Source organism: Thalassophryne amazonica, chromosome 3 (assembly GCF_902500255.1).
Source record: "Thalassophryne amazonica chromosome 3, fThaAma1.1, whole genome shotgun sequence".
Lineage (NCBI taxonomy): Eukaryota > Metazoa > Chordata > Actinopteri > Batrachoidiformes > Batrachoididae > Thalassophryne > Thalassophryne amazonica.
The window spans coordinates 8,201,142-8,273,230 of NC_047105.1; the positions used below are offsets into that span (position 1 = coordinate 8,201,142).

At 41.3% G+C, this 72,089-nt stretch overlaps 1 protein-coding gene across 1 annotated transcript; it reads right to left on the bottom strand.

Annotated features, from left to right (window-relative positions):
• Positions 1-321: 321 nt before the first annotated feature.
• LOC117507703 (immunoglobulin-like and fibronectin type III domain-containing protein 1) lies at positions 322-30,533 on the bottom strand. The gene is made up of 16 exons (XM_034167520.1): positions 30,465-30,533; positions 29,687-29,800; positions 29,443-29,605; positions 29,050-29,322; positions 28,277-28,401; positions 21,501-21,642; positions 20,201-20,494; positions 17,401-17,577; positions 17,175-17,303; positions 16,617-16,925; positions 6,288-6,373; positions 6,001-6,193; positions 5,374-5,670; positions 2,925-3,251; positions 645-685; positions 322-447 (listed from the first exon to the last, which is right to left on the bottom strand). The coding sequence occupies exons 1-16, from the start codon at positions 30,516-30,518 to the stop codon at positions 322-324; spliced, it is 2,850 nt and encodes a 949-aa protein (XP_034023411.1). The 5' UTR covers positions 30,519-30,533.
• Between the last annotated feature and the right edge of the window lie 41,556 nt (positions 30,534-72,089).

The following is a 72,089-nucleotide window of genomic DNA, read 5'->3' on the forward strand; positions in this document are numbered from 1 at the left end:
GCAGGGGCGCTGCCAGGGATTTTGGGCCCCATGAAGACATTTTACTGGGCCATGTTAACCCCCCGAAATGTGAATCAGGTGCAAATCATGAATGAACCCCAAACTGTTAATTGCAAAATGTGAATACTGACAAAATATCTCCCAAAACGTGAACGCAGGTCTTGCAAAATGTGAATATCATTCATATTTTATATATATATATTTTTTTTTTATTATTATTATTTTTTTTTTTCAATTTAAGTATTCTATGGATTTCATGAAATTTTGATGGCAAACCCTATCACTGCAAAAAGGATTTTTTTTATTTTTTGGCAGGGGTCACTACAGCCGGTGAGGTGGGGAGGAGATCAGAGCAGCTCTCTCTTTTGGTGTCAAGCGCCTGGCCCCACTGGGTGTGTCCCGCTCCGGGGACAGTGTCAGGTGAGGAGGTTGACTGAGACGGTCCACCTGTCAAATAGGAATGAAGGCGTCAAAGTCCCAGAGGACAGAGTCCTCCCCCTCCAGTAAATGGCTCAATAATCTTAAGAGAAATGCAGTAGAAAACCAAACAACACTAGTTTCTAACCTCAGGAAGGTAAACAACGAGCTACAACCTTATTTTTATCCATATGACCTGCCATCTGAGCTGGAAAAATAATACTGACCTGAACGAGCAGACTGCGGAGAAACGGAAGTGTTGGGATGTCTACAAAGTGCAAAAACAAGACACCAGAAAACTACTCAATAAATTCAGGTGTGGTGTCACCAAATTCACTGATCACATCAGTGGTCCTGCTGCTGTAGTATAACCTGGAGGACCCACTGATGTGTGCAGAAAATTTTGTGTCATTACACCACATAACCACACTGACACTATTGAAAATTTAAACAATAAAAAATGATCCAAAGTTTTTCACCCATTACATTTTTCCAAACTGAGTGCTGTATAACCAGCAGGAGACCATTGATGTGTGATTGAATTTGGTGACACCAGACCGGAATTTCTTGAGTATTTTTCTGGTGCCTTGTTTGTGCACTTTGTAGACGGTCCCTAAGCGTCCGTTTCACAGCCTCGCCACTGCTCAGGCTGCAGTGGTCTCTCTCGCTTGGGCCAAACCACTATTAAGATTTTTAATATTCTGTACGCATCCCCACTAAGGCCTCATCACCAAGAAGCGATCACTACACCTAATGTAGTCCCACAGAAACAAATAACTGCACTGCAAAACAATGCATGACTTGCCGATGTAATAATTTGACAGTGTTTTAAGTCACACGAATGGCAAAAATTTCAACTAAATCATGATTACTTACCCTCTCACTGATGCATGCGTGTGGCTTCGTGCCAAGCTCTTCTCTACCTTCCTGAGGTTAGAAACAGAGCTGGGTGCTTGACACCAGAAGCGAGAGCTGCTCTGATCTCCTCCCCACCTCACTGGCTGTAGTGACCCCCTCCAAAAAAAAAAAATAAATAAATAAATATAATAATAATTTTTGTGGTGATTAGGGTTTGGTATTGATAAGATTTTATCTACCGATGCAATTATCGATTCCCCTTATCGATCTGATTCCTTATCGATACCTCTTGTGAATTTTCTGTGTACTAAAAGTAGACTTTACAGGTTTTCTATGTCAACAACATTTTATTGAGTCTTAAAGTAAATAAATATGAAATTGGTCACTGGATCCTTAAACTCTGGACATAATAAACTCTACATGGTGGATCCTTGATCTCTGGACATAAATAGAAATAAAATCTGTAGTTTTTGCCAAAAGCATTTCCTTTCAGACATTATTGGCATGAATGTCTTTCCATACGTCTGATCTGAGCTTGTGCAGCCGGCTGTGCTGCACGTCAGGATGTAATTCATAAAGAATGCAGGACGTCTCATTTTGGGAGGACAAAGACGTTTTAGTCGATTGTAGTTTATTGTCTGTATCACAGCGTTTGGAAAGAAGTGTCATTTTATTTAAAGTGGCAATTCGTTTTGAAGTTATTAATTCCGACTGGACTCCGTCTCGGCAGACAGCCGCGCAACGTTTGGAGATGTGCCAACGGAACGGAGGATGATTCTCGTTTGTTGACTGCAACAAGACAAGAGTCCCAGTTAGTGACTTTAATCCACAAAAAGGGACTCATGATTAACATATTTAAATGGCTTTGAGAGGAGTTAAGAAGCAGACTTTCTGCTTCTGAAGAGCAGTGAATCAAAGAACCAAGCCAGCGGATCGAAGCATTGCTTCATTGGTTCACGCTTCAAAGTGGAGTTGCGCTGCAGAAACAGTTGATTACAGATCCGTTGCAAGGTCTGTAATCAACGTAAAGAAATGATCATTTTCCCGACAAACACCCTCAAAAACAACGGCCGCTCTGAAGGACCAATAACAGAATCGTTAAGCAAAAAGACTATTGATATTGGTGGATCATTTCTTAACGATACCCAAAAAGAACCAGTTCTCAATACTCAACCCTAGTGGTGATAGGGTTTGTGATCAAGATTTCCTGCAGTAATTGATCCGTAAACTGAAATCCATAAACTACTTAAACTAAAAAAAAACTTATATATATATTATGAATGATAGTCACGTTTTGTGAGACCCGCATTCACATTTTGGGAGATATTTTTGCAATTAACAGTTTGCAGATAATTCACGGTTTGCAATTGATTCATGTTTTGGGGATTAACAGCCACCCCCATATTATTTTGGCAGTATTATAATTGTATTAGGGGCCTCTCTGGGCCCCTAGAATCCTGTTCCTTATTCTCCCCTTTTCGGCAGCCCTGGCTTTTGGAGTCCAGCCGTGTTGCAGGTTTTCTTCATTCTGTGAAGAAACAGTAATAATTTGACATCAGTATTCATATATATCATCTATGGCACATACAGTACACTCAGCGTACGTTCGTGCCATAGTAATGTGAGATTCTTAGTGTCTGTGTTTATACCTCTGATGTTCAACATCATGGAGCACTCGGCTCTCCCCAGTGGGTTGTCTATGGCCACTTTGTATTCTCCATTGTCCTTGGGTCCCACCTTCAGTATCAGCAAGGAGCAGACCCCGCACACATTACTGATGTAGTAGTTGATGTTTGTGTTCAGGCTTATGTTGTTGTGGTACCATGTCACATGAGGAGCTGGATCACCCTTAACAGCACAACTCATGCAGCACTCATAACCTTGTGGCGCTGTACGTCTCTTCAGGGGAACAATAAATGATGGAGCTGATTGGAAGTTAAAGGACCTTTTCTCTGGTATGTTCACTATGAACTTTCCTGAAGTACAAACAACATGGGTTCAGGTATAAACAAGAGTATGCTTGATTTCTAGTCATGGCTTTTGAAAGCTGAGGTCACACAAGGAACTCAAAAAGCAAACTGAATTCACTTTTCACTGCATGATGGCATGTTTACTAGTATGCTTTTGCAAGCCACTGCAGTAACTGTGTAAGTTTAGTGAGTTACTTACCAATGCTCCCACCCTGATAATATGTTAAAAATTTCTTTACATAAACATATTGGGAACACAACTGATATCTTACACTTGACTGAAATCTCTCAGTTTATTGCACTGCTCACTGTGCCAGGAAAGCAGCTTGCGTATCAGTCTTGTGACTGATACAGATTTTTGGGGAGCTGATACTGATATCAGGGAGTAAAAAATATACTACCAATATATCTGTCAATTTATACATAAAAAGGGTAACGGCTCCTAACATTTCATTAACAAACCTTTGAGACAGAGAATTATACTTGAGGCTTGATGTATTACAGTTTAAACATCAAATTTATGATAAATAACTATAAATATAACCAGCTGTCACACTGCCTTCATTCTGATTGGCAGTCAATACCAGTATGTTTGTGAAAGGCTCAAAAAGGCTGATATTATCAGCCAACCGATATACTGGTCTGGCTGTACCTTACAGGATTCCGTGCTGCATCCTAGCTCCGTGAGTACTCATTGAATGCAAGCACGCTTGTTTGCTTGTTTCATTCAGACTCTCACCTGTGGTCATGAGGGTTGGGTCATGACCGAAAGAACTAGATCATGTGTACAACGGCTGAAATGGGCTTCCTCAGAAGGGTGGCTGGTGTCTCACTTAGAGATAAGGTGAGAAGTTCAGCCATCTGTGGGGAGCTCCAAGTAGAGCTGCTGCTCCTACATGATGAGAGGAGCCAGCCGAGGTGGTTCATGCATCTGGTAAGGATGCCCCCTGGGTACTGCCCATTGATTTCTATTTAATCCACTAGATGGCAGATGCAGCCTGTGAGCTGTTGCCAGCAGCCGCCATCTTGCTTAGCGTTATTCTGCATCGTCAGGCATTAAGTTAAATAGAAATCTATAATGTGCCAACTTAAACTTGGGATAAAGTGATCTGAAAATGCTGTATTGTGCAGCGTTAAGTTAAATAAATAAAAAATAAATTGTGGAGTGAGGTTTCATAAGTGAGTATTATATGTAATATAAATGATGTGCGGAAAATGACTCACATTGTTGAATAAAGGTTAGAAAATGATTTCATTTTTGTGTCGCTCTGTATTCTGCAGTGACTCTGATTTTACTGCCTGAATGCTTTGTCATGATAAATATCTCACCATTTGTTTACCGATTCAATTAGAAGTCTCACTTTCAGTTTATCCTTTTTAATTAGCCACAGTTTTTTTCTTCACATCAGGTTTTCCATCCTGAGATATTCTGTAAGATCAAAATCATAGAATGGAAATGCTTTTTCACGACAGTTGCTTTGACATTGTATATTCTACTAATATAAGAATATACACAAATGAGATTAATACTTCCACCGTGGCTGGTGTGGCTGTTTCATTTTATTTGATATTTTCGTGGAGAAGCGCTCCGTAAAAGTGGCGCTGCAGATGGGTTAGCGCAGTCAACAGCCAGCGAATGAGCAGATCTTCGCGGCCCTCCATCTAGTGAATAAATAGAAATCAATTGTGCTGCCATAGGGAGGTGTTCCAGGCACATCCATCTGGGAGGAGACCCCGGGGAAGACCCAGGACTAGCTGGAGAGATGATATCTCCACACTGGCCTGCGAATGCCTCGGGATCCCCCAGTCAGAGGTGGTTAATGTGGCTTGGGAACGGGAAGTTTGGGTCACCTGCTGGAGCTGTTGCCCCCGCGACCCGGTCATGGATAAGCGGTTGAAAATAAGTGAGTGATCAGTGAGTGAATTCATTTTAAGATGAAATTTTGCCCCCTCCAAAAAAACAAAAAACAAACAAAAAAAAAAACAATGTGACAAAACTCTAGTTTTTCCTACATCAGCATGTAGTAAATATACCTCTATGAATAACCAAGCATAGTTAGTGACCAGTTGTAACTAGGTTTGTGTTTCTCATAATTCACAAGGGCTATCAGACAATCCTTCCACAAACCTTTTTCTTTCTGGGTTGTCCATGTAGGGGACTCTGCAGGTGTTGAAAGGCCCATGTCATTCTTAGCGAATACTCTGAATTTATGTTCTCGTCCAGGTACAATGTTGGCGACTGTGAATTTGTTGTTGAAGATGTTGTCTGCCATTGTTCTCCAAATGCATTTGAAGGAGTCGCGCTTTGATATCATGTAATGCAACCTGTCATCCCTCTTCTCATCTGGAGAGGAGGACCAGGACAGAGTCACTGTTTCAGGGATGTTCTGCTGAAGCTCTACTGGACCTGGAGGTTTGGGAACATCTAATACCAAATAAAGAAACACACATTCAGCTCCTGATATAAAATATATGAAAAAATACTCATATGATTGACTTACTTCTGCTGTATTTTTAGGGTAGACATAATAAATTGGAAAAAGTCTGTCCAACATACATTCCTTGTTACTGTTCACGTACATTTTGCACAGCTGCATGTATTTTACACGTTCAATTAATTTTTTTTTTAGATCAGGTTACCCAATCATGCCAGTAATGGTTGATGAATGGTTTTAACCAATGTAAATTATCTTTATTGATGTTATAAATTAAGTCATAAGCAGCCAGTTCGTGGGTTTTACTTGATGAGATTCACCTGTAACTCTTATTTCAATGTCAAAGGTCTCCTGCCCTACAAGGTTCTTGATGGCAATGGTGTAGATACCAGTGTCAGACCACTCAGATATGGGGATTAGCAATTGAGAAGATTTGTCTGAGTTAGTAATTGTTACATGTTTTGGTATTGGAATACCATCTTTGAGCCAAGAGATGTCTGGCATTGGACAAGCCTGTGGAGAAAAAGGGAAAATCTCAGCATAAGAGAATCTTATAATATTTGTACAAATGATATCAGAATCCAAAAGAACATTTCTGGCACAATACCTCAAAGTTGATGTTTAGGCGAACAGTATTTCCAGATCTCACCACCATAAAGGTCTTGATGTTTCGGCCTTTGAACTTTGGTCTTACTGTGAAGGTCAAATGTATAATCATATGTTAAGATTCCATTAGGTTTGCGAGCTTATCATTCACAACTATTTCATGTTAAAAAAAAAATCCACAAATTAATTATTACATTCTGTGTAAACCCTTGAGAAGACAAAATCTTTATTCAACTTGTACTTTTCACCATAATGTTACAGAAACATTTAAAGGCAGTCTGATCAAGTCTATAGTATTGCAGTCAAGGCAGAAATAATTTATATATGCCAGCTATTCTTCAATTTGCTATATTTTATTCTAGCACTTTGTTCTGTGGGTAGAACCATTGTAAAAAAAAAATGCCATGTTACACTCTGCTAATGATCGGAATCCTTTCTATGACCTACCCACAGCAGGGTTTCTCCTACCACTGTATAGGCCCAGTGGAACTAAGCAGGGGGGCACTGTGCCTAAAGATCTCAGAAAGTAAACTATTAAACTGGGAGAATATAGCTGTTTTTGGCAGGTGTGGATTTTTCTCCTTCACTGCTGCAGGCACTCAGAGAAAGCATTAGTTAACTACTTATAACTAGGGATGAAAGTAGTTTTAATTTCTTTCCGGTGTCCTGACGAGATGACCTACCTGCCAAGAGAACATCCACCGTGCAACATTTTCTGCCCGGACTTTAACACCTCCCCCATCGAGTTTACCTACATCTCTTTACCGCGCAACTGTCGGGGCATGGCACAACCCAGGTGGACACAAATGCAAACTCACAGCAGATGCAGTTAGAATTAGGTTTAATTGTTGTAACAGGCAGGGATTCGGTATACAGGTGGTCCAGCAATGAAGCAAAGGTACAGACAGACGGCAGGCTGAGGCTAGGTCGAATAAACAGGCTGAGGTCAAAACACAAGGCATGGTGCGTTTGGAGACAAAGGCAAAAAACGTAGTCGTGGACAGAACTAAGTAAAATACCAGCAGACTGATATGAAGACAAAACAGGACAGGGCGTTAGGGCTGGAAAGTGAAATACATTCAACAATCTGGCAGTGAGCTGTGAGACTGTGAGGGCTTAAATAACTGGTGGCGTAATTAGTGAAACAAGACGCAGGTGTCAGTGAAAGTTCTGGAAGGTGGCATGACTAGTGAACAAAGATATGCATGGTGCAAGATAGTGAAGGCAGGAAAACAGATTGGAGTGATGAAAGAGACAAAGACGTGAGCAGGTGCAAGAGCGGAAGTGGATGAAAACACAGAGCCGAAAGAGTCATAGTGAGAAACAAAGACACAACAGCTAGTGCAGGTGCAATCAAAGAAGATGAGGCAAAAACAGAAACCATGGACAGAATACAATACAATTATAACCAGGACCAGGACAGAGCATGAACATGAAAACTGAAAACAAAACCCGACATTATAGCATAACTGAAATCACAAATGAGATGAGCAAAATAAACAAGTGAAAAACTAATGATCAAAAACATAAACTGGCTGAACAAAACTAGAAACAAAACTGAAAAAGTATGAAAAGTAACAAAGAAACAAAGTGGCAAAGCAAAATCAAACAGAGAATAAACGTAACCGGTGCCTATAGAATAGTGCAGTAGAGAAAACTGTGAGGCCGCGAAAAGTGAACCGCATTATAGCAAGGGACCACTGTACAATAAATATGACAAATATTTTTCTTATTTTATTTTCATTTATATAGTGCCAAATCACAACAGAGTTGCCTCAAGGCACCCCACACAGGCAAGGTCCAACCCTACCAACCCCCGTAAGGAAAAACTCCCTCTGAGGAAGAAACCTCAAGCAGACCAGACTCAAAGGGGTGACCCTTTGCTTGGGCCATGATACAGACACAAATTACAGAGCAATTCACAGAGCAATTCATGGACGAATATACAAGAAATGCTGTTAGAGAACAGGAGGGTCGCCAACACAAATACAACTCCCATCTCTGGATGGAGCTGCATCTTAAACAGACAGAAAAAAAACCAGAATCAGGCATCAGAAAGACAAAATTACTGTATAATTTGCCAGCATTAATCAACAAGAAAAACAGAAGAAATACTAAGGTGATCGCCGGCCACTTGCCCTAAACTTCACTAAAAGACCCAGAATTTAGGTAAAGTTGAGGCCGCAGCCCGCTCCAATTACTAATAACATGAATTAAAAGAGTAAAAAGCGTAAAACAAAGCTGTACCAGTATGCTAGCCATATGAAAGGGAAAAGAAGTGTGTCTTAAGTCTGGACTTGAAAGTCTCCACAGAATGTGACTTTTATTGATGCAGGGAGACCATTCCACAGAACAGGGGCACGATAAGAGAAAGCTCTGTGACCCTCAGACTTATTATTCACCTTAGGGAAACAAAGTAGTCCTGCACCCTGAGAACATAAAGCCCGGGCCGGTACGTAAGGTTTAATTAGGTCAAATAGGTAGGGAGGTGCCAGTCCATGAATAATTTTATAGGTTAGCAGCAGAACCTTAAATAGAACTAAACTAAGACTAAAATAACTTAAAGGACCAAGAGTGAAAGCAAACAATAAAGCAAAACTAAATATGTGGCAAAGAAAAGATACACAGAGAATAAATGAAACAAAACCAATCATAACATGAACATGACAATGATAACAAGACATGACACAGAGGCTCAGAACACGGAAATGGATACAGATCCATACTAATGACAGATGACCCTAAAGGGCCGGATCATGACAGACACTGCGCATGCGCGTGTTCCTGTCACAATGAGCTCACAATATTCTGCTTTAAAGCCAGTGTGTGTACATGCAAGTCTTTACTTTTTTAAAATTGAAAAGACACATTACTGTATTTTTATGTAAAGACAAAACTTACATGGGTTTTCTGCTTTTCTTCAGTAGCTAACCTCAACTTGACGGATGAGGTGCACATGCGCAGTTGCACGGTGGAGCTCATCTTGAAGGGACACGGTGATGGTCGAGATGAGCTCCACTACCAAAGAAAAATCACACAAGTTTTGTCTTTACATAAAAATCCAGTAATAAGTGTCTTTTCGATTTAAAAAAGTAAAGACTTGAATGTACACACTGTCTTTAAGGCAGCATATTGTCATTAGATGACGGGGAACTCAGCTCGATGGGGGAGCTCAACTCGACACACATAACTGTCGATTTGCGCTATGGGGATTTAAATTCAACTGGGCGAAGACGACGAAGAGGAGGAAACGTTGCCAAAAACAGCGGGAGAAGAAGAAAACTAGAAGGGTGGAAATGAGAGTGGGGACTTTGAATGTTGGTAGTATGACTGGTAAAGGGAGAGAGCTGGCTGATATGATGGAGAGGAGAAAGGTAGACATTGTGTGTGCAAGACCAAGTGGAAGGGAAGTAAGAGCAGGAGCATCGGCGGTGGGTACAAGTTGTTATACCATGGTGAGGACAGGAAGAGAAATGGTATTGGGGTCATTTTAAAGGAAGAGTATGTTAAAAGTGTGTTGGAGGTTAAGCGAGTGTCTGACAGGGTGATGAGTGTGAAGTTGGAAACTGAAGGGGTGATGATGAATATCATCAGTGCATATGCCCCACAGGTAGGTTGTGAGATGAAGGAGAAAGAAGATTTCTGGAGTGTGTTAGATGAGGTGGTGGAGAGTGTGCCCAAGCATGAAAGAGTGGTGATAGGAGCAGACTTTTGTGGGCATGTTGGTGAAGGGAACAGAGGTGATGAGGAAGTAATGGGTAGATATGGTATCAAGGATAGGAATGGGGAAGGACAGATGGTAGTTGATTTAGCAAAAAGGATGGAAATGACTGTAGTGAATACCTACTTTAAGAAAAGGGAGGAGCACAGGGTAACGTATAAGAGTGGAGGAAGGTGCACACAAGTGGACTACATTCTTTATAGGAGATGCAAGCTAAAAGAAATCAGAGACTGCAAGGTGGTGGCAGGAGAGAGTGTCACTAGCCAGCATAGGATGGTTATTTGTAGGATGACTTTAGAGGTAAAGAAGAAGAAGAGAGTGAGAGCTCAACAAAGGATCAGATGGTGTAAGCTTAAGGACAAAGACTGTTGTGTGAAATTTAGCGAGCAGATGAGAGAAGTACTGGTTGAAGAAGAAGCAATTTTGGACAACTGGAAAAGTACTGCAGATGTGGTGAGGGAGACAGCTAGGACAGTACTGGGTATGACATCTGGACAGTGGAGGAAGACAAGGAGACTTGGTGGTGGAATGAAGAGGTCCAGGAAAGCATAAGGAGAAAGAGGTTGGCGAAAACATTTTGGGATAGTCGGAGAGATGAAGAAAGTAGACAGGAGTACAAGGAGATGCGGCGTAAGGCGAAAAGAGAAGTGGCAAAAGCAAAGGAAAAGGCATATTGCGAGCTGTACAAGACGTTGAATAGTAAGAAAGGAGAAAAGGACTTGTACCGATTGGCCAGACAAAGGGACAGAGCTGGAAAAGATGTGCAGCAGGTTAGGGTGGTAAAAGATGCACATGGTAATGTGCTGACAAGTGAGGAGTGTGTGCTGAGAAGGTGGAGGGAATATTTTGAAGAGCTGATGAATAAAGAAAATGAGCGAGAGAAAAGGCTGGATGATGTGGTGAGAGTAAACCAGGAAGTACAAGAGATTAGTAAGGAAGAAGTGAGAGCTGCTATGAAGAGGATGAAGAGTGGAAAGGCAGTTGGTCCAGATGACATTCCAGTGGAGGCATGGAAATGTCTAGGAGAGATGACAGTAGAGTTTCTAACCAGATTGTTTAATAAAATCTTGGAAAGTGAGAGGATGCCTGAGGAGTGGAGATGAAGTGTGCTGGTTCCTATTTTCAAGAACAAGGGTGATGTGCAGAGCTGCAGTAACTACAGAGGCATAAAGTTGATCAGCCACAGCATGAAGTTATGGAAAGAGTAGTAGAAGCTAGGCTTAGAAAAGGGGTGAAGATCTGTGAGCAGCAATATGGTTTCATGCCGAGAAAGAGCACTACAGATGCAATGTTTGCTCTGAGAATACTGTTGGAAAAGTACAGAGAAGGACAGAAAGACTTAGAAAAAGCTTATGATAGGGTGCCAAGAGAAGAGCTGTGGTATTGTATGAGGAAGTCTGGAGTGGCAGAGAAGTATGTTAGGGTAGTGCAGGACATGTACAAGAATGTGAGGAAGGTGAAGAAGAGAGTGCAGGCAGGGTGGAGTGGGTGGAGAAAGGTGGCAGGAGTGATTTGTGACCGAAGAATATCAGCAAGAGTGAAGGGGAAGGTTTACAAGACAGTAGTGAGACCAGCTATGTTGTACGGTTTAGAGACAGTGGCACTAACAAAAAGGCAGGAGGCAGAGCTGGAGGTGGCAGAGCTGAAGATGTTGAGATTCTCTTTGGGAGTGACAATAATGAACAAGATTAGGAATTAACATATCAGATGGACAGCTCAGGTGGGACGGTTTGGAGACAAAGTCAGAGAGGCGAGATTGAGATGGTTTGGACATGTGCAGAGGAGGGACCCAGGGTATATAGGGAGAAGGATGCTGAGGATGGAGCCACCAGGCAGGAGGAGAAGAGGGAGGCCAAAGAGGAGGTTCATGGATGTGCTGAGGGAGGACATGCAGGTGGTTGGTGTGACAGAGGAAGATACAGAGGACATGGTGAGATGAAAACGATTGATCTGCTGTGGTGACCCCTAACGGGAACAGCCGAAAGACAAAGAAGAACAAGAAGGATTTAAATTCAACAGGGCACTTCATCTCGACAGAACACTGGTCACAGTCTATATCACTTTTTCGCTTTATATCGTTCATCTCTCCTTGGAAATCCCTTAAAAAATGAGCATTTCAATGTTTTAATACATGTATGGATAAAAAAGAAATTAGAAACAAGTGACATGTCTTGAAATATTTTATTAATTTGACATTTCTCCCTTATCCCCTCCAAAACGCAGCCAAAAGAATGTTCCCAGATAGACTGTCTAATATAACATGTGACAGCATTTAAACCAACCACAAGTATGTTTAGAATCTTATAGGAATCCCTTCTTATTGATCCCACCAACCCTGATCTGTACTGTCACGGGGAGTGTGCGCATTCGCGTAGTGCACATTAAAGTCATGTCAATCATCTTGTTGTATGGCTGGGGGGCCTGGCTGCCTTTTTGTTTCTGTCTTTTGTTTTTCCTTCCAGGTGGCTTGCATTTGGGACTGAGTGGCTGTGTTGCTGAGGTTATCAGGACCTCACCCTGATCACCTGCGGCTCGTCAGGACTCACAGCTGTGGTGCATCTATATGGATTGGAACATGGTGGCATTTAAGACTGGAGTATACAGTGTGTATTTGCCAGAGACTCGACCTTGTGACCACACAGGTGAGATCGTCATCTCGGGAGCCATCTCATCATCAGTGGATGCAGAGAACGTCCAGGGTTTGATGCACAGTCTGTGAAAGAGGAGGGGGTGAGGTCTCACGCTCGTCAGCACACTTCCTGGAGGTACGTTAGATTTTGTGACTAACATTTATACAGTCAGTAAATGTGGTGTCCCTCACACCTTTATTATATTGAGCTGTATGTTAGTCATGTATCGGCTTCCACTGCAGTGGAGTTTTGTGAACTGGATGTTCCATGCCTGCAGGTTGGGAAGCTGATTAGTAATCAAGCCAGGAAGTGTTTGCTGTTTGTACACCTTTAAGTGTTCTCTCTGTGTGTAGAGTGTGGACTCACATAATGGTTCCTTCTTTCACAGACTCGGTTTGTTGCGGCCACCTGGGGGGTGTCGGCGGGGTCCTTGGGTCCGAACAGCTTCTGGCTCCGGACCGTTAGCGCTGCTGGGAGCGCACCACGCCAGACCGCACTTTCTTTTGTTGTTTTTTGTATCACTGTTATGTATTAAATTCAGTTAGCCTTTGTACCATGCTCTGCTTATTTCATACTGGGTCCTTCAAACGCTGGTCGGTTCTCCGAGCTGCGTCCGACACATAACACATCTGACAAAAAATGTCTGAGCTACGTTCTGTGATGTTGGAATAAAAGTTCAAAATACCATGAAAGAGCTTCACATTTTATTTGGGAGATTTTTGGCACCAAACGTCCTCCTGCCAAACTCTGACAGTGAATGTGAGTCAGCTGCTCACATCCAACACGTACAGATCAAAATCGCTGCACGGACACTTCAGAGGTGCTTCAGGACGACTTAGAAACATTTGATGAGGAGAATAACATTTGTTTCAGATGACATGTTGTTAATAGATGTGTTTTTGCTGAAACTGTGGTCCTGACTGGTTTTGAATGTGGGTTTTTGTCAGGCAGCAGCCATCTGTTCTTACCACAGCTATGCACTGCCTTTTAGCGGTAGGTCGTACCAGACCGCAACAGCTTTCTTCACCCAGGCTGCTTATAACGCAGACAGCGTGGTGCCCGTGGAGGTCCACGGTCTATAGATTGGGTAGTGTTTATGAAATGGGAGCTGACATTTTTCAAGGGTGGTAATAAATTATGCAAAGTTTCTATAATGAGTTGGAATGACGTGTGAGTCCAGAATGTTTTTAAGAAGCTTAGACCTCAACACTTTTAGAACAAGAGCTCAACCCTTTTATTTCCTGTTAATTATATAATTTTTGAATGCTAATTTACTGTGTTAATGTATTTATAAACTGTTTAGGTTCTTGTTACCATGTACACACTGTTATTATTATTTAATTTTATTATTACTTCTATTTTATGGGAGGTGATGATCTAGTGGTTAAGCGCTGCGTTGGGCTTCAGACCAGAGGATCCCCGGTTCAAAACCCAGACCAGAAAATCACTAAGGACCCTTGGGCAAGGTCCTTAATCCCCATTTGCTCCCGGTTTGTAGTGAGCGCCTTGCATGGCAGCAGTCTGACATCAGTGTGTGAGTGTGAATGTGTGAATGGGTGAGAGGCATAATTGTAAAGCGCTTTGAGCTTCTGATGCAGATGGAAAAGCGCTACATAAATGCAGCCAATTTACCATTTTGTCATTTGATTTTCAAATCGACCTCAACAGAAATGTGTTTTCACTTCCTTGTGTCATCCATGTGTTTTCAAATCAAATCAAATCAACCTTTATGTCATTTAGCTGTACATACAGTTGTAGTGCAGGCAAAATTAAAGGGTGTTTCTCTCAGCTGATTTAAAGAAAAAACGATTTAAATAAAACACACAGCAATCCCCCTCACCCACGCCACCCCAACCCCTCACATACTCATACATACACACACATATCCCTGAGATGTCAGACTGAAAATGAAATGAAAATGGAATTGTCTGTTAAAGTGTCCAAGTAGCAGCTTGTTGTTAAAGTCAAGTTGAAGTCTAAAGTGCTGTGGTGACAAAATCCTGGTCAGTTGTTCAACAGTCTAGGGGGATTTTTAATGTATTTATAATTATGTACTTAACATTGAATTTACTAAATAAAATCACGCATGCACGCAAGCAAGCACTCACCCTTTTAGTATAAAGATGATTTGCGGCCCCCTGTTGGAATGGCGTGTGAGTACAGAATGTAGTTAGCAATGTCCATTGCTCAGCATTGTTAGCTAATATCCCTAGTTTGTCCAAAAATATTAGTCCTATCAATGTTCTGTTTCGGCAATGTTAAGCATACCAAGTGTCAGCTCTCCCCAGTTTGTCCGTGATTTAAGTTATACGCGTACACACGCATGCACACACGCATCCATGCACACATGCATTCACACGTGCATGCACACACTCGAGTGCAGAGCATTTAGTCTTTTCTGCATTCTGCTACAAGTAGGTGCTTTTAATTTTACACATGCACAAACAGAGACAGTAGCAGAAGACATCAAAAACAATACTGTACATTTTTCAGTCATGGTAGTGACAACACGACCCTTAACTAAACTGATGAAACAATTGAACTACAAAAACACTAATCAGTAACACTAACAACACTGTTAAACTAAGATAAACCACAATAACAACATTTAAAACCCCAAACTCCCATGGTGCATTGCAGCACAATGGCCATTATTTTTCACTGTTGTTAGCAAATATATCTCATTTCTCCAAAATTATTAGTCTTATCAACTTTTCATTTTGCAGCGTTAATCCTTGACAGAAAATATATAAGCTTACCAAACGACAAATGTCAGCTCTTCTCAGTTTATCCATGATCGAAGCCATACACACACACACACTGGCCACTTGGCTATTATAATATAGATTTTCTAGAATATGCTTCATTAGAAAAAAAAAACATTTTAATGTTGAAGAAGCACTTAATTCTGAAAGTGTGACAAGTGATTACAGATCTTTGTTAGTGTTACCAAATGGTTTTGGAGCATTCATACATACAGATGTAAAGTTTGACATGTGTGACAAAGCATGGTAAATGAGAGGGAATTGAAAGTCAAAGGCCAAGCATTTTTTTTTTTTGTACAAGTAATTTTTATGTTTTCCTCACAACCGATTTTGAAACTTATTTGATAGTTTCAAAGTGCTGTGTAATTCGGTGTGTTTGTGGACCTGACCACCACAACAAGATGGGACAGGGAACACTCACAGGTAATGTACATCAGTGGTAGTGTTGAATTGTATAAATGAAAAAAAAAAAAGCCATTTACCGTTTGTTTTGATTCTATGATTCTAGTGGATTATTGTGGGAAACCTTTTTATTTTTTAAATTTCTTATTCATGTTGTGATTTTTATAATGTCCATAATTTTTCATGTTTTTGAGATATATTGTGGATGATTGAATGAATGACAAAACAAACAACAGCAATCAGAGATTTCTGACGTCCCCCAATCTGGATCCAAAATCCAGATCACCTCCAAAATTCAGTGGAGTCTTCGATGCCCTGTTATCTATCTGTGGTGCAAATTTTGTGAGAATCAGTGAAGGAACTTTAATGTAATCCTTCAAAGCCCATATAAAGTGAAACCTTGATGCAGAATCCGGATCCAGATCACCTCCAAAATTTAAGGGAGTCTTCCTTGTCCGTGGTGAAAATTTAGTGAGAATCTGTGAAGTAGTTTTGATGTAATCCTTCAAAGCCTATATAAAGTGAAATTTGATCCAGGATCCAGAACCAGATCACCTCCAAAATGTAATGGATTCTTCCATGGCCTAATATGTATTTGTGGTAAAACTTTTATCAAAATCCATGCAGTAGTTTTGACTTAATCCTGCTAACAGACAGACAAATAAATAAATAAACAAACAGATGATTTCATTACGTCCTTGGCGGACGTAATAAATATGTAAGGGGCAGCCCCTCCAGTGGCCTTAGAATAAAATTTCATGGAACTTTAATCAACATTTGCGTCCTTGGTTTAAAATAAAAAAAATTCTCACCAGGAGGAGGCATGGCAATGACGTAATTATCGAAGCCCTGAGGTTCTCCATCACCTGCGTAATTGGTGGCAATTATTCTCACCCAGTATGTCTCCATTGCCTTCAAGCCAAGTACATTGTAGGAAGTTCCTATAATTGGAGAGGCATTACAGCAAGTCCATTCAGGGCTCTGTATTGGTCTGATCTCCACAAAGTACCCGTGGGCTTCATCCTCTACCCCTTTGACTTCCTTTGGTTTTCTCCAAGCCAGTGAAAAAGTTGTGTAATTTGAAGAGATTAATTTTAGGTCTGTGACTTTGCCTGGGGGTTCTGAAATTACAACGATAGGTTATTAATGCAACATCAGCGTATTTATTTTTACCACATAGCGTTACAATGTTTAATAGCACAACCAAGAGGAAATGCATTTGTGATCAAAACAAGGGAAAAACTCCCTTTTAATATGAAAGTTGGGGGAGGTTGTAATCTGCTTTCACCATTCTAACAATGCAGAGTACAAAAGGCAGACAAAAACATGCAGTAATTAAAAAAGTAACCTAGAAGTACAACTAGGCTTACTCATTGGATCTCTTGCGATCACTGTGTCACATGGAATGCTGGGATCACCAGCACCGGATAGGTTGACGGCAGAAACCCTAAATTCATAAGCTGCCCCCTCAAAAACATCTTTTACTGCATACTTTGTGTCTGTGAAAAGCACAAGGAATAACTGCAGGATTATACACCAATACCGACTGATAATAGCATCACAGATTATTTGTTCAGATGAATATGAGTTGTGTACCTTTTATTGGTCCTCTTTGATTTACAAGGCTCCAGTAATTGGTTCCTTTCTTTTTCCTTTCCAAATTGTATCCCACTATGTTAGTTCCTCCTGTGTCACATGGAGCACTCCATGCCAGATTAATGCAGTCTTTAAAGATACTGACCACTTTAGGTACTGTTGGGGGTCCAGGGTAACCTGTGGGGAATGCATTTCATTTTCTCATTGTTGTATTTAAGACCCTGTTCAGACTAGGTTTGGCAGCCCAGCTTGAGCGGGATTCTGGCCAAATGTGGCTTGAGCTGGATAAGTAGGTTATTGGGGCAGCACGGTGGTTTAGTGGTTAGCACGGTTGCCTCACAGCAAGAAGGTCATGGGATCGATTAATTTAATTTAATTTAATTAGCTTATAATGCGCCAAATCACAGCAAAAGCCGTCTCAAGGCGCCTTACATAAAACAAGTCAACATAAAATTTAATAAATAATTAAAAATGAATTAAAAAAATTCAAATACATCAATAAAAACAGAAGTAAAAGAATAAAACAAATACAAATAAAAACTATTCATAAGAAAGAGAATAAAAATAGGTTTTGAGTCTTGACTTAAAAAATGTTCACGGACATCCGACTGCCTCACGGTCACAGGAAGACTGTTCCACGGGGTGGGTGCACGATACGAAAAGGCTCTTTGACCTGCTGACTTCTTCTTCACTCTGGGAACACAGAGAAGTTCCGCATCCTGCGACCGCAAAGCCCGGGCCGGCATGTAGAGTTCCACCAGATCAGCCAGATAAGATGGCGCCAGTCCATGAACAACCTTATAAGTCAATAACAAAACCTTAAAATCTGCTCTCACAGAGACAGGGAGCCAGTGCAAAGATGCCAAAATGGGTGTGATATGTCCAGACCTTCTGCTACGTGTCAGAAGTCTAGCGGCAGCATTCTGAACCAGCTGAAGACCCCTGATGCTTGACTGTGGTAACCCTGAAAATAGAACATTACAATAATCGAGTCTAGAAGAAACAAAAGCATGAATCAGGATCTCAGCATCAGCCATGGACAGGATGGGGCAGATCCTCGCTACATTTCTCAAATAAAAAAAGCAGTCCTAATAGCATCCCTGATGTGGAGGTCAAAAGACAACATGGGATCAAAAATTACCCCAAGGTTCCTCATTTTGTCCGTATGATGTATGACACACCAACCCAGGCTGAGCGCCAGCTGGTCAAACTGATGCCGATGTCTTGCTGGACCAAGAACCATCATTTCAGTCTTATCAAAGTTTAAAAGTATGAAGTTAGACATCCAACTTCTCACTGATAGAAGACAGTCCTCCAGGAATTTTATGGGAGTGAGATTTCCCACAGTTATCGGCATGTACAACTGAGTATCATCAGCATAACAATGAAAGGCAATCCCAAAACTCTGCAGTATACGCCCAAGGGGTGCCACATACAGGGAGAAAAGCAAGGGGCCTAAAACAGATCCCTGTGGAACCCCAAATCTCATGTCAGCAAGGTCAGAGTTAGTACCATTATACAAGACACGATTCCTGGCCTTTCTGTGTGGGGTTTGCATGTTCTCCTCATGTTTGTGTGGGCTGCCTCTGGGCGTTCAGGTTCCCTCCCACAATCAAAAAATGGTCTCCTCCTTTCTCTGTCCCTAACCAGGGCAGAGAAAGGACTACATCTACAGTAGGACTACATCTGGAGTAGGTCCCTGAGTGCTGGACTGTGGCTGCCCACTGCTCCTAGTGGTTACATTGTGTCTAACTGTAATTAGGATGGTTAAATACAGAGGACAAGATTCATTGTATGTATATATGTGCAATGACAATAAAGGCTTTATTCTATTCCATTTCTGAATCTGAACAGTGCAAATCTGATGTAAGCTGAATTGTTTTTTTAGCGGGATTCGCCGAGGTCTGAATGCAATTGTGGCTAGAATCTGCCTAACTCAGGGATCATAAGGTCAGTGCAGCTGCAATGATGAGGACAGCAAACAACCTTCTTTCTCTGTGGCAACTTCTTGCCAAGAAAAGTCCCTGGGTTTGTTGCCTTCCATATGTGACACAGATCCAGATCACACCCCTGCGCTGTCATGCCCAAATCCAAACCCATAAGCTCCCGCACTTCCAGATGCATCTCTTTCGGCTTGAGCCAGATTGAGTTTGGACGCGTGTGCAGGATGAGCCAGATTTGGAAAAGCAGGTCTGAACGTCCGGCTAGAAAGCAAACCAGCTCGAGCTGGATTGCCAACCCCAGTCTGAACATATCTCGCACTGTTGTTACTGTTATCATTCTTAGTAACTCATTAAACGTGTATTTTCCAGTGGAAAATCACTGAGGTGACCAGATATTGCTCTTAAACTGTTTGGAAGAGGACATCCTGGTAGTTTGAGCATGTTTGCCTGAAAACGTACGCAATACACCAGCTGGTATGTCATCTGTCTGCATGTATTCACTGATGCCTTCTGCATTCTTCACTTTGATCCGGTAGCAGTATCTCCTTCCAGGATCTACATCTGTGTCTTTATAACTTGGATTACTACCAGGGATCTCGCCAAGATTTGTCCATCTATTGCGGCCCACTTGTTGGCGTTCTATGATGTAGCTTATGATTGGGCATCCACCATTATCTTTTGGTGGCTTCCATTTGAACTCAACAGATGTTACAGCACTTTCCATAATGTCCACTGGTCCTTGAGGTGGTGTGGGTTTGTCTGTTGGGAAAAAAAACAAAACACATTACACTAAGGTCAAAAGTACATTCATTCATTCTTGTATAATATATCTTACAACCTTTTTCATGTCAACTCACCCAATACAATAAGCTTGGACGTTGCCTCTACTGTACCATATTTATTTTTTATTTTAATTTTGACCTCTCCGCTGTCTTTCCTTTGGCACTTACTAAGGCATAGTTTGCTCCCAGTAGCTGTTGTTTCCATCTTCACATTGAGTCCAGGTAAAAGCTCAGTGTCATCCTTGTACCACTGCACAGTCATTGGGGCACCACCTGAGAGTGGCAGCTTCCATTCAGCATTTTCACCTGCTTTTATTACAACAGGATTTGTGAATTTTCCGAGAGCTTCTGGGTCAATTTTTGGTGGATCTTCAATGTTGAAAAGGGAAAAAAACCCCCCCCACAAAAAACAGAATTTCTTTTAAATCGTTTCCTATTAATAAAAATTGTAAAAGTTGTAAAATGATGCCATAACAACTTGACAATTTTGCTTTCGCTATTTGTCTGCTTAATGATGCTTCTTCATTTTGTATACCCACTTATTCCATTTAAGGATCATGGAGTGTCGGTGTGGGGTGCTCGAACCTCTCACAGTGGTGATATTAGAGAAGCCTGAATCATTGACTGGACTGGGATGTTTGACACGAGGACGTTTACCTCACGTCAAGCATCTCAGTCCACCTGGACAAGTCAGAGCCTTCACAGAAACAGTGGTGATTGGTTGAGAGGCGGGTACATCCTAGACAAGCTGCCAGCCCATCCCAGAGCCAACACATATAGACAAACAAATACATATATATATACACACACACACACACACCCATGGTCAATTTAAAGTTCCCAATCCACCTAACCTGCTTGTCTTTGGAAGTGGGAGGAAGCCGGAGCACCCGAAGGGAATGAAATATGTATGTGATAATTGGAAAAATCTATGAATGTCAGCGTCACATTTCCTTCAACTTAAACATACAATGTCCTTCTCTGATCTAGTATTTTGATAATTTAGGAGTTAAGGCTCAGGACTCAAGACTTTGGTTCTTGGTGGAACTTTTATTTTTATTTTATTTTTTTGATTTCATACAACATAAACCAAGCGCTTTGCCAGTTCATGACAAATGTGTCCTTTTTCCTGCAATACATTATACAACAACCTTCATTTTCTTATTTTGTGATGTTTGTTTTCAAAGAACACAAACATTCTCATTTCCCCATTTATGCAAAATTTGTCATTTTATAACACAGACATGAGAACAAACGTAAGGTGTAATTATGGTTTACAGTTGCTTATTACTGCAAAATATGGTAAATATGGTTAGGTGCTGGGCTGTTTCCGTCAATGTATGGTTAATCATGACATAATAATTTTAATTCTTACCTTGAATGTTAAGGGTCGCTTCTGATTTCCGTCCTTCAGCCTCAAAGCGGTAGACACCTGTATCATCCATTTTAAAGCAGTCGATAACCAGCTTGTGACAGGACCCATCTTTGATAATTGTTACTCCGTCGTCATTCGTGAGCTAGTCAGAAAAAGGGGGAAGTGTCAGTTTAGATTTGAGATTTCAGGATAAAAAAAACCAAAAAACAAACAAACGATAGAACCTGCAAGCTAACCATTTGCAAAGTCAGTGACTGACCAATATGTGATTAGGTAATGGGCATGCATTGTGAAACAATAGCATGTGAACGCTGTGGACAGTCCATGTCAGGATACCACATATATCATATTCAGGTCATCCACAACCAGATGGTCATGAATTTTGCAAAGAGGGTGACTTTTTACCTTTATCGTATGTTGAGCAACTTATGTACAATGTCAGGAATTTTCCTAAACCAGGAAATAGGGGCACTGTGCCCCCTTCTTTTGGCTGCATGCCCCCTTGCAGAAATGTGATTCTTATTTAAGCATTATTGCTAGCATGCAGCCTTCTGTAAATACATAACATTGATGCCCATAAATAGCAATGCTGTTCATAATAAACAGTGCATTTTTTTCCAAAATACTAAAAATGTGGCAAAATGACAGTAAGAATATGTAAATGTCCTATTTCACACAGCTCCCATGCTCTGTTGTCTGGCCGGTAGCCAGGGGGGTTCAGACGAACAGCCCCCTTCGCCCAGTTTTGCTACGATTTTTGCACTGGTGCCTGTTCGGGGTCTCTACCGTATCACAGTATTATCGAGGTACCAGTAGAACACATTTGGTTCGTGTACCTGTAATCAATCCCTGTGTTTACTTCAGCGTTTGATGCTGTGAGCTGTCAGTCCGCTGTTTAGTGTAGCTGGTCTGAGTTGAAAAAAGAGTTCTGTGTCTCAAAGCGTGAAGACACAGAGCAAAGAGCAGAGTTTACAAACATAATTTTGATTTTTTTAAATTTCTTTCAAACTCTGTGTGTGTCCTTGCTGTGGTTAAATAAAAACACAGCTGCAGACGCATAATGCATTACAACCAATACTAATGCTTTTTTTCAAATATGCCTAAAGTCTCTTTCTGAGGACATTGTGAAGTAAAAAGCACAGATAAAACCTTCTTACTTCTCAATTAGGTCATGCTTTCCACATAAATACACAACTTCATTCTACCTAGAGACTGCAAACTAGGGGAGAATCCAGACGAACGAGGGTGTTGTGGGGGGTGTGCCACTTAACACCCTGTTTCCGCCTGTTTCCAATTAAAGGTCCATTTTTGAAGACATTTTTTTCATACTAATAGAATACTACTACTAGTTATAATAATAATATTTTTAACTAGAAGCACTGAGAGAGCGCAAACCTCACCAAGGCCATAGGGTCACTGATGTCACATGGAATACACTTTGGCAAAGAGACTTATTCCACGTCGTTTCACGCATCTACCGTCATTTTTCAGATTCACTGGTCAAATCGTTAGATCTTAAGCAAATGTATTTATAAAGACAAACTGCATGAACTACACAAGTTTTTTTTTTCTAATAAGTTTATTCAATGACGAGAAACAAATGCTAAATTATTGTTGTGTCGTAACTTAATTTTTGTTCAGCCTTTGTGACCCGTCTTCACGAAGTGTTAAGCCTGGTTCACACGACAGGATTTTAAAATTATCTGTAGGTTTCCAAAACCTGAGAGACCACACACGTGAAGATAAAAAATCATGGATCTAACAGGTTTGGTCGTACAGTGTGTGGTGTGCAGCCACACGGTGAGGACAACAACACCACACACGAACAGATTTCACGCACGAACATTTACAGTTCAGACAGGAAATCTCGCAAAATCTCTCGAGATTAAACGTGACTTCAGAGTAAACAAACGGAGGTACTTTGTGGACTATTTACAACAGAGGGAAAAAAACGAAACAAAAAGAAAGAGAAAAGGTGTTCTTTAAAGGAGTGGAGACAGCGCGACCACCGGACGTTCTGGTAAGTCAGAACAGCTGTTTTGATTTTATTTTCCGCTCCGTACGTCTGTCACCTCGCTTTCTGATTGGCTGCACGTCACATTCAGCAGGCTGCGTGCTCGTTTGTGGTCGGAGGACACAACACACACTGCGATATCGGGCCAAAAAAATCCAACATGTTGAATATCCCCGATTTGCGATCGGAGCGCTCCTGATGCCCTTCCGAGCAGATCAGAGCGCTCTGAACACACCACACAATGCAAGAATATCTGATAAGATTATCTTTAGAGTCATCACGATTGTCGGGGTGTCCTTAAGATTGTTGGAAGGGGAATATCGGGTCCGATATCGGCCTAATTATCCTGCCGTGTGAACCCGGCCTTAGATGCAAAAATGTTGAAATTGGCTCTATCCTTCAATGATAAAGAATCCTTAAAAAAAAATACTGGATCCGGATTGTGTTCTGGATCATTACCAAAATTTAATGATTTCTAAGTTAGGCCAAAATACACCCCTGGTAAAAATTTCATTGAAATCTGTTGAGGATTTTTTGAGTAATCCTGCTAACAAACCAACCAACCAACAAACAAACAAACGGACGCGACCGAAAACATAACCTCCTTGGTAGAGGTAACAACTAAAATGTTTAAATCAGTATTACTCTGCATTGATGAGCTATATAAAAATATGTTTACTTAATTTAACCTTTCTGCATAACTACATAACTAATGTCTGAGCTCAGGCGTTACTGGGTCTGTTTGAGGTTCTCACTTTAAAATCAGGTCATTTAGAGTTCAGGAAGCCATACATATGAAAATGATCATGGCTCTTGGGGTTAGTATATGTTTGACACCTGTTTGAGTTTCGATCAACACATAAACTCTGTTGTCAAAGCAAGTTTTTTCCATCTATATCTTTCATCACCTCCACATTTGATAACTGTAATGTATTTTATGCTGGTATTAGCCAGTCTTCTCTTGCACGCCTCCAACTTGTGCAAAATGCTGCTGCTTGTCTTTTAATGAACACTTCCAGAAGTGAGCATATTACGCCCCTACTTTACTCACTCAGCTGGCTTCCAGTTCATTTTAGAATTGATTTTAAGATTTTAATGTTTGTTTGTGAAGCTGCCTATCTTACTTGTCTGAAATTTTAACTCTCCGCACTTACAGTCAGATATTACAGGTGTCTGGCCAACTTTACTTAAATGTTCCGAGGTCAAAGTACAAACTCTGGGATGAACGTGCTTTTGTGGTAGCTGAACCTAGACTGAGGAACAAATTACCTCCTGATTTTCACAGTATTTCTTACCCAGCACTTTTAAATCAAAGCTAAAGACTTATTTATTTAAAATGACTTTTAACACCTGGGTCCTATTGCATGAAATGAGAATAAGGGATTAAGATGGGTTTTTTTGGTTATCCTGGATCAATTTATCCATGATCTGGTTGCACAAAAGTGGGAGAGTGGAAAGTGGGATATGATTTGGCATAAGACACCATGGAGATTTATGCTGTGGAGTGAGCCTGCTCCAGACCAGGCTAAGTGCCAGGATCTATTTAATCCTGTTAACCCCCAAAACGTGAATCAGCTGCAAATCGTGAATTATCCATCCATCCATTTTCTTCCACTTTATCCGTAGTCGGGTCCCGGGGGCAGCAGCTTAAGCAAAGCCACCCAGACTTCCCGATCCACGCACACCTACCTCCAGCTCCTCCGGGGGAACCCCGAGGCGTTCCCAAGCCAGCCGAGAGACGTAGTCCCTCCAGCATGTCCTGGGTCTTCCCCAGGGCCTCCTCCCAATGGGACGTGCCCGGAACACCTCTCCAGCGAGGCATCCAGGGGCATCCGGAAAAGATGCCCGAGCCACCTCAACTGGCTCCTTTCAATGTGGAGGAGCAGCGGCTCGACTCCGAGCTCCTCCTGAGTGACCGAGCTCCTCACCCTATCTCTAAGGGAGCAGCCAGTCACCCTGCGGACTAAACTCATCTCGGCCGCTTGTACTGGCGATCTCGTTCTTTCGGTCATGAGCCAAATCTCATGACCATAGGTGAGGGTCGAAACGTAGATCGATCGGAAAATCGATCTATGACCTATTCCAGAGTACTGGAGAGGAGAATTTGACCGATAATCGAACCTCGGATTCAGGAGGAGCAGTGTGGTTTTCATCCTGGTCGAGGCACACTGGACCAGCTCTACACACTCCATCTGGTGCTCGAGGGTTCATGGGAGTTCGCCCAAACAGTCCACATGTGCTTTGTGGATCTGGAGAAGATGTTTGACCGTGTCCCTCGGGGCACCCTATGGGGGTGCTCCGGGAGTACTGGGTCTGGGGTCCTTTGCTAAGGGCTATCCGGTCCCTGTATGACCACAGCAGGAGCTTGGTTCGCATTGCCGGTAGCAAGTCAAACCTGTTTCCAGTGCACGTTGGCCTCCGCCAGGGCTGCCCTTTGTCACCGGTTCTGTTCATTTCTTTATGGACAGAATTTCTAGGCACAGCCAGGGTGTAGACGGGGTCTGGTTTGGGAACCACAGAATCTCATCTCTGCTGTTTGTGGACGATGTGGTTCTGTTGACTTCGTCAAATCAGGACCTTCAGCGTGCACTGGGACGGTTTGCAGCCAAGTGTAAAGCGTCCGGGATGAAAATCAACACCTCCAAATCCGAGGCCATGGTTCTCGACCGGAAAAAAGGTGCCTTGCCCTCTTCAGGTCGGTGGAGTGTCCTTGCCTCAACTGGAGGAGTTTAAGTATCTTGGAGTCTTGTTCACGAGCGAGGGACGGATGGAGCGTGAGATCGACAGACGGATCAGTGCAGCGTCTGCAGTGATGTGGTGGCTGTATCGGACCGGCATTGTGAAGAGAGAGCTGGTGGTGAATTATCCACAGCCCATGAATTAAAAAACATGAATACTGAAAAATATCTCCCAAAATGTGAATGCACATCTCACAAAAGATGAATTGCTTGATGATTTTGTGCACCGTATGCGCTTGGCTGAGGAGCCAGTGGTGTGAAGCCGCCATCTGTAGGATTATGATTGTGCGCTGCTCACTTTCATTACACCACATGTGGGGCTTCACGCCACCCCTGGACTCGCAAGCATTACCATTTGATAGGTGTACCGCCCCAATCAAACTCTCCACCTGCCACTGTCCCTGGAGAGGGTCACACCCTGCAGGGCCGGGCGCTTGACACCACAAGTGAAGGGAAGACGAGGCGAATGGGAGACATCGTGTCATAAGTGTTAGCCTACACAGCTAACCAGTGTAGCTGCGTTCTCCCGCCTGCAAAACTGCCTCGACATGTTTGTGCCTTGGGTTATAAACAAACCGCAGCACATGTCCACTTTCCACCGCATCATCACTTTTTCTTTGCATTTTGTGTGTAATTTGCCCTAAAATTCAGAGAAAATACCCTGTTTTTGTCCTCAGAAGTAGATAAAACACATCATATGCATGATATTTTATCCCTTTAGTGCCCGCCATCAAACGAGACTGTGCTGCCCAGTTATTAGCGGTTCATGGATATTCACAGTTTGCAGCAGATTCACATTTCGGGAGTCAAGAACCTCATCCCTTATCTCAGTCAACAGTCACCTCAAACAGACACCAATAGTTATTCCACTCCCCACTACACATTATTATCACACTCAACTCGACCTGCTGTCATTATTTAAACCCCTGTGATAATTAATTCATAGCATTCTGGATAAATGATTATTTTAGATGATGTTACTATCATTAGGTAATTCACAGGTTCCTATAAACTACATATAAAATACACATCCCATATACATTGAAATACAGTATGCATATTATATATATATATATATATACAATAGGTTAATCACACAGTAGAGGATCAAACATAAGAGGAACTTTTGGATCCCAAAGGGGAATTCATTCAAGTCAGTGAGCTCCTCTATATATCAAAGACTTATACAGTGTGATGGAATTACATTTACACAGTTTCACTTACAATTTTAACTGATTCATATTCAGAGTACAACTATGTTTTTGGAGATGCCAATTAACTACAGTTGTATTTGGAATGTAATTGTTGTAGTTTCAGTGAAGCAGTGAGTGTGTATTTGGACACTAATTATACATTCAGGCGCTCTGCAATACTTTGCCACACTTTCTGTTGTTGTTTAATCACTGTGGCGGAGTTACTTTTATTTTTTATTTGCTCCTCGTCAGCCTCCCTGAGGAAGTACGCTGCTCTGGTTACATGGTGCATCAATGAATCTGTGATCAGTGACGGGGTCTGTTTGAGGAATCCCCTTACATGTGATTTCTTTATTTTGTTTTATTTTATTTTATATTGTTTTATTTTTAATAAATTAGCAAATGTTCAAAAATATTTTTTTCATGTTGTCATTATGGGGTGTTGTGAGTAGAATTTTCAGGGAAAAAGATGAATTTACTGGATTGTGGAATAAGGTCGTAGTATAAAATGTAGAAAAAGTGAAGCGCTGTGAATACTTTCCAGGTGTACGGTCATTTTCCCAGAAGAACATTCAGTGGTATCAACTTGCATGTTGTATGTATACCTGTAATGAACACTGGAGTCCTTATTATCCTTGTGCTCTGTGCCCAAAACCAGTAAATCCAGCTAGCAGCTAAAAATACAAGCCAGAGCCCCATCCTGCCATGACTAAATATGGTCAGAATGATGTCTTTTTTTGTTTCTTAGTTTTTACTGTTGGAAGGGTGACAGAACATCCTGTGTCTTGGTAAGTCTATGTAATGGGGAGTCTTTTTGAGTAGTTAACTTACCAGCTTCCCATTTTTATACCAGTGTCCTTTGATTGTCTCACTGCTCAGCTTGCATGACAGCTCTGCCCGCTGGCCAGTATCAGCTACCATATTTGACAGTCCACTTACAAACTGAACACCGCGATCTGTAAAAGTACGAGGAGGCAGGGGAAAACACTTAAAAGCTGTTGCAGATTTATTGAAATTGCAGTGTGCAGTTTACTGGTTTACCTTTGGCAGGATCTGGAACCAAAGCGCCCGTTCGTACTCTCTTCTTTTTCTTACCCTTTGCGTCATCCTGTTCATTTTTATTTTGATTATCTCTGTCAACCAGCAAGTCCTTATTAATTTCTTCTTCATCATGCTTGTCTCCGCCAGTCTTGCCATCAGAGCCATCACCATGATCTCCCTTTTTTAGGTCACCTATACCTGCAGCCTCTTTTTCCACATGAGCTTGGTTGGCTTCCTCAAGACTGTCATTCTTACTTTGTTGTCCAGCCTTCTCTTCCATTACCTGTTTATGTGGCTCATCTCTGGTGGCGCTACGAGCTTTACAACCAAGTGGATCAGCTGAATTATAGTTAACACACAGGAGTCGGAGGAAGACATTTAGGTTTTTCTGAAAACTTTTAAAGCAGTTATTTTAGATCAACAAATATTCAAGAAGTACTTTCTCAGATATCATCAGTCAACGCTGAACTTGTACTGAACTCTTTTTCTGACTTTGTGAACCCTGAGATATTAATTTAAATTAATAATGGAGTCTTTTAAGTTGAAAATGTGGTTTACTGTACCTTCCACTGTTAGAGAGGCGCTGCTGGATACAATGCCAGCGATCGCATAATAAGCTCCATTATCCGCTCTGTTGCAGTCTTTGACCCTTAATGTGTGAACGCGTTTGTCCTCCGAGGCTGTAATCTCATATTTGTCCCCGTGTTCGAGTGAGACATTTTGTGTTGCCCAAGTAATTCTATTGAGTGGTGTTGACAAGATGCACTGAAAGACGGCGTCCTCACTCTCAGTGGCCTTGGTATCCTTAATACCGGCTGTGAATTCCACTGACTGCACTAAGAGAGGACGATGCATTTATGGGTTTGAGACATCATAGAACAACTGACTTCTGAGCTGCAAATGTGCTTTGATTTGTCACCTTTCTGTTTATGGTAGTCATGAAAGCTGTGCTTTACCTTGAAAGTTGGTAGCAAGAACATTTGTCTCATCAACATCAACTTGATAAAATCCAGCATCTTCTGGCTGAGGATTCTGGATGCTGAACAGATAATTTATGCCTCTTATCTTAAGGCTATGCTTTGAATTTTCATTTTCACCACATGGCACCATTGTCCCATCCTTTTAAAGCAAAAATGGTCATATTATGATTATTTCTATTGTTATCCAGTAACCATTTTAATTCTTTCAGGATTAACTCACCTTAAATAAGGTAACATTGCTGTTTGGATCCCAAAGTTTCATGTCAAAGCTAAATTCAGCTTTGCCGCTTGGTTTTATCTCTATGTGTTTTACATTTTCCAAACTCTCCACAACCTACAAGACAGTGAAAGATTTTTCACGAGAATTTGAAATCCTATGGAGAGATTAATGGCAATTCTTGTAAAAGTCACAACTGAAAACATGTCATGATATTTATTATTTAAAGGTCACATACTGTGCAAAATGCTATTAACCGTGGCGTTTAAATAATAAAGTGTCCCTTGTAGGGTTGCCACCATACTAGAATTTCAAACTCATTACAAATACTCGACAGTCAAAACCATTTTCAATACCAGTCTTGGCTGGGGAAGTGACCTGTGTCGGACTGGTGTCCAGGGGGAATCAGGCTCTCATCCACTTCATGCTACAGTATCCAAGCATAGGCACGGGCAAAAATGGGCCTCAGGGACTATATGCAGCTGCCTTCTATTCTTTAAACGTCCTTCAACAGAATATTTAAAACTTCCAAGCACTAAGCAAGATGTTTACATGTGTGGTTTGCAAGTGCTAAATTTCTTTTCCCAAAAAATGTTGTATGGGAAAACATCAAAATTGAACAACAGTAAAAGCACAGACAAAGTTGGAAAACTTAAGCTGTGTACCATTTTACAGACATTAAATATGGTAGCGTATCAATTTTTTTTCCTTTAAGAATGCAGGGTCAAAGAGAGGACAACACTGTATCATTGCTGTTTGAGTTTTTGGCAGCATACAATACCTTTGCCTGTTGATCTTCCCTTTCCTTTTTCAGCTGGTTTAGTCTTTTCAACATCCAGCGAAAATCAGTAACACCAAATTCCAAACAGATTCTTTCATAGTCTTTCTTCGGTGCACTGATAAGCAGTTCCCAAAGCTTTGGATCAATCTCTCCTTCTTTCGGTGGTGGGAGTTGTTTTTTTCGAGTGATGACTCTGAAAAGAACAGAACACATTCTACAGAACCCACCCTGCGGATCTTTGGTTTCACAGAAGTACCATCTTTTAAGTGAGTTTGACTTACGTTTTCTTGAGCATTGATCTGAAATCCTGTGGTGCTTGCCCATCTCCTGAATGAAAATGATATGTAAGTTAGAAAACAAGATACAGGTTTTTTCTTTATTCTTTTTCCAATGGTACAAACCATTATATATGATGCATATAAGGACCTTTCAAACATATTTGAAATTTTGTGTACCTCAGCTAATACTGACACTAATTTATAGCATCACTGAGTCACCACAAAACTATATGGGCCTGCTTAAAGTAATTAAGTATAATACAACACTCTTACTGCAAATGCTACCGTTGTTAACGTTTTTATTTTTTTCAGTGTTTCTCCTTTGACAAAAATCAAAACCTACTATAAGATATACACCTCCACCAATGAAACATGTTCTTGTATTTGAATGACAGGGATTGTTTTAATAAATATATACTAACCTGTACAATGCAAATTTGTCTATATTGACTAAATGGATCACTGAGCTTGGAGATTTTAACAGTTTCCATTTTATTTATAGAGGATCAATAATACAACCCCAATTCCAATGATGTTGGGATGTTGTGTAAAATGTAAATAAAAACAGAATACAATGATTTGCAAATCATCTTCAACCTATATTCAATTGAATACACCACAAAGACAAGATATTTAATGTTCAAACTGATAAACTTTATTGTTTTTGTGCAAATATTTGCTCATTTTGAAATGGATGCCTGCAACATGTTTCAAAAAAGCTGGGACAGTGGTATGTTTACCACTGTGTTACATCACCTTTCCTTCTAACAACACTCAATAAGCATTTGGGAACTGAGGACACTAATTGTTGAAGCTTTGTAGGTGGAATTCTTTCCCATTCTTGCTTGATGTACGACTTCAGTTGTTCAACAGTCCGGGTCTCTGTTGTCATATTTTGTGCTTCATAATGAGCCACACATTTTCAATGTGCGACAGGTCTGGACTGCAGACAGGCCAGTCTAGTACCTGCACTCTTTTACTATGAAGCCACGCTGTTGTAACACGTGCAGAATGTGACTTGGTATTGTCTTGCTGAAATAAGCAGGGATGTCCCTGAATCAATCAATCAATCAATTTTATTTATATAGCGCCAAATCACAACAAACAGTTGGCCCAAGGCGCCTTATATTGTAAGGCAAGGCCATACAATAATTACATAAAAACCCCAACGGTCAAAACGACCCCCTGTGAGCAAGCACTTGGCGACAGTGGGAAGGAAAAACTCCCTTTTAACAGGAAGAAACCTCCAGCAGAACCAGGCTCAGGGAGGGGAAGTCTTCTGCTGGAACTGGTTGGGGCTGAGTGAGAGAACCAGGAAAAAGACATGCTGTGGAGGGGAGCAGAGATCAATCACTAATGATTAAATGCAGAGTGGTGCATACAGAGCAAAAAGAGAAAGAAACACAGTGCATCATGGGAACCCCCCAGCAGTCTAAGTCTATAGCAGCATAACTAAGGGATGGTTCAGGGTCACCTGATCCAGCCCTAACTATAAGCTTTAGCAAAAAGGAAAGTTTTAAGAGGAAATAAATGCATGAATTAGTTTTTCAGCATCACTCTGAGACAAGACCTTTCTAATTTTAGAGATATTGCGTAAATGCAAAAAAGCAGTCCTACATATTTGTTTAATATGCGCTTTGAATGACATATCCTGATCAAAAATGACTCCAAGATTTCTCACAGTATTACTAGAGGTCAGGGTAATGCCATCCAGAGTAAGGATCTGGTTAGACACCATGTTTCTAAGATTTGTGGGGCCAAGTACAATAACTTCAGTTTTATCTGAGTTTAAAAGCAGGAAATTAGAGGTCATCCATGTCTTTATGTCTGTAAGACAATCCTGCAGTTTAGCTAATTGGTGTGTGTCCTCTGGCTTCATGGATAGATAAAGCTGGGTATCATCTGCGTAACAATGAAAATTTAAGCAATGCCGTCTAATAATACTGCCTAAGGGAAGCATGTATAAAGTGAATAAAATTGGTCCTAGCACAGAACCTTGTGGAACTCCATAATTAACCTTAGTCTGTGAAGAAGATTCCCCATTTACATGAACAAATTGTAATCTATTAGATAAATATGATTCAAACCACCGCAGCGCAGTGCCTTTAATACCTATGGCATGCTCTAATCTCTGTAATAAAATTGTATGGTCAACAGTATCAAAAGCAGCACTGAGGTCTAACAGAACAAGCACAGAGATGAGTCCACTGTCTGAGGCCATAAGAAGATCATTTGTAACCTTCACTAATGCTGTTTCTGTACTATGATGAATTCTAAAACCTGACTGAAACTCTTCAAATAGACCATTCCTCTGCAGATGATCAGTTAGCTGTTTTACAACTACCCTTTCAAGAATTTTTGAGAGAAAAGGAAGGTTGGAGATTGGTCTATAATTAGCTAAGATAGCTGGGTCAAGTGATGGCTTTTTAAGTAATGGTTTAATTACTGCCACCTTAAAAGCCTGTGGTACATAGCCAACTAATAAAGATAGATTGATCATATTTAAGATCGAAGCATTAAATAATGGTAGGGCTTCCTTGAGCAGCCTGGTAGGAATGGGGTCTAATAGACATGTTGATGGTTTGGATGAAGTAACTAATGAAAATAACTTAGACAGAACAATCTGAGAGAAAGAGTCTAACCAAATACCGGCATCACTGAAAGCAGCCAAAGATAACGATACATCTTTGGGATGGTTATGAGTAATTTTTTCTCTAATAGTTAAAATTTTATTAGCAAAGAAAGTCATGAAGTCATTACTAGTTAAAGTTAAATGAATACTCAACAGAGCTCTGACTCTTTGTCAGCCTGGCTACAGTGCTGAAAAGAAACCTGGGGTTGTTCTTATTTTCTTCAATTAGTGATGAGTAGTAAGATGTCCTAGCTTTACGGAGGGCTTTTTTATAGAGCAACAGACTCTTTTTCCAGGCTAAGTGAAGATCTTCTAAATTAGTGAGACACCATTTCCTCTCCAACTTACGGGTTATCTGCTTTAAGCTGCGAGTTTGTGAGTTATACCACGGAGTCAGGCACTTCTGATTTAAAGCTCTCTTTTTCAGAGGAGCTACAGCATACAAAGTTGTCTTCAATGAGGATGTAAAACTATTGACGAGATACTCTATCTCACTTACAGAGTTTAGGTAGCTACTCTGCACTGTGTTGGTATATGGCATTAGAGAACATAAAGAAGGAATCATATCCTTAAACCTAGTTACAGCGCTTTCTGAAAGACTTCTAGTGTAATGAAACCTATTCCCCACTGCTGGGTAGTCCATCAGAGTAAATGTAAATGTTATTAAGAAATGATCAGACAGAAGGGAGTTTTCAGGGAATACTGTTAAGTCTTCAATTTCCATACCATAAGTCAGAACAAGATCTAAGATATGATTAAAGTGGTGGGTGGACTCATTTACATTTTGAGCAAAGCCAATTGAGTCTAATAATAGATTAAATGCAGTGTTGAGGCTGTCATTCTCAGCATCTGTGTGGATGTTAAAATCACCCACTATAATTATCTTATCTGAGCTAAGCACTAAGTCAGACAAAAGGTCTGAAAATTCACAGAGAAACTCACAGTAACGACCAGGTGGACGATAGATAATAACAAATAAAACTGGTTTTTGGGACTTCCAATTTGGATGGACAAGACTAAGAGTCAAGCTTTCAAATGAATTAAAGCTCTGTCTGAGTTTTTGATTAATTAATAAGCTGGAATGGAAGATTGCTGCTAATCCTCCGCCCCGGCCCGTGCTACGAGCATTCTGGCAGTTAGTGTGACTCGGGGGTGTTGACTCATTTAAACTAACATATTCATCCTGCTGTAACCAGGTTTCTGTAAGGCAGAATAAATCAATATGTTGATCAATTATTATATCATTTACTAACAGGGACTTAGAAGAGAGAGACCTAATGTTTAATAGACCACATTTAACTGTTTTAGTCTGTGGTGCAGTTGAAGGTGCTATATTATTTTTTCTTTTTGAATTTTTATGCTTAAATAGATTTTTGCTGGTTATTGGTGGTCTGGGAGCAGGCACCGTCTCTACGGGGATGGGGTAATGAGGGGATGGCAGGGGGAGAGAAGCTGCAGAGAGGTGTGTAAGCCTACAACTCTGCTTCCTGGTCCCAACCCTGGATAGTCACGGTTTGGAGGATTTAAGAAAATTGGCCAGATTTCTAGAAATGAGAGCTGCTCCATCCAAAGTGGGATGGATGCCGTCTCTCCTAACACGACCAGGTTTTCCCCAGAAGCTTTGCCAATTATCTATGAAGCCCACCTCATTTTTTGGACACCACTCAGACAGCCAGCAATTCATGGAGAACATGCGGCTAAACATGTCACCCCCAGTCCGACTGAAGAAGATGTTGCTTGGATGGCAGCATGTGTTGCTCCAAAACCTGGATGTACCTTTCAGCATTGATGGTGCCATCACAGATGTGTAAGTTGTCCATGCCATGGGCACTAACACACCCCATACCATCACAGATGCTGGCTTTTGAACTTTGTGCTGGTAACAATCTGGATGGTCTTTTTCCTCTTTTGTCCAGAGGACACAACATCCATGATTTCCAAAAACAATTTGAAATGTGGACTCATCAGACCACAGCACACTTTTCCACTTTGCGTCTGTCCATTTCAAATGAGCTCGGGCCCAGAGAAGGTGGCGGCGTTTCTGGATGTTGTTGATGTTTGGCTTTCGCTTTGCATGGTAGTTTTAACTTGCACTTGTAGATGTAGCGACGAACTGTGTTAACTGACGATGGTTTTCTGAAGTGTTCCTGAGCCCACGCAGTAAGATCCTTTACCCAATGATGTCGGTTTTTAATGCAGTGCTGCCTGAGGGATCGAAGGTCAGGGGCATTGAATGTTGGTTTTTGGCCTTGCTGCTTACGTGTAGAAAGTTCTCCAGATTCTTTGAAACTTCTGATTATATTATGGACTGTTGATGAATTCCTTGTAATTGAACGTTGAGAAACATTGTTCTTAAACTGTTGGACGATGTTTTTCATGCAGTTGTTCACAAAGTGGTGATCCTCACCCCATCTTTGCTTGTGAACAGCTGATCCTTTTGGGGATGCTCCTTTTATACCCAATCATGACACTCACAATTAGTGTTCTCAGTTCTCAACATACCACTGTCCCAGCTTTTTTGAAACGTGTTGCAGGCATCCATTTAAAAATGAGCAAATATTTGCACAAAAACAAAAAAGTCTATCAGTTTGAACATTAAATATCTTGTCTTTGTGGTGTATTCAAATAAATATACTTTGAAGAGGATTTGCAAATCATTGTATTCTGTTTTTATTTACATTTTACACAACATCCCAACTTCATTGGAATCGGTGTTGTATTAGAAACATGTTGATACAATGAAATCCAGCCTTTTAATAATTTTGTTCTAAAGTTAGTACACTGAATAGATCAGCTCATTTTTCCGATCACTGAGTGGCCTCAGTTACATCATTGCCTTATTACGTAGCTGTAATTTAAAAAGGTGATGAACAGATCATGAGTAGAACATGAGCAGAAGAAGAGACATCTGTATCTTGGTACGTATGTTGTGAAGTCGTACCTGTCTGGCCTTTCTTCTTGAAACCTGCAAACAAAAACAATATACAGGGTGAACACAAAAACACTTCTTGGTTTCAAATATTTCTAATATCAAAACTCACATGAATAATTTTACAGTTTTGAAGAATAATAATCTGCAAAAGAGAAAAAACCTTGATGTTTCTGCAACTGTTGATACCAAAATTGTAAAATTATTTATGTGACTTTTGATATTATACATATTTGAAACCAAGGAGTGTTTTTGTGTTCACCCCGTATAATGATGATGTCAAATCTGTTTGACTGATTAACAAATGATATGTGATATAGTAAAAACTGGCCTCACCTTCGGTAATTTTTAGTGTAGCAGTGCAAAAAGCCATTCCATACTCATTGGAGGCAGAACATTTGTAGGTGTCACACAGGTCTGGGTTTACATTGAAGATCTAATGAAGAAATATTGATTTTATTTAGATTATAATTTTTCTGCAGAATATAAGAGTTTCTCAAGGCTTCTACAATACAATTTTTGATCATTATAAGTCAGGTTCTTCTTTCGAAACCGTCTCAAACAGAGTGATGCTACAACAGTACAATCTATTATAAGAATAATATAAGAATCTTTAGGCCATACAGACTTTACATCACTGTGGAAGGAGGCCCAATTAACACCCGGGAAAGAACAAAATTTGTTGCAAAGGGCTAACAGAATCCCAGGATAGCTCATTGTTGTGGCAATCCCTCGATGGGAAGGAATATTGTTTTTTGATTGACTCCCAGACTGGATAGAAAATCTACATGCCGGCAAACACACGGTCATTGACAGATCCTTAATCTGGTCCGATGGCTGGGAAATCCCAGGCGATCGGGGTCTGAGGACCTGCTGCAGCCTTCATCTGCTTTCACAGCTGTTGGGTTCCAAGCCATCAGCTTCTACAACCCCTGGCAAAAATTATGGAATCACCGGCCTCAGAGGATGTTCATTCTGTTGTTTAATTTTGTAAAAAAAAAGCAGATCCCAGACATGACACAAAACTAAAGTCATTTCAAATGGCAACTTTCTGGCTTTAAGAAACACTATAAGAAATCAAGAAAAAAGATTGTGGCAGTCAGTAACGGTTACTTTTTTAGACCAAGCAGAGGAAAAAAATATGGACTCACTCAATTCTGAGGAATAAATTATGGAATCACCCTGTAAATTTCCATCCCCAAAACTAACACCTGCATCAAATCACATCTGCTCGTTGACACTGACCCTATGTCATGAAATTGACCCTATGTGTCTTTTTGCAAGGAATGTTTTCACAGTTTTTGCTCTATGGCAAGATGCATTATCTTCTTGAAAAATGATTTCATCATCCTTAAACATCAGAAAAGTGTCCAAAATATCAACGTACACTTGTGCATTTATTGATGATGTAATGACAGCCATCTCCCCAGTGCCTTTACCTGACATGCAGCCCCATATCATCAATGACTGTGGAAATTTAAATGTTCTCTTCAGGCAGTCATCTTTATAAATCTCATTGGAACGGCACCAAACAAAAGTTCCAGCATCATCACCTTGCCCAATGCAGATTCGAGATTCATCACTGAATATGACTTTCATCCAGTCATCCACAGTCCACGATTGCTTTTCCTTAGCCCATTGTAACCTTGTTTTTTTCTGTTTAGGTGTTAATGATGGCTTTTGTTTAGCTTTTCTGTATGTAAATCCCATTTCCTTTAGGCGGTTTCTTACAGTTCGGTCACAGACGTTGACTCCAGTTTCCTCCCATTCGTTCCTCATTTGTTTTGTTGTGCATTTTTGATTTTTGAGACATATTGCTTTAAGTTTTCTGTCTTGACGCTTTGATGTCTTCCTTGGTCTACCAGTATGTTTGCCTTTAACAACCTTCCAATGTTGTTTGTATTTGGTCCAGAGTTTAGACACAGCTGACTGTGAACAACCAACATCTTTTGCAACATTGCGTGATGATTTACCCTTTTAAGAGTTTGCTAATCCTCTCCTTTGTTTCAAATGACATCTCTCGTGTTGGAGCCATGATTCATGTCAGTCCACTTGGTGCAACAGCTCTCCAAGGTGTGATCACTCCTTTTTAGATGCAGACTAACAAGCAGATGTGAATTTGATGCAGGTGTTAGTTTTGGGGATGAAAATTTACAGGGTGATTCCATAATTTATTCCTCAGAATTGAGTGATTCCATATTTTTTTCCTCTGCTTGGTCTAAAAAAGTAACCGTTACTGACTGCCACAATCTTTTTTTCTTGATTTCTTATAGTGTTTCTTAAAGCCAGAAAGTTGCCATTTGAAATGACTTTAGTTTTGTGTCATGTCTGTGATCTGCTTTTTTTCTACAAAATTAAACAACTGAATGAACATCCTCCGAGGCCGGTGATTCCATAATTTTTGCCAGGGGTTGTATGCCTGATCCACCTCTAAGGACTTTGTCTTTCACCAGAGCCCCGTTAGCCGTCTTGTGTTCAGAGTTCCTGTTGAGCCTTCATGATTACCGTACCGGCCATGGGACATACAAGGTCCTCACCATATTTCACCCCAACAGGCAATCCCCTACTTGATCCATCCAGAAGTGATGGAGCAGTTGAGGTCATCATACAGAAATGTGACATTGCCTACCTTTAAGAGCACTAAATCTTCATGACCTGGTTGTCAACAAATGAGGAAGCAGCCATTATTCCAAAAATAATTTTTAAAAACATCAGGGGCCTCATGTACAAAGACTTGCGTGGATTTCCGACTGAAACATGGCACACGCTAAAATCCAGAAAATGGTGTAAGCACAAACATATCCAGATGTATCAAAGTGTGCATACGCATGGATCCAAGCATGTTCCGTTTGTACATCCCACTGAACATGGAATTGGTACATCTGCACATGCAGATGTACCAAGCTCCTCCCTTTCCACACCCCTATTGAAAGATATAAATCCATGTAAATAGGCCCTTGGAGCTGGGAGATTAGTCTGCATGAACATAGAAAAGAAATGATACCAAATGTGAGCTACAGAGGACTGGAAATGAGGTGGGGACACACAGGGATAGTTTATTTGGTACCCTGTCAAATGGAATAAACATGAAACTGGAAAAATGTTAGTGGGAGCATGTGTGTGAGTCCGTAAACGCTGTGGGCTCAGAGCTGCGCACACACTGAAGTTAAAAATGTGAGGTGCGCTGCAGCTGACAGTGTGACAGTGACATTCACAACTTTACACATGCTTCTTCTTTGTCTTTCGGCTGTTCCCGTTAGGGGTCGCCACAGCAGATCAATCGTTTCCATCTCACCCTGTCCTCTGTATCTTCCTCTGTCACACCAGCCACCTGCATGACCTCTCTCAGCACATCCATGAACCTCCTCTTTGGTCTCCCTCTTCTCCTCCTGCCTGGTGACTCCATCCTCAGCATCCTTCTCCCTATATACCCTGGGTCCCTCCTCTGCACATGTCCAAACCATCTCAATCTCGCCTCTCTGACTTTGTCTCCAAACCATCCCACCTGAGCTGTCTCTCTGATATGTTCATTCCTAATCTTGTCCATTCTTGTCACTCCCAAAGAGAATCTCAACATCTTCAGCTCTGCCACCTCCAGCTCTGCCTCCTGTCTTTTTGTTAGTGCCACTGTCTCTAAACCATACAACATAGCTGGTCTCACTACTGTTTTGTAAACTTTCTCCTTCACTCTTGTTGATATTCTTCCGTCACAAATCACTCCTGCCACCTTTCTCCACCCACTCCACCCTGCCTGCACTCTCTTCTTCACCTCTCTACCACACTCTCCATTACTTTGAACAGTTGACCCCAAATATTTAAACTCATCTACTTTCACCACTTCTACTCCTTGTAACTGCACTATTCCACTGGGCTCCCTCTCATTCACACACATGTACTCAGTCTTGCTTCTACTGACTTTCATTCCCCTTCTCTCCAAAGCATATCTCCACTTCTCCAGACTAGACTCAACTTGCTCTCTACTCTCACTACAGATCACAATATCATCTGCAAACATCATAGTCCATGGGGACTCCTGTCTGATCTCATCTGTCAACCTGTCCATCACCACTGCAAACAAGAAAGGACTCAGAGCTGATCCTTGGTGTAATCCCACCTCCACCTTGAATGAGTCTCATTCCGACTGCGCATCTCACCGCTGTCACACTATTTTGGTACATGTCCTGCACTACCCTAACATACTTCTCTGCCACTCCAGACTTCCTCATACAATACCACAACTCTTCTCTTGGCACCCTATCATAAGCTTTTTCTAAGTCCACAAACACACAATGTAACTCTTTCTGTCCTTCTCTGTACTTTTCCAACAGTATTCTCAGAGAAAACATTGCATCTGTAGTGCTCTTTCTCAGCATGAAACCATATTGCTGCTCACAGATCTTCACCTGTTTTCTAAGCCTAGCTTCTACTACTCTTTCCCATAACTTCATGCTGTGGCTGATCAGCTTTATGCCTCTGTAGTTACTGCAGCTCTGCACATCACCCTTGTTCTTGAAAATAGGAACCAGCACACTTCGTCTCCACTCCTCAGGCATCCTCTCACTTTCCAAGATTTTATTAAACAATCTGGTTAGAAACTCTACTGCCATCTCTCCTAGACATTTTCATGCCTCCATTGGAATGACATCTGGACCAACTGCCTTTCCACTCTTCATCCTCTTCATAGCAGCCCTCACTTCTTCCTTGCTAATCTCTTTTACTTCCTGATTTACTCTCACCACATCATCCAGCCTTTTCTCTCGCTCATTTTCTTTATTCATCAACTCTTCAAAATATTCCCTCCACCTTCTCAGCACACACTCCTCACTTGTCAGCACATTACCATGTGCATCTTTTACCACCCTAACCTGCTGCACATCCTTTCCAGCTCTGTCCCTTTGTCTGGCCAATCGGTACAAGTCCTTTTCTCCTTCCTTACTATTCAACGTCTTGTACAGCTCGCAATATGCCTTTTCCTTTGCTTTTGCCACTTCTCTTCTCGCCTTACGTCACATCTCCTTGTACTCCTGTCTACTTTCTTCATCTCGCCGACTATCCCAAAACTTTTTCGCCAACCTCTTTCTCCTTATGCTTTCCTGGACCTCTTCATTCCACCACCAAGTCTCCTTGTCTTCCTTCCACTGTCCAGATGTCATACCCAGTACTGCCCTAGCTGTCTACCTCACCACATCTGCAGTACTTTTCCAGTTGTCCAAAATTGCTTCCTCTCCAACTAGTGCTTCTCTCACTTGCTCGCTAAATTTCACACAACAGTCTTCCTCCTTCAGCTTCCACCATCTGATCCTTTGTTGAGCTCTCACTCTCTTCTTCTTCTTTACCTCTAAAGTCATCCTACCACAACCATCCTATGCTGTCTAGTGACACTCTCTCCTGCTACCACCTTACAGTCTGTGATTTCTTTTAGCTTGCATCTCCTATAAAGAATGTAGTCCACCTGTGTGCACCTTCCTCCACTCTTATATGTTACCCTGTGCTCCTCCCTTTTCTTAAAGTAGGTATTCACCACAGCCATTTCCATCCTTTTTGCAAAATCAACTACCATCTGTCCTTCCCCATTCCTATCCTTGATACCATATCTACCCATTACTTCCTCATCACCTCTTTTCCCTTCACCAACATGCCCATTGAAGTCTGCTCCTATCACCACTCTTTCATGCTTGGGCACACTCTCCACCACCTCATCTAACACACTCCAGAAATCTTCTTTCTCCTTCATCTCACAACCTACCTGTGGGGCATATGCACTGATGATATTCATCATCACCCCTTCAATTTCCAACTTCACACTCATCAGCCTGTCAGACACTCGCTTAACCTCCAACACACTTTTAACATACTCTTCCTTTAAAATGACCCCAACACCATTTCTCTTCCTGTCCTCACCATGGTACAACAACTTGTACCCACCGCCGATGCTCCTGCTCTTACTTCCCTTCCACTTGGTCTCTTGCACACACAATATGTCTACCTTTCTCCTCTCCATCATATCAGCCAGCTCTCTCCCTTTACCAGTCATACTACCAACATTCAAAGTCCCCACTCTCATTTCCACCCTTCTAGTTTTCTTCTTCTCCCGCTGTTCGTGGCAACGTTTTCCTCCTCTTCTTCGTCATCTTCACCCAGCAGTAGCCCAATTTCCACCGGCACCCTGTTGGGCAATAGCACCGGTGGCGGACGTTGTTAACCCGGGCCGCGACCGATCCGGTATGGGAATTCGATTCTGAGTCTGCATAGTTGGGTTGGCTTGTTTTACGCTGGATGCCCTTCCTGACGCAACCCTCCTCATTTATCCGGGCTTGGGACTGGCACTCAGAATGTACTGGCTGCACACCCCATGTGGCTGAGTTCACAACTTTACACATGCATTTTTGACAAATACTGAAAACTGGGACACAATCAGGGACTTGTTAAGAATCTGCAGCTCTAGTTTCACTATCAAGCAAATTAAACATTAATAATAAGACCAAAAAAAATATGTGAAAGTGCACATGCCCAAATGTGCCCGAGCCAGTTTTTATTCAGAACAATAACACAAATAAAGTCAGCATCTTTATCACCTCCAGAATGTGCTCCTCTGTTCTTTCATCATATCTGCTCTTATACTTTTGTGAATCCTCAAGTTGGCAATTATATCGCTCCCATGTCACAGTTGGCGGCGGCGTTCCAGTAACTGTAGCTTTGAAGAGGGCTTTTTTACCTGACAAAATAAGCACACAGACAACCACACAAGTCACAAGTGGTGACACCAGTGTAGATGGTGCTGGATAATGTCACTGTAATCATAGTTTGTGTTTTTACCCTGGTGAACCGTTACAGATGCTGGCTTGCGGCTGAAATCAGGTGTAGACTTTCCCAGAGGAACTCGTTCAACATATTGTGTGATCATAACTCCAAGAACTTTGGACCTTTTTTGGATAGCCACTGTTAAAACAAGAAAACATCAACATTATATCAAATCAGAATGCTGATAGTATGAAAGCTATGGTTGCAACTAACACTTATTTGCATTATCAATTAACCTGTTAATTACTTTCTCTATTAATCAATTAGTTATTTGGTCCAGAAAAGGGTTAATGGTATTCAGAGATGAATAACAATAATAAATAAAAAATAATAATATGAGCAAAGCATCACGCAGCGGTGCAAAGCTCAGTCATGGTACAGGGCATCCTAAACACGAAGTACCAAATTTCAAATCCACAGTAAAACAGGAAATGTTCAAATGTCAAACACTTCCTGGATTGATAGATGAGATCCCATGGAATCTCGTGGGAACTCATTGGAAACTCACACTCAAACAGGAAGTGCCAAATTTTCAGTCACAGTGAAACAGGACATGTCAAATTTTTAACACTTCCTGGCATGGGTGGAGGTAGAGTGGAGGCCGCGGTTTCACTGGACTCCCCTGAAATCTGATTGGACACAGATGATTGACATATCAGGGCACCACACTTCTGGTTGAAAGAGCTGCACTTTGAAATCAGAGAGTCACATTGACTGCTAGGTTCCTCCTGTCCAGTAGTTGGTGCTGTGTACCATAAAAAGTTTTAATCCACCTTAGAAGAAGAAGAAACATGTTTGCACCAGATGTGAACTGAACATGTCATTTGAACTATGGACGTCTAATCACACCAAACTTATATTGGTGAGTAAACGACCGTATTTTATGACAGAAATGAGGTCCAAGTTGTTAAAAGCAGCATTTCTCCTTTAATTCGAGGGGTGTTATATACACATTTTTAAACTAAGACAGCAGCTTGTTCATGTTGGGTTATTAGTGCAGCAGATAACTGAAACAATCCTTCAAATTGTGACACAAGCATCACATTCTGCACAAATACAGCTGGAGCAAAATTAATGGAGCAACTTTAACTTTTGACCCCTGTACAAACTGAAACTGACCTTTGTCACCATTCTTGCTGCTTTTACCTCATGACTCCATAACATTCAGTCACAGACTGTCCAAACTATACCTTTTTGGAATCTTTTTTTTTTTAAAGAGTCCATGTCTATGGATTATTTGTGCCAAATCTGATGTTTGTATCACCATTTGCATGATTTTACTCTAAATATTCTCTTATCTACTGCACTATATATGAGATGTAAGATGCTGTTCCTCAGTGTTTCTCAATTACCCTCAAAAGTACTGGAACACTTGGTATTTCACACATTTTAATTTGTTTATTCCATTTCAAATACATTTTTTTAATTATCTTCCTTAACTCAAACTGAAAGCAAATCTCTACAACTTGATATAAATGAATTAAAAATATAACATCCAGCTTCCTGATGAAGTGGTGTAGAGGAGGATTTTCTTCAAAAGAAGACCTGAAAGTTCAGCTACAATTTGACAGAAAGTACATTTGAGATGAAAGACTAGATTTGATGTTTTGGTGAAAGAAACTTTGTATTTCTTCATAATTGATGTAAATAAAGTCCAAGACATATTCAGTGACTTGGAAATGTTCATGTTTCCATCCCCTGACTTGTCTAAAGAAAACTGGCAATAAAACTGATTATTATTTACAGGTTTTATCAAGTTTTAGAGATTTGCTTTCAGTTTGAGTTTGAGGAAGATCATTTTATAAATTTTAATTCTTTATTTTTTGTATTTCTTGTATTTAAAATGGCATAAACAAATTAAAATGTGTGAAATTCCAAGTGTTCCAATACTTTTGGAGGGCACAGTATCCTAACCTTATGATGAGTGCAAAATGAGTGTGATATTATTACTGTTTAGTTTAAGAAGGTTTTATTTTCACTGTTGCTGCACTTTGTGTCAAATCATAGTCATATCGTATATCGTATTGATACGTAAATTCAGTAAGGTATATCTTCTATTATACATTCCAAATCTAAGTTGGAACTCTACTAATGTTTACTAAGGTACACAGAAATGTCTTTAAAAAAAAAAAAAAGAGAGAGAGTCGAGCCAGTTAGGTGCCTGGTCTTGAGAACCAGGGATGGTTGGTTGAAAAGCTTTTTTTATCCCATGGGAACTTCCCGTACCCACGTAAGTGGCTCAAGAATATGGACAGCATGTATATAAGTGACATGACAATTTATATGACAATGTTGCAATACAATAATTTGTCCATGTTGTACAGCCCTACTGTCAACTAGCTGAAAGCTTTGAATATTAATTTACATCTACAATAAAAAAATGCTTAAAGGTGCAGGAGGTTAAGAGGGCTGTAATTACGGGGGTCAGCTGAAAAGCAAAAAAGAAAAAATGATTAAAGGTTTTTGCTTATGCTGCCCTGAAGCATTTACTCAAAATAAAGTCTGAAGGATCTAAATGACATGGTGAGATGCTGACGAGCTTTGCTCGTTTATGTCTGTGACATACGAGGGCTGTCAATAAAGACAAAGGAATTCCGACGAGGGGCTGGACGACTCCTCCCACAAGGAGTGCTCAAAGGCAAATGACGTGGAAAAACTCACGCATGCGCACGAGGGTTCAAGCATGTCTGACGTAAAAACATATGAATGAAATCCATATAGTTTTTGAAAAAAATAAAAAGGACCTATACTTTATTGACAGACCTCGTATATATATTAGTTATATCTGACAAGCTGAAATCAGAAAATTTAGAAAATGATTTATACATTATCAAAAGTTTTATTTTATTGATTCATTGATGAATCCATGCAGCTTTAGTGAAATCAATTGTGGGTGTGTAGCAACGTGAAATCCAGACTGAAATATGTTCTTTTCCATCTGGACTAGTGGGGGCCAACCTGGCTAACCAAGTTTGCCCTGACCTGGTAGAAGATAGGCCTCGTGAGCGAGGCGTCTGGCATTAGAGTTAACTGAGTGGCACATCTTTGTGGCTTCTGAAGGGTAAACCAAAGTTGAATCACCACTAGCCAAACTAGTCTCACCATATTTCAATTGATATTTCATCTTGCTACACACTACCTATCATTTGGTGGATGTTGCCACCCGGCGTTATTCCCCCAGCTGTTCAACCGAAACTGGTCCGATGGCTGCCAAACTCTGCCAAGGAATGGGTTGTTATCATGGGCTTCAGGACGGTACAGGAATACGTCCCCGGGTGTGAATTGGGCCTAGGTCTAAACCTATCCCTACCCCTAACCCAACCCTAACTCAGGCCAACTTTTTAACCCAGGCAGAGTTACCCTGAGGGCCAAGTTCTTGGTACTTTTCCGGATAACATACTTTCAAGTTGACATTTTGTGGCATTTTCAAGTGTGGACTGATTTCTTTTTGTTCTATTTACAACGCTTCATCTTTACTGTCAGGATTGTTTTGGTCTCTTTAACATATCACAGACTGTGAGAGCTCAGTAAGCTTACCAACATCATGTCTAAATCCATCTAGGAATCATTGATTCAAACTAAGTAACAACCGCGTCACGCTGATTTTGAAATCTGAAACTGCTGGCTAAGGCTAAGCGTAAATTTGGTAAGATTGTAATTCACGTCGGCAGTAATGACACCCGGTTACGCCAATCGGAGGTCACTAAAATTAACATTGAATCGGTGTGTAACTTTGCAAAAACAATGTCGGACTCTGTAGTTTTCTCTGGGCCCCTCCCCAATAGGACTGGGAGTGACATGTTTAGCCGCATGTTCTCTCTGAATTGCTGGCTGTCTGAGTGGTGTCCAAAAAATGAGGTGGGCTTCATAGATAATTGGCAAAGCTTCTGGGGAAAACCTGGTCTTGTTAGGAGAGATGGCATCCATCCCACTTTGGATGGAGCAGCTCTCATTTCTAGAAATCTGGCCAATTTTCTTAAATCCTCCAAACCGTGACTACCCAGGGTTGGGACCAATAAGCAGAGTTGTAGTCTTACACACCTCTCTGCAGCTTCTCTCCCCCTGCCATCCCCTCATTACCCCATCCCCGTAGAGACGGTGCCTGCTCCCAGACCACCAATAACCAGTAAAAATCTATTTAAGCATAAAAATTCAAAAAGAAAAAATAATATAGCACCTTTAACTGCACCACAGACTAAAACAGTTAAATGTGGTCTATTAAACATTAGATCTCTCTCTTCTAAGTCCCTGTTAGTAAATGATATAATAATTGATCAACATATTGATTTATTCTGCCTTACAGAAACCTGGTTACAGCAGGATGAATATGTTAGTTTAAATGAGTCAATACCCCCGAGTCACACTAACTGCCAGAACGCTCGTAGCACGGGCCGAGGTGGAGGATTAGCAGCAATCTTCCACTCCAGCTTATTAATCAAAAACCCAGAAAGAGCTTTAAATCATTTGAAAGCTTGACTCTTAGTCTTGTCCATCCAAATTGGAAGTCCCAAAAACCAGTTTTATTTGTTATTATCTATCGTCCACCTGGTTGTTACTGTGAGTTTCTCTGTGAATTTTTGGACCTTTGGTCTGACTTAGTGCTTAGTTCAGATAAGATAATTATAGTGGGCGATTTTAACATCCACACAGATGCTGAGAATGACAGCCTCAACACTGCATTTAATCTATTGTTAGACTCGACTGGCTTTGCTCAAAATGTAAATGAGTCCACCCACCACTTTAATCATACCTTAGATCTTGTTCTGACTTATGGTATGGAAATTGAAGACTTAACAGTATTCCCTGAAAACCCCCTTCTGTCTGATCATTTCTTAATAACATTTACATTTACTCTGATGGACTACCCAGCAGTGGGGAATATGTTTCATTACAGTAGAAGTCTTTCAGAAAGTGCTGTAACTAGGTTTAAGGATATGATTCCTTCTTTATGTTCTCCAATGCCATATACCAACACAGGGCAGAGTAGCTACCTAAACTCTGAGTGAGATAGATTATCTTGTCAATAGTTTTATATCCTCATTGAGGACAACTTTGGATGCTGTAGCTCCTCTGAAAAAGAGAGCCTTAAATCAGAAGTGCCTGACTCCATGGTATAACTCACAAACTCGCAGCTTAAAGCAGATAACCCGTAAGTTGGACAGGAAATGGCATCTCACTAATTTAGAAGATCTTCACTTAGCCTGGAAAAAGAGTCTGTTGCTCTATATAAAAAAGCCCTCCGTAAAGCTAGGACATCTTACTACTCATCACTAATTGAAGAAAATAAGAACAACCCCAGGTTTCTTTTCAGCACTGTAGCCAGGCTGACAAAGAGTCAGAGCTCTATTGAGCCGAGTATTCCTTTAACTTTAACTAGTAATGACTTCATGACTTTCTTTGCAAATAAAATTTTAACTATTAGAGAAAAAATTACTCATAACCATCCCAAAGACATATCGTTCTCTTTGGCTGCTTTCAGTGATGCCGGTATTTGGTTAGACTCTTTCTCTCTGATTGTTCTGTCTGAGTTATTTTCGTTAGTTACTTCCTCCAAACCATCATCATGTCTATTAGACCCCATTCCTACCAGGCTGCTCAAGGAAGCCCTACCATTAATTAATGCTTCGATCTTAAATATGATCAATCTGTCTTTATTAGTTGGCTATGTACCACAGGCTTTTAAGGTGGCAATAATTAAACCATTACTTAAAAAGCCATCACTTGACCCAGCTATCTTAGCTAATTATAGGCCAATCTCCAACCTTCCTTTTCTCTCAAAAATTCTTGAAAGGGTAGTTGTAAAACAGCTAACTGGTCATCTGCAGAGGAATGGTCTATTTGAAGCGTTTCAGTCAGGGTTTAGAATTCATCATAGTACAGCAACAGCATTAGTGAAGGTTACAAATGATCTTCTTATGGCCTCAGGCAGTGGACTCATCTCTGTGCTTGTTCTGTTAGACCTCAGTGCTGCTTTTGATACTGCTGACCATAAAATTTTATTACAGAGATTAGAGCATGCCATAGGTATTAAAGGCACTGCGCTGCAGTGGTTTGAATCATATTTATCTAACAGATTACAATTTGTTCATGTAAATGGGGAATCTTCTTCACAGACTAAGGTTAATTATGGAGTTCCACAAGGTTCTGTGCTAGGACCAATTTTATTCACTTCATACATGCTTCCCTTAGGCAGTATTATTAGACAGCATTGCTTAAATTTTCATTGTTACGCAGATGATACCCAGCTTTATCTATCCATGAAGCCAGAGGACACACACCAATTAGCTAAACTGCAGGATTGTCTTACAGACATAAAGACATGGATGACCTCTAATTTCCTGCTTTTAAACTCAGATAAAGCCGAAGTTATTGTACTTGGCCCCACAAATCTTAGAAACATGGTGTCTAACCAGATCCTTACTCTGGATGGCATTACCCTGACCTCTAGTAATACTGTGAGAAATCTTGGAGTCATTTTTGATCAGGATATGTCATTCAAAGCGCATATTAAACAAATATGTAGGACTGCTTTTTTGCATTTGCGCAATATCTCTAAAATTAGAAAGGTCTTGTCTCAGAGTGATGCTGAAAAACTAATTCATGCATTTATTTCCTCTAGGCTGGACTATTGTAATTCATTATTATCAGATTGTCCTAAAAGTTCCCTGAAAAGCCTTCAGTTAATTCAAAATGCTGCAGCTAGAGTGCTAACAGGGACTACAAGGAGAGAGCATATCTCACCCATATTGGCCTCTCTTCATTGGCTTCCTGTTAATTGTAGAATAGAATTTAAAATTCTTCTTCTTACTTATAAGGTTTTGAATAATCAGGTCCCATCTTATCTTAGGGACCTCATAGTACCATATCACCCTAATAGAGTGCTTCGCTCTCAGACTGCAGGCTTACTTGTAGTTCCTAGGGTTTGTAAGAGTAGAATGGGAGGCAGAGCCTTCAGCTTTCAGGCTCCTCTCCTGTGGAACCAGCTCCCAATTCAGATCAGGGAGACAGACACCCTCTCTACTTTTAAGATTAGGCTTAAAACTTTCCTTTTTGCTAAAGCTTATAGTTAGGGCTGGATCAGGTGACCCTGAACCATCCCTTAGTTATACTGCTATAGACTTAGACTGCTGGGGGGTTCCCACGATGCACTGAGTGTTTCTTTCTCTTTTTGCTCTGTATGCACCACTCTGCATTTAATCATTAGTGATTGATCTCTGCTCCCCTCCACAGCATGTCTTTTTCCTGGTTCTCTCCCTCAGCCCCAACCAGTCCCAGCAGAAGACTGCCCCTCCCTGAGCCTGGTTCTGCTGGAGGTTTCTTCCTGTTAAAAGGGAGTTTTTCCTTCCCACTGTTGCCAAGTGCTTGCTCACAGGGGGTCGTTTTGACTGTTGGGGTTTTTCCGTAATTATTGTATGGCCTTGCCTTACAATATAAAGCGCCTTGGGGCAACTGTTTGTTGTGATTTGGCGCTATATAAATAAAATTGATTTGATTTGATATGATATATATCTATCTCTCTATCTCTCTGTATAGATAGCTATGTATAGACATAGATATGCAGTACATTTGCCATTTAGACACGTAAAAATAAAATTTGAACGTATGGCTTTGCAAAGAACTGGATCGGAAATTGGACTGACTGAAAAAAATGTTGATGAAGCAATGCATTCTGGGTTGATTTTTCAGAAATGCGGTAGGGAGTATTGACAACAAAAATAAACATACTTCTTTGCGTTTATCGGCAGATTACCTTCCGCACTGAAACCAAGCGCACTAACCACTTGGCACTATAGACGCTGACAAATTTATGACATTCAGCGGTTCAAACCCCACTCTTGCCACATTTCTCCATGTAATGAGAGGATGCATCAAGAAGGGTATCTGGCGTAAAATTGTGTCAAATCAGATCCGCCTGTGGCGACCCCCGAATGGGGAGGAAAAAGGGAGCAGCTGAAGGAACACTGAACATGAAACTGTAAAATTAAAAATCAAAATCAAAATGTACAATAAATTTCTTAACACTGAGGGAATGACACAAGTTTGATCATTTCACCACAATCTTGCAGCACTTTAAAAAGTCTGAGTGAGAAGTCTGTCAGTGCTATATATATACATATATAGATCCTAAAATGCTGCAGGGTGGATTACTGTTGCTTCATAGCAGAAGGTCATGGGTTCAGTTCCCACCTGTGGCCTTTCTGTGTGGAGTTTGCATGTTTCTCCTGTGTTTGCGTGGTTTTCCTCTGTGTGCTCCTGTTTCCTCCCACATTTAAAAGACCTGCAGGTTAGGTGAATTGGAAACTTTATAACTGTCTAGGTTTCCCTTGCAAAAGAGGTCTCGATCTCAATGGGACTAACCTGGTTTAAAAGAGGTTAAATTAAAATAACAGCATTGATTACAACGGTGCCTACATTTTTTTGTTATTGTTGTTTTTAAAAGGAAAAACACTGACAATTTTGTAACTACTCTTAACCCAGGCAACAGCGGGTACCTCTGCTAGTATGTAATACATGTATGTTTTGTGTATACTCATATGCAGTCACATTCATGAAAAGATGTACTTGATTTTGATTAGAACATACAACCCCTTGCATTAATTATGGAATCACCGGCCTCGGAGGATGTTCATTCAGTTGTTTAATTTAGTAGAAAAAAAGCAGATCACAGACATGACACAAAACTAAAGTCATTTCTAATGGCAACTTTCTGGCTTCAAGAAACACTATAAGAAATCAGGAAAAATATTTGTGGCAGTCAGTAACGGTTACTTTTTTAGACCAAGCAGAGGAAAAAAATATGGACTCACTTAATTCTGAGGAATAAATTATGGAATCACCCTGTAAATTTTCATCCTCAAAACTAACACCTGCATCAAATCAGATCTGCTCATTAGTCTGCATCTAAAAAGGAGTGATCACACCTTGGAGAGCTGTTGCACCAAGTGGACTGACATGAATCATGGCTCCAACACGAGAGATGTCAATTGAAACAAAGGAGAGGATTATCAAACTCTTAAAAGAGGGTAAATCATCATGCAATGTTGCAAAATATGTTGGTTGTTTACAGTCAGCTGTGTCTAAACTCTGGACCAAATACAAACAACATGGGAAGGTTGTTAAAGGCAAACATACTGGTAGACCAAGGAAGACATCAAAGCATCAAGACAGAAAACTTAAAGCAATATGTCTCAAAAATCGAAAATGCACAACAAAACAAATGAGGAACGAATGGGAGGAAACTGGAGTCAACGTCTGTGACCGAACTGTAAGAAACCGCCTAAAGGAAATGGGATTTACATACAGAAAAGCTAAACGAAGGCCATCATTAACAACTAAACAGAAAAAAACAAGGTTACAATGGGCTAAGGAAAAGCAATCGTGGACTGTGGATGACTGGATGAAAGTCATATTCAGTGATGAATCTCGAATCTGCATTGGGCAAGGTGATGATGCTGGAACTTTTGTTTGGTGCCGTTCCAATAAGAATTATAAAGATGACTGCCTGAAGAGAACATTTAAATTTCCACAGTCATTGATGATATGGGGCTGCATGTCAGGTAAAGGCACTGGGGAGATGGCTGTCATTACATCATCAATAAATGCACAAGTTTACATTGATATTTTGGACACTTTTCTTATCCCATCATTTGAAAGGATGTTTGGGGATGATGAAATCATTTTTCAAGATGATAATGCATCTTGACATAGAGCAAAAACTGTGAAAACATTCCTTGCAAAAAGACACATAGGGTCAATGTCATGGCCTGCAAATAGTCTGGATCTTAATCCAATTGAAAATCTTTGGTGGAAGTTGAAGAAAATGGTCCATGACAAGGCTCCAACCTGCAAAGCTGATCTGGCAACAGCAATCAGAGAAAGTTGGAGCCAGATTGATGAAGAGTACTGTTTGTCACTCATTAAGTCCATGCCTCAGAGACTGCAAGCTGTTATAAAAGCCAGAGGTGGTGCAACAAAATACTAGTGATGTGTTGGAGCGTTCTTTTGTTTTTCATGATTCCATAATTTGTTCCTCAGAATTGAGTGATTCCATATTTTTTTTCCCTCTGTTTGGTCTAAAAAAGTAACCGTTACTGATTTCTTATAGTGTTTCTTAAAGCCAGAAAGTTGCCTTTGAAATGACTTTAGTTTTGTGTCATGTCTGTGATCTGCTTTTTTTCTCCAAAATTAAACAACTGAATGAACATCCTCTGAGGCCGGTGATTCCATAATTTTTGCCAGGGGTTGTATAAATATGTTAATCTGCAAAATCCTGTCCTACCAACCAAACCCCTGTTTTTTTTTTTTTTTTTGAGAAATAAAAACATAAATAAAAAAATAAGCATTTTCTGTGTGCACTGTGCAGATTTTGTAAAATGAACACATTATAGTTTTTGTTGCTGTTGCTGAGCATCATTGTGTGATTGCATTTCAAGCCGATTCTCACAAGAGGTCGGTGTTTCCTTTTGTATCAACTGTCACATTCGAGGAACAGGAATTGTTTTCAAAGTGGAGAAGCAATGGATTTCTACTGTCAGAAGGGGGCGATGTTGTTTCTGGATTTAGAAAGAAACAAAGGTGGTTTTACTTTTTCCTCAAGGATTCTGTTGTATAATGTATCTGTGTTCAACAAGTTCATCTAACAGCTGTTGGCAACACAAAATCCAATCCACCATCTGTTATTTCTTTCCTGCACCAGCATCGGACCTTGTAATGACTCCGAGCTGTTTCAGCCGCCCAGGGGCAGCTCATTTAGACCAAATTTATTGGAAGATTTAATGCTGCATAATATAGATGAAGGCAAGTAATTATAGCACTGTGTGCAGAGTAGCTTTTACTCAATCACTGCAGCAAATATCTTAAATTAGAATGAAAATAAACAACTGTAAACAAGACTTGATGAAAACTGCATCCAGTGTTTGATTGTGGTGTATATCAGTTTCCTGCATGAGACACTAAGCAGGGGTGGCCTTGGTCCACACCAGACCTATAGGCTTTGGAAATGAAGTTCATTTCAACCACACGTAGGTTAAAATAAAAGTACCACTTGCTCCTAATTTCCACCATGCATGTGATGATATGGTTATTCCTTGCTCTCAACACAGACATGTCCAAACGGGTATTCCAGCAAATGTAATTAAGCCAAATCCCCGCTTATTTTGACAAGTCGCAACTTTCTAAGCGAGGGTTCCACTCCAGCAATCTCACTAACATCAAGTCTCGCTGAGTTACCATAGTAACTTATACTTCTGAACTAGTCTGGTCGCCACCCGGCTAATTGTCAGGATTAGCCTGAGTTGCCACTTAACCATACCTGTCAACTCTGGAAAATATCAGAGAGGGAGCTATTTTTTGCCATAAAGTTATCATGAATGTGCAACCCACCCTTGAGCTGTGTAGAGTGCCGTGTATATTTTTCTTTCTTTCTTATTAATTAGTTAATTAATCCTAATTAATTAATGAATTTATTGCAAAGTATGTATAATAGTTAAAAAAAAAAGAGTCCAGTATAGAGGTAAGTGTCACTCTTTGCAGTTTTGAGTTAATCTTTTTTAGGTTTGAAGGCTCTGGCCTTGCAATCTGAGTTGAGTTTCAGTCAAAATCAGAATTGAATTTATTGCCAAGTAAGTTTGCACATACAAGGAATTTGATCTGGGATTACTGAAGCAATAAGAAAATAAAAGAAAAACACTTCTATAAGAAGTAAGAGTCAAATAGACAAAATCATTGTTAAATAAATAAAATGGAATGGAAGTAGAATACCAATGCACATGCCGAAATGTGAACAATTACTGGCCACCACTGCCAGTTGGACCAATGCATTGCATGTTGGGTAAAATGTACTGATAAATTAATGTGTTCTTATTCTGAAGATCGCATTGCTTTATGCTACTGCTGTGGTGAACATGTTGTTAAAATTATCTCCGTAGGTGTTTTTGATGTCTAAATTATGAAACAACATGACACCATAAGTGAGTAGTTGTGTTGTATTATGGGCTTCAAAATGCTGAGCTCCATGATGTCAAAGCGCAGTGATGTTAGAACAATCTCAAAAAATTATCCTGCTTGTTCAGAAAAAGCTGATAACTTAATAATTAAATTTTTTTTGGAGTCTAACCTATCACTCCATGAAAAATGTTTTAATTTGTTTTATGGAGTGATACCTTAGTTTAAATAACTTTAAAATAAGGTATCATTCCATAAAAACCACTCACACACTAAGTTATTTAAACTAATGTATCGCTGAATAAAAAAGTTTTATTTTTTTATGGAGCGATATGTTAGTTTGAAGGTTGAAATGCACAAGTCAGACTCCAGAAAAAAAAAGAAAAAGACATTATCTGCTTTTTGTGAACATGCAAGGGGGATTTCTGGGATCACTCCAACATCACAACACTCTCACAGCACGAAGCATTTTGAAGTTCATAATCCAACCCAACCCCTCACTTATGGTGTCATGTTTCATAATTTAGACCCACAAAACACCTACGGACATAATTTTAACAAGATCTAAGAAACGTTAACATGTTCACCACAGCAGTAGCCAAGGGCGTAGGTTTGGTCTCAGCTTTGGTAGGGACAATACCACCTCCCCCGGCCCCCCTGCCCACCACCACCACCACCACCCCCTAACCCACTCATACCATTAGACGCACAAGTACAGCATAATACATAACATATGATGACATAATGCTGAATAATTTAACACTTTATTTACATTATTAAGTGTGTAGGCAAACAAACAAATAGCTTAAATAACAAAATTGCACCCAAAATCACAAATCTCTTCTATAGGCCTACACCTGAGAGAACAAGACAACAACAAAATACTTGTGGAGCTAACAAAAAAAAAAAAGAAAAAGTTTTTGCAACCAAGATGTATAATCTATTCTCTTCATCAATAATGCAGTTGTAGGTATCTGGCAACCTAATTTGCCAACAAAAAAAAAAGGGCTTTACAATGATATATAGGGTGTATTACGGTAAACGTAAGCCTGTGATGTCATAACGCAGAGGAAAAACACGGAAGTTTCACACTAGTGCGCCGCTGATTCTCATTACCGTAAGTTCTCATGTAAGCCCTCACGCTGAAAAATTTCAACACTGACAGCAAGCCAAGAACCCGTGCTCTCCAACAGTGTGCTATATGTTGCATATATTACGGTAAAGTGCGTTCGGTGACTTTTGAAACGAGGGAAAAGTATGAAAAAGAGCGCAAAAGTGACAGAAAAGTACAGAGACAGACAGCAAACATAAATGTAGTAATTTTTGAGGAAAAGGCAGGATGTTAGTGTCATTTGTGAAGGTGTGCGTGCGTGTTTGTGTGGGTGTGCAGTTTATTTTAAGTGTGGCGCACAGCACTGTTCGCAAGCCCCGCCCTTCTTGTGAAACTATCGTACCAAAACCTCAAAATTATCGTATTTTGGGAGAAATTATCGTACACAAACAAAACGCATATAACGTAGCTATTTTAGCGTTTTGTTTTTTTAATTTACAAAGAATTTTATGTCACATTTTTAAACAGTAATTATAGTAATGGAGAAACTATGGCACAGAAAGAACACAAATGCACAAGCAAATGCACTACCAGACTAGAAAGATTTTTTTTTTCTGTGAAGGGACACAAACGTGTTAATTACCAGACTAGAAAGAGTCGAATTCAACCTCGAGGTCGCTGTCGTCATCCGATTCCATGACCACTTGTGCAGATTTTGTTGAACACAGAAAAAAATGTTGACACCTCCATAAGGAACTTTAACTTTTTTTTATTCTTCTTGTATATCTCTTTGCTCTTGTGTTTTGTTCGTTTGTTATTGCATTTGTTGAAATAAAGTTTCGAAAAAAAAAAAGATGTTGTTTGGGGAATCTTCCTGTCACGGTACAGATTGGATGGAACTCATTACTTTGTATGAGAGGGGGCGGGCTTTCAAATGACTGTCCCGGTCGCCCAAAGCCAGCATTTGATGCCGCCTGAGTGCAACACCTGCAAAATGATTCTTGGGTGTCAGAGAGAGATGCGTGTTTGGGCAACCAACTGAAATTATCGTACATATTGGATTTTTTCCCATTATTGATCGTACATTTATTGATCGTACATCGTACAGAGGGCAAAACTATCGTACAAATACGATAATTGTCGTACATCTGGCAACACTGCACCGGAGCCACCCATCCTCTGCGCTCCGGGACCTCCCACTTTACAAATGAAGCACTGTCTGCCGCCAGATGCGCTTTGTTTACGTCCATGTGAGAAGAACGTGAGCCAATGAAATTGCAACATGGGTAACCCTGTCACTCTGGCACGTCGAAAGCACAAAACGTGACGACTAAAATTATAGTATCGAGTTCGCAAAAAAATAGTGAATGATTTTGTTATATAAAAAAAATTCTAAATATTGGTAGGGACTATTTTGCCATCCCAAAATATTGGTTGTGACTTGTCCCTATGGTCCATATGCAAACCTACGCCCCTGGCAGTAGCATAAATCATTGCAATATGCAGAATAAGGACACATTTATTTATCAGTACATTTTACCCAGAATGCATTGGATTAAACGTTATCGGGTTAATCATATGCATTTAGTCAATACCAGCCATTCCCTCTTTTCCTTATTAGATGTTTAAATTCCTCATAGGTCTCCATTATAAGTGCCGCTCTGAGGCACTGAACACTGCTTTTCGCTCTTTACATTTTGCTGTTGTCAAAATCAATCAAATCAATTTTATTTATATAGCGTCAAATCACAACAAACAGTTGCCCCAAGGCGCTTTATATTGTAAGGCAAAAGCCATACAATAATTACAGAAAAACCCCAACGGTCAAAACGAGCCCCTGTGAGCAAGCACTTGGCGACAGTGGGAAGGAAAAACTCCCTTTTAACAGGAAGAAACCTCCAGCAGAACCAGGCTCAGGGAGGGGCAGTCTTCGGCTGGGACTGGTTGGGGCTGAGGGGAGAGAATCAGGAAAAAGACATGCTGTGGAAGAGAGCAGAGATCAATCACTAATGATTAAATGCAGAGTGGTGCATACAGAGCAAAAAGAGAAATAAACACTCAGTGCATCATGGGAACCCCCCAGCAGTCAAAGTCTATAGCAGCATAACTAAGGGATGGTTCAGGGTCACCTGATCCAGCCCTAACTATAAGCTTTAGCAAAAAGGAAAGTTTTAAGCCTAATCTTAAAAGTAGAGAGGGTGTCTGTCTCCCTGATCCGAATTGGGAGCTGAATTTGAAAATTTTTGAAGAGAGGCCAATATGGGTGAAATATGCTCTCTCCTTCTAGTCCCCGTCAGTACTCTAGCTGCAGCATTTTGAATTAACTGATGGCTTTTCAGGGAACTTTTAGGACAACCTGATAATGAATTACAATAGTCCAGCCTAGAGGAAATAAATGCATGAATTAGTTTTTCAGCATCGCTCTGAGACAAGGCCGTTCTAATTTTAGAGATATTGCGCAAATGGAAAAAAAGCAGTCCTACATATTTGCTTAATATGCGCATTGAAGGACATATCCTGATCAAAAATGACTCCAAGATTTCTCACAGTATTACTAGAGGTCAGGGTAATACCATCCAGAGTTTAGTTCAGTTTATTCAATTCAGTTTTATCTGAATTTAAAAGCAGGAAATTAGAGGTCATCCATGTCTTTATGTCTGTAAGACATCCCTGCAGTTTAACTAATTGGTGTGTGTCCTCTGGCTTCATGGATAGATAAAGCTGGGTATCGTCTGCGTAACAATGAAAATTTAAGCAATGCTTTCTAATAATACTGCCTAAGGGAAGCATGTATAAAGTGAATAAAATTGGTCCTAGCACAGAACCTTGTGGAACTCCATAATTAACCTTAGTCTGTGAAGAAGACTGCCCATTTACATGAACAAATTCTAATCTATTAGATAAATATGATTCAAACCACTGCAGCGCAGTGCCTTTAATACCTATGGCATGCTCTAATCTCTGTAATAAAATTTTATGGTCAACAGTATCAAAAGCAGCACTGAGGTCTAACAGGACAAGCACAGAGATGAGTCCACTGTCTGAGGCCATAAGAAGATCATTTGTAACCTTCAGTAATGCTGTTTCTGTACTATGATGAATTCTAAAACCTGACTGAAACTCTTCAAATAGACCATTCCTCTGCAGATGATCAGTTAGCTGTTTTACAACTACCCTTTCAAGAATTTTTGAGAGAAAAGGAAAGTTGGAGATTGGCCTATAATTAGCTAAGATAGCTGGGTCAAGTGATGGCTTTTTAAGTAATGGTTTAATTACTGCCACCTTAAAAGCCTGTGGTACATAGCCAACTAATAAAGATAGATTGATACTATTTAAGATCGAAGCATTAATTAATGGTAGGGCTTCCTTGAGCAGCCTGGTAGGAATGGGGTCTAATAGACATGTTGATGGTTTGGAGGAAGTAACTAATGAAAATAACTCAGACAGAACAATCAGAGAGAAAGAGTCTAACGAAATACCAGCATTACTGAAAGCAGTCGAACATAAAGATATGTCTTTGGGATGGTTATGAGTAATTTTTTCTCTAATAGTTAAAATTTTATTAGCAAAGAAAGTCATGAAGTCATTACTAGTTAAAGTTAAAGGAATACTCGGCTCAATAGAGCTCTGACTCTTTGTCAGCCTGGCTACAGTGCTGAAAAGAAACCTGGAGTTCTTATTTTCTTCTATCTTTTTCTTCTATCTTTCTTCTTCTATTAATGATGAGTTGTAAGATGTCCTAGCTTTACGGAGGGCTTTTTTATAGCGCAACAGACTCTTTTTCCAGGGTAAGTGAGGATCTTCTAAATTAGTGAGATGCCATTTCCTCTCCAACTTACGGGTTATCAGCTACGAGTTTGTGAGTTACACCACAGAGTCAGGCACTTCTGATTTAAGGCTCTCTTTTTCAGAGGAGCTACAGCATCCAAAGTTGTGCTCAATGAGGATGTAAAACTATTGACATGATAATCTATCTCACTCACAGAGTTTAGGTAGCTACTCTGCACTGTGTTGGTATATGGCATTGGAGAACATAACAAAGAAGGAATCATATCCTTAAACCTAGTTACAGCGCTTTCAGAAAGACTTCTACTGTAATGAAACTTATTCCCCACTGCTGGGTAGTCCATTAAAGTAAATGTAAATGTTATTAAGAAATGATCAGAAAGAAGGGAGTTTTCAGGGAATACTGTTAAGTCTTCAATTTCCATACCATAAGTCAGAACAAGATCTAAAGTATGGTTAAAGTGGTGGGTGGACTCATTTACATTTTGAGCGAATAATAGATTAAATGCAGTGTTGAGGCTGTCATTCTCAGCATCTGTGTGGATGTTAAAATTTCCCACTATAATTATCTTATCTGAGCTAAGCACTAAGTCAGACAAAAGGTCTGTAAATTCACAGAGAAACTCACAGTAACGACCAGGTGAATGATCGATAACAACAAATAAAACTGTTTTTTTGGGACTTCCAATTTGGATGGACAAGACTAAGAGTCAAGCTTTCAAATGAATTAAAGCTCTGTCTGGGTTTTTGATTAATTAATAAGCTGGAGTGGAAGATTGCTGCTAATCCTCCCCCTCGGCCCGTGCTACGAGCATTCTGACAGTTAGTGTGACTCGGGGGTGTTGACTCATTTAAACTAACATATTCATCCTGCTGTAACCAGGTTTCTGTAAGGCAGAATAAATCAATATGTTGATCAATTATTATATCATTTCCTAACAGGGACTTAGAAGAGAGAGACCTAATGTTTAATAAACCACATTTAACTGTTTTAGTCTGTGGTGCAGTTGAAGGTGCTATATTAGTTTTTCTTTTTGAATTTTTATGCTTAAATAGATTTTTACTGGTTGTTGGTGGTCGGCGAGCAGGCACCGTCTCTACGGGGATGGGGTATTGGGGAGATGGCAGGGGGAGAGAAGCTGCAGAGAGGTGTGTAAGACTACAACTCTGCTTCCTGGTCCCAACCCTGGATAGTCACGGTTTGGAGGGTTTAATAAAATTGGCCAGATTTCTAGAAATGAGAGCTGCTCCATTCAAAGTGGGATGGATGCCGTCTCTCCTAACAAGACCAGGTTTTCCCCAGAAGCTTTGCCAATTATCTATGAAGCCCACCTCATTTTTGGACACCACTCAGACAGCCAGCAATTCAAGGAGAACATGCGGCTAAACATGTCACTCCTGGTCCGATTGGGGAGGGGCCCAGAGAAAACTACAGAGTCCGACATTGTTTTTGCAAAGTTACACACCGATTCAATGTTAATTTTAGTGATCTCCGATTGGCGTAACTGGGTGTCATTACTGCCGACGTGAATTACAATCTTACCAAATTTACGCTTAGCCTTAGCCAGCAGTTTCAAATTTCCTTCAATGTCGCCTGCTCTGGCCCCCTGAAGACAATTGCCTATGGTTGCTGGTGTCGCTAACTTCACATTTCTCAAAACAGAGTTGGTGGTGTACAGGGGGCTTCTGTTTAGGACTACGCTTCCTCCTCACAGTCACCCAGTCGTCCTGCTTTCCTGGCTGCTCGGGATCTGCTGGGGGACAGCTAACAGCGGCTAAGCTACCTTGGTCCGCACCAACTACAGGGGCCTGGCTAGCTGTAGGATTTTCCAAGGTGCGAAGCCGAGTCTCCAATTCGCCCAGCCTGGCCTCCAAAGCTACGAATAAGCTTTACTTATTACAAGTACCATTACTGCTAAAGGAGGCCGAGGAATAACTAAACATTTCACACCCAGAGCAGAAAAGTGCGGGAGAGACAGGAGAAGCCGCCATGCTAAACCAGCTAAGAGCTAGTAGCTGCGCTAAGCTAGCGGATTCCTAAGAACACACAAAGTGAATAATGTGTAAATAATTTAGAGGTGATTCAGCAGAGGGAGTGCTTTAGTTAAGGCATGTGAAGATTACACTGTGAAACAAATCGTTATCTAGTTAAGTAGATCAATCTAACTGCGCAGATTAAACAGCTAACAGATACAGCAAAACACCGCTGTGCTCCGGAACAGGAAGTGATACAATACCGCAGTGAGAGCCAACCACCAGTAGGTTGTGAATCCAGTTGATCTGTATTCGACCTCATGGGTTGCCTATGAATGGTGTGCACACGCAATTAATGTGATTGGCTGAACCTGTCTAGTTTGATTGCGTGAATGTGGCTCGGCCTTTATGGAACTGCTTTAGCTTCATCTCATTTGTTCAAGTCAGGTGTTTCACATTAAGCACTGCTTTTCTGAGCTTGCTTCATGGAACAGACCCCTGGTGGCAGACAGGTACAGTATATGTGTGTGTGTGTTTTAATAAGGAAAACAAAGGTGCTTTTTTTCTATTGATATGGTGAATCAAATGTAACCACATTTTAAGGCCATTACTATCAGTATGGGAGTCATATCCCAAGAAAGTAGCAACAGGGTCAAGACCCAGTAGTGCCATGCAGTGAACAGCATTGTAAAAAAACAACAAGGTCTAACTATGTAAAATTCCTCAACTTTTTATGGAACTTATGTCACCATTTGGGCATTGCAGTGGTTTGGTGGTCACTGTGGCCTCACAGCAAGATGGTTGTGGGATCGCTTTCAACCTGGTCCTTTCTGTGTGGAATTTTCATGTTCTCCCTGTGGTCACGTACACGGTAAATTTTGCTGAGTAAAATTTTCTCTGCTGGGATAACATTTGATCCCAGTCTAAATAGAATAAATTACACTCTATCATAGAGTGAAATCAGCTCCACAGTTGTCACAGACTGAACGGTCCCCCCCTAAAAATCAGTCCACCCTGTCTTCACTGCGCATGCGTCATTTACAACCACAGCAGCTCATCTGAGACAGAGACTCTTCACCCAGAGCGATCAAAGGGAATAATGGGATTATTATCCAAGATGACAAGATAACGCCTCTTAAATCATTCTAAAGTCAGTTTTAATCAGAAACAAGGCCATTTCAAGCAGAAACGAGGTGATAACTGGCAGGGGTGTAGCACCAAATTCTGGGCCCTAGGTACTAGCCATATTGAAGCCCCCCCCTCCCCCCCACTGTTATGTTCTTTTTTATTAACGCAAACACCAAATTTCTAATGCGTTGTTAAACTAGGTCTAAATCATGTATACCTTAGATCACACCTGGGAGTCAGAACCCTTTTTAAAGTTGGGGGAGCAATATTGAGTTGGGGGGTCTGGGGGACCAAATTACACCATTTTTCTAGAAAATGGTGCAATTTGGTGCATTCCCGTATGTTAAAATGCACAGGAATGCACCAAATTGCACCATTTTTCTAGAAAATGGCAGCCACCTCACCACCAGATCAGAGAGCAGAATTATGTTTTGCAACATTTATACATTCATTCTAATTATATTCTTTTACAACATGAATTGTACGGACATTAATAACATGCAACACAAAAATGTATTTAATGCCAGTTTTTTGTGGGCTCCCTCCCATGCTCTAGGCCCTGGGTACAAAGTACCTTTTACCCCCCAGTCTGACACCCCTGATAACTGGTGATGAAAATCAGCAAATAATGCTGAATTTATGTGGAAATCATTGTTGTACAAAAGCTTCAGATGTCTGTTGCTGACATAGATGATGACTGCAGTGCAGTTTGAAGCAGAAATGAGGTGATAATCCGTGAACCACGGCCGATGACGCACACGCAGTGAAAGCAGGGCAGACTGATTTTTAGGAGGGAACCGTTCAGTCTGCGATGCCATCTGGTTAAGGCAAGTGGTGTTACTCCAGTAAGGGTTGATTTTACACTGTGTTGAGTTGATTTAGCTCTGTGATAGAGTATATTTCACTCTATTTCGACTGGGATCAAATGTTATCCCAGCAGAGTACATTTTACTGTGCAAAATTTACTGTGTGAGTTCCCTCCAGGTGTTCTAGGTTCCTCTCACCTCGTAAGACTTGCAGGTTTGGTGAATTTAGGACTCTAAATTGACCGTAGGTGTGCAAGCGAGTGTATGTTCAGCATTCTGTAAATGGACTGCATTGATATAGCGCTTTACATCTATATCAGAAACTCAAAGCACTTTATAGTAATGCCTCACATTCTCACATACACAGACACACACACATATTGATGTCAGGGTGCCGCCATGCAAGGCGCACACTAAATACCGGGAGCAACTTTGGGATTAAGGACCTTGCCCAAGGGCCCTTTGTGATTTTCCAGCCAGATGGGGGTTTGACCCCTGGGTCCTCTGGTATCAAGCCCATTGGTTAACCATTGAATCATCACATGTTGTCCAGGGTGTACCCCACCTCATGCCCTGTGACTGCTGGGATAGGCTCTGGTACCAAGTGTATCTTAATAGAGACAGTGGCAACATGATGAGTGGAAAAAAATTGGTCACGTGACTCACGGTGCCATCTTGGGTTCAAAATAGCATTCACTGTTAATCTATCTGTATGTAAATCCAGCTATTTTATTTATTAATTTGTTGAAAATGCCAGCTTGTTGTGCATTTGAAGGCACAAACAGACACAACAAGGGCTTCAAGATGTTCAGATTCCCTTCAGATCCAAACAGAAGAAAAAATTGGGAAAATAAATTCAGCTGTGTGGGATGGAAGCGACGTCATCATCAAAGCTTTGAGAGGTAAATTTATTGTTCAGTCCCATGTACAGTTAAACTCACCTAAACAGTCACCAAACAAAAAAGTCCCAAAGTTTTTGTATTGTTTTCCATGTATTAAACACCGTGTATAACAGATTTTGTACAACAGATTTTTCCACTCACATTGGATAAAATGTCCCGTCCGATTGCAATGTATTTCCATTAAACCCCTCACATGTGGGATCTGAGTCATTTCTGTGATTAAAAGCCCAGCCGTTTATTTTTTTCACACTGTGCTCAGACTCGGAACCGCAGCCTGAGGTGCATGTCAGGCTGCTGCAGGCTGCATGCTGCGCAGTGAAAGCAGCAAAGATTGCCGCTTTCACTGTGCAGTGTTTACATTTTGATAATGGATTAAATACACCTGGTGGAAAAAAAAATTTGGAGGAAATTTTGACCTTAAATGAGGTGCAAGTCCTGATTCAGGATTCCTGTAGATGTCTGGTGCCTCCTGACTGTAACTAATCCATTACATACATCTTGCTCACATCTGATTGCAGTGTATTTCCATTAAAAATCCCGAGCAGTCTGGATGTGCACAGTAACGGAGGTACAAATTAAAGTTCAGCTCTGACACTCGCCGATTTGAGGAAAGTGGGGCCGTAGTCATTTCTGTGATTAAAAGCCCGACAGTTTATTTTTTTCAAACCGTGTTCAGACTGGGACCTGAAGCCTGATGTGCACCTGTTAAATCAGACACACATTTTCTGCTTTCAATCCTTTGTTTGCCATCATATTTTAATAGTTTTTGCAGTGTGCATGCTGATTACAAATGGATCAGAAAAGTCCACAAATTTACAGCACAAAGTCCGTAAAAGAGGAAATTGTTCAGCTTACCTTTGATTTGGAGGTGATGATTGTAGAAAGAAAAGCTTGCTGAGGGTGAAATTAGTCCATAATAAAGTATAATCCAGAGACGGAGAACATTAAAACGGTCACGCACATCATTGTATGACACAGAGTTACAGAGCTGCAACTGCATAAATCAGGCTTTAAATTAATTAAATGAATATCGTAAATTGTAAATTTATGTCAATTTGATAGCATAACTATTTTTATATATATTTTGATAGCACCCGTACCTGTACGTGCTGCTGTACGTGGTTAAATGATTTTAAAAAATGTTGAAAACATTAAAGGTTCATTCAGTAATTCAGCGCAGTTTGAACCAAAATGGCGCCATCTCCTGAGTTGATGCTGCTCTCTCTAATCAAGGCATTCTACTGACCACAACATTTTTAGGCTGGCTCCTGCAATATCTAAAGAAATAAAGAAAGAAAAGGGTTTTACATTATGTACTGGTAATCAGATTTTGACAAAAAAAATGTTGAGTGTTTATTGCAACTGTCTTTACTGAAAATAGGATTTGCGACATGAGGATTGTTTACTTCCACCAAGGACATAATAGAGTCATCAGTGATTATTTATTTATTTAGTCTGTCTGTTAGGATTGCGTCAAAACTACAACACAGATTTTGATTAAATCAGATAGATATTAGGCCATGGAAGACTCCATTAAATTTGGAGGTGATCTGGATCCGGATTCTGGATCAAGATTATACTTTATACAGATTCTCACAAATTTGCACCACAGATAGATATTCGGGCATGGAGGACTCCATTAAAGTTGGAGGTGATCTAGATCTGGATTGGACATCAGAAATCTGTGATTGCTCTTGTTTAAAATAGGAACATTACATTTAAAACAATTTTCTCTTGATGTACCAATGATGATCATTATAGTTTTTTATGAAAAGTATAGTATCTAAAATATTTGCACTGAACTGTATTTCGACAATGAGTGACAGCAGCAAATAACATTAAATAATGTGAATAATGTGTACTGTACATAATTTATGAATAAAATCTGTTTGCTCACTGACAGTGGTTTCGCTGGTTTAGTCTGTATGCTTTGCATTATTTTCTTTTAAAATTATAGTCTTAAGCAGCAACTTGTTAAAAACTTGTTTTTTTATGGGATTTGCCTTTTGACAGTGCCTTTATCAGGGGAAATCATAATTAAAATTTCCATTGGCATATGTATGTTTTGCTCGAGACACAGACTAATTTCTTCAGGAACAATATAGTCATGATAAACAAGCATTTTAGAAGTTTAATTATATTCTGTCAGCAGCCCTTAGTCTCAGTTGTATTTTTATTTCTGTCAAAGTAGCATAAAATCACATTGTAAAGCAAGAATGTGGTGATATTCATAAACGTCCATAAAAATACAACTGAGATGAAAGAAAAACTGAAAAACATCCTTTAGCTGCATATACTGAATTAATTTCCCTGATAATAAGAGAACATCAAAGTGAGAGGAGATTATTCTGTAAAGTATTTGCACTTAAATTGAAGAGCTGCTTATTGTTTGACGACATCTAGTGTGGGTTTTTTTTTAGATTCTCCATTTTGCATCACTTTCCTTCAGCATCCGTGCTGCAGTCTGAGGGCATATATTGAATATTCATCAAACTGTATGTGTCATCTCTCAAGGGGTTGTATTACATTCTTCTATCATCTGAATGCAGGCAGGGTTCTAGTAACCTTCTTCCCTAAGCGTTGACTCACACATAATCCAAGTCTGGTAGGACAGCGTTTTGCTTCTGCATACCAATCACGCCTGGAAGAACTGCAGGACTGAGATGCCAGCAGTCTTAAGGGCACCTTCAGTAAAAAAAATGTAAGCTGTATCAAGCAGATACCCATTTAAAAAAAAAAAATTCTAAACTTCTAAACCTCTAGAACAAGTCTGAGTCCTTTTTTATTTCATAGTTTAATGGAAAGTGCTTTCCAGGAGGTGGCAAATGGAATGTTGCTGTGGCTCATGGATAATGTTATCCTACTACTGTTGTGAAAGTGTCGTGACACGGACCCACAACAGGGGGCGTAAATGAACGGACAATGGATAAGCCAAAAGTAACAATTTAATGTTGTGAATCACACAACGACGTACAGACAATAACAATATAGTGACAGTCAATCATACACCAGGTGACGTGTGGGCAGGCTCGACGATAGAAGACGCCTGGCGAGAGAAGAGCTGGATCCCCACACAGCTTCCACTGCCAACGGAGCTGAAGAACACCGGAGCCGCCAAGCCCTGCGCCCCAGGTGGCCGCTGTCTTCAGCAGTCAGACCCGGTACTGCTGGCAGAGAACAGAAACAGTCCTGATGAGTGTGAGGTCGCACACTCAGTAATCCCACAGTCTGTATTCAGTAAGGAGGGAGAACCTCCACCTCCAATCACACACTCGTGCAGCTCCTGTCTAACCACTTATCTGGTTGGGGTGTGAAGCGAAGCCGTCGCTGATCACACCAAACGCCAATCCACAGATAAGGCAACACCACAGGAAAACGGCTGCAAAGAAGTTCAGATTATTACTCAATGTGTTGAGTCAGCAGAGAAAATTACCTGATTGGTAGTTGATTTCTCGGCGAGGAGGTGGAGTCACAGTCCGGCCTTTATGGAGATGGTGATGAGTTGGCTGAGTGACAGCTGGTGCTGATGAAGAGTGACAGCTGCCACTCCCAGTGGCTCCGGCGCCCTCTCGTGCTTGAAGCCCGCACTCCAAGCAGGGCACCATCTGGTGGTGGTGGGCCAGCAGTACCTCCTCTTCAGCGGCCCACACAACAGGACCCCCCCTTCAACGGGCGCCTCCTGGCGCCCGACCAGGCTTGTCCGGGTGCCGCCGGTAGAAGTTGGCCAGGAGGGCCGGGTCCAGGATGAAGCTCCTCTTCACCCAGGAGCGTTCTTCGGGTCCATACCCCTCCCAGTCCACCAGATACTGGAACCCCCGGCCCTTTCGACGGACATCCAGGAGCCTGCGCACGGTCCAGGCAGGCTCTCCATCTATGATCCGGGCAGGAGGCGGCGCCGGTCCGGGGGTGCAGAGAGTCGACGTGTGGTAGGTTTGATCCTTGAGGTATGGAACACTGGATGAATCCGCAGTGAAGCTGGTAGCTGAGGACTTTGGTTATGGCAAAAGGTCCTATGTACCTGTCCTTGAGCTTCTGGGATTCCACCTGCAGGGGGATGTCCTTTGTGGATAGCCAAACCTCCTGCCCGGGCTGGTATGCAGGGGCCAGGGAACGCCGGCAGTCTGCACGGGCCTTAGCCCTTGTCTGGGCTCTGAGCAGGGCAGAGCGGGGGGTACGCCACACCCGACGGCATTTCCTCAGATGGGCCTGGACCGAGGGCACCCCGACCTCTCCCTCCACTAGCGGAAACAATGGGGGCTGGTACCCCAAACACACCTCAAACGGGGAGAGGCCAGTGGCAGATGAAACTTGGCTATTATGAGCGTACTCGATCCAGGCCAGATGGTCACTCCAGGCTGTCGGGTGCGCGGAGGTCACGCAGCGGAGGGCCTGCTCCAGTTCCTGGTTCGTCCGCTCTGCCTGCCCGTTCATCTGGGGGTGGTACCCAGACGAGAGACTGACGGTGGCCCCCAGTTCCCTGCAGAAACTCCTCCAGACCTGGGAGGAGAACTGAGGACCACGATCCGAGACAATGTCTGATGGAATCCCATGCAGACGCACGACGTGGTGGACCAGGAGGTCTGCAGTCTCCTGGGCCGTCGTGAGCTTCGGGAGGGCCACGAAGTGGGCCGCCTTGGAGAACCGGTCCACTATCGTTAAGATGGTGGTGTTGCCCTGGGACGGCGGGAGGCCCATGACAAAGTCCAGGCCAATATGAGACCAGGGGCGACGAGGCACAGGCAGAGGCTGGAGGAGGCCTTGGGCCTTGTGGTGGTCGGCTTTGCCCCTGGCACAGGTGGTGCAGGCCTGGACATATTCCCGGATGTCGGCTTCCATAGACGCCCACCAGAAGCGCTGCCGGACCACTGCCACGGTCCTTCGCACCCCTGGATGACAGGAGAGCTTGGAACTGTGACAGAAGTCAAGGACCACAGCCCTGGCCTCTGGTGGGACGTACACGGGCTCCGTGTCAGGGCCTCCCGGATGGTCTTCTCCACGTCCCAGGTAAGGGTGGCCACGACAGTGGACTCGGGGATGATGGTGTCAGGGGGGTCTGACGGCTCGGTCTTGACCTCCTCTTCATGCACCCGGGACAGGGCGTCAGACCGTTGGTTCTTTGTCCCGGGGCGGTAGGTGATCCGGAAGTCAAAACGCCCGAAGAACAGCGACCAGCGGGCTTGCCTGGGGTTCAGATGCTTCGCGGTCCAGATGTACTCCAGGTTCCGATGGTCCGTGAAAACCGTAAATGGTACCGATGCTCCCTCCAACAGGTGTCTCCACTCCTCAAGAGCCTCCTTCACCGCAAGAAGTTCCCGATTGCCGACGTCATAGTTCCGTTCAGCTGGGGTCAACCTGCGGGAAAGTAGGCACATGGATGGAGAACCTTGTCGGACTCCCCGCTCTGGGACAGTACGGCTCCTATCCCTGAGTCAGAGGCATCCACTTCAACAACAAACTGGCGCTTGGGATCGGGCTGCACCAGAACCGGTGCAGTCGAGAACCGGCGTTTCAACTCCCTAAACGCGGCTTCACACCGATCCGACCAGGTGAAGGGGACTTTTGTGGAGGTCAGGGCTGTCAGGGGGCTAACTACCTGACTGTAGCCCTTGATGAACCTCCGGTAGAAATTTGCAAAACCGAGGAACTGTTGTAGTTTCCTACGGTTCGGTGGTTGGGGCCAATCTCTCACTGCCGCAACCTTGGCCAGATCAGGGGCGACGGAGTTGGAGGAGATTATGAACCCCAGGAAAGACAAAGAAGTGCGGTGGAACTCACACTTCTCGCTCTTCACAAACAGCCGGTTCTCCAACAACCGCTGTAGGACCTGACGTACATACTTGACATGGGTCTCAGGATCCGGAGAAAAGATGAGTATATCGTCTAGATATACGAAGACAAACCGATGCAGGAAGTCCCGCAAGACGTCATTGACCAATGCTTGGAACGTCGCGGGCGCTTTGGTGAGGCCGAACGGCATGACCAGGTACTCAAAGTGACCTAACGGGGTATTAAATGCCGTCTTCCACTCATCTCCCTCCCGGATCCGAACCAGGTGATAAGCATTCCTAAGATCCAGTTTAGTGAAAATTTGGGCTCCATGCAGGGGCGTGAACACTGAATCCAACAGAGGTAACGGGTATCGGTTGCGAACCGTGATCTCGTTCAGCCCTCTGTAATCAATGCATGGACGGAGTCCGCCGTCCTTCTTGCCCACAAAAAAGAAACCAGCACCCATCGGGGAGGTGGAGTTCCGGATCAACCCGGCAGCTAACGAGTCCCGGATGTAGATCTCCATTGGTTCGCGTTCCGGACGTGAGAGGTTGTACAGCCTGCTGGACGGGTACTCAGCGCCCGGTATCAAATCAATGGCACAATCGTACGGACGGTGCGGGGGCAGCGTGAGTGCCAGATCCTTGCTGAAGACGTCAGCAAGGTCATGGTACTCGGCTGGCACCGCCGCCAGATTGGGGGGGACTAAAACCTCCTCCTTAGCTGTCACACCGGGTGGAACCGAGGATCCTAACCACTCCCGGTGGCAGGTTTCGCTCCACTGAACCACAGCCCCAGACGGCCAATCAATCCGGGGATATTATTAGACGGTATTGCTTAAATTTTCATTGTTACGCAGATGATACCCAGCTTTATCTATCCATGAAGCCAGACGACACACACCAATTAGCTAAACTGCAGGATTGTCTTACAGACATAAGACATGGATGACCTCTAATTTCCTGCTTTAAACTCAGATAAAACTGAAGTTATTGTACTTGGCCCCACAAATCTTAGAAACATGGTGTCTAACCAGATCCTTACTGTGGATGGCATTACCCTGACCTCTAGTAATACTGTGAGAAATCTTGGAGTCATTTTTGATCAGGATATGTCATTCAAAGCGCATATTAAACAAATATGTAGGACTGCTTTTTTGCATTTACGCAATATCTCTAAAATCAGAAAGGTCTTGTCTCAGAGTGATGCTGAAAAACTAATTCATGCATTTATTTCCTCTAGGCTGGACTATTGTAATTCATTATTATCAGGTTGTCCTAAAAGTTCCCTAAAAAGCCTTCAGTTAATTCAAAATGCTGCAGCTAGAGTACTGACGGGGACTAGAAGGAGAGAGCATATCTCACCCATATTGGCCTCTCTTCATTGGCTTCCTGTTAATTCTAGAATAGAATTTAAAATTCTTCTTCTTACTTATAAGGTTTTGAATAATCAGGTCCCATCTTATCTTAGGGACCTCGTAGTACCATATCACCCCAATAGAGCGCTTCGCTCTCAGACTGCAGGCTTACTTGTAGTTCCTAGGGTTTGTAAGAGTAGAATGGGAGGCAGAGCCTTCAGCTTTCAGGCTCCTCTCCTGTGGAACCAGCTCCCAATTCAGATCAGGGA

Bases quoted from the DNA above. Each gene is read 5' to 3' on its own strand.
- LOC117507703 (XM_034167520.1), bottom strand. From the start codon at position 30,518: ATGTTGAAAAGACTAAACCAGCTGAAAAAGGAAAGGGAAGATCAACAG. The intron at 29,606-29,686 runs GTGAGTTAATCC...TTGCTTTAAAAG, and splicing joins GCAATGTTACCTTATTTAAG to GATGGGACAATGGTGCCATG. The intron at 16,926-17,174 runs GTAAGCCTAGTT...TTGTAATTTCAG, and splicing joins GATCGCAAGAGATCCAATGA to AACCCCCAGGCAAAGTCACA.